Source organism: Acomys minous (assembly GCF_964271855.1).
Source record: "Acomys minous genome assembly, chromosome: 13".
Lineage (NCBI taxonomy): Eukaryota > Metazoa > Chordata > Mammalia > Rodentia > Muridae > Acomys > Acomys minous.
The window spans coordinates 48,807,911-48,879,999 of NC_140495.1; the positions used below are offsets into that span (position 1 = coordinate 48,807,911).

Here is a 72,089-nt window from a genome sequence, read left to right on the forward strand (position 1 = left end):
ATGTTCTGGCTATTATGAATAAGGCTGCTATGAACATGGTTGAGAAAATTTTCTTGTTGTGTGTTGGAGCATCTTCTGGGTATATTCCAAGGAGTGGAACAGCTCGGTCTTGAGGAAGCCCTATTCCCAGTTTTCTGAGATAGCACCAGATAGATTTCCAAAGTGGTTGTACTAGTTTGCATTCCAACCAGCAATGAAGGAGTGTTCCTCTCTCCCCACATCCTTGCCAGCATGTGGTGTCGCTTGAATTTTTGATATTAGCCATTCTGATGGGTATAAGATGGAATCTCAGAGTTGTTTTGATTTGCATTTCCCTGATGATTAAGGATGTTGAGCATTTCTTTAAGTGTTTCTCAGCCATTTGATATTCCTCTGTTGAGAATTCTCTGTTTAGTTCCAAGCCCCATGTTTTCGACAAAGAAGCCAAATCCATTCGATGGAAAAGGGATAGCATCTTCAACAAATGGTGCTGGTCTAACTGGATGTCTATGTGTAAAAAAATGCAACTGGACCCATATTTGTCACCTTGTACAAAACTCAAATCCAAATGGATTAAAGACCTCAACATAAAACCAGAGACACTAAGTCACTTAGATGAAAAAGTGGGGAAGAGCCTGGAACATATTGGCACAGGAGACAACTTCCTGAACAGAACACCAACAGCCCAGGCATTAATGTCAACAATTAATAAATGGGACCTCATGAGGCTGAGAAGCTTCTGTAAGGCAGGAAACACTGTCAAGAGAACAAAGCGACAGCCTACAAACTGGGAAAAGATCTTCACCAACCCTACATCTGACAAAGGTCAAATATCCAAAATATATAAAGAACTCAAGAAATTAAACACCACCAAACCTGATTTTTTTTTAACAGGCATGGATGGAAATCACTCCCTTACTCTGGAAAAAGGCAGCAGTCCTGTTTCATTGAGGATGCTGCACTGACACCTGGTGGTCAACTAAATAATCATTCTGAGCACCCTTGCAGCATTGCTGGCTAGCATTTCTCCAAACTGGCCATTTTCAAGTCCAAGAAATCCAGACAGAGAAATCAGGGCTGGCGGAAGATAATTGAGAGGATGAGGCAGGGAGATCACATTTCAAGGCTAGTCTGGACAACCTACCCTAGGATAACAATAAAACACAAAAAGAAAGGTAGCCTTTGAGTTCATTGGCAGAACACTTGCCTAGTACATGTAAGCCACTAGGGTCATTCTCACATTTAACTGGATATCAGACAACTAAGCAGGAACTGTGCCTGTGATCTTGGGTGGAGTTTTGCTTAGCAATTATTACTGTGCTACCTTTATACATGGAGATACTACCAGGGAGAACAATGGGGATAGTCTTTAGTTCTTTTTTCATCTACTGAGTGCATTTGATGTGTTTGGCATAGCATCTTATGGCTATTTTCTCCCACTTCAGGAGTCTGTGGTGTGCACAGCCCTGACATCTCCTGCTCTAAACTGCACTTTCCTATTTAGGATGGTTCTCTTGTCTCCTCATGAACTCTACAGCTTCTGATAGCATTGTTCACTCTTGGTCTACCATGCAGTTTTAAGCACTTGTTTCCTAGCTGGTTGTGCTTTTTGGGAAGGCTATGAAACATTCCAGAAGCCCAGCCTTCCAGGCAGAAGTGGAGAATTAGGAGTGGCCTTTAAAGGTATAGCCCAGACATGCTTCTGGCCACTCTTTCTTCCCTGGTCAGCCACGGCATGAGGAGCCATGGCCACACACTCCTGCTGCCACAGAAGAAACACTCCGCCATGCGTGGCCTGCTGTGATACACTTCAGATCTCTGAACATGAGCTAAGATAAACCTCTTTTCCTATATTCCTGTCAGGGATTGTGTCACAGAACCAAGAAAGAAACTAAGGGGCTGGTGAAATGGGTCAGTGAATGTGCTGGCTAGTTTTGTGTTAACTTGAAAAGTCTTCTGAAGTCCAAGAGTCTCAATTGAGAAAATGCGTCCTGAAGATCGAGATTAAGGAAAAACTGCAGGATATTTTCTTAATTAGTGATTGATGTGGGAGGGTGCAGTCTATTGTAAGTGGTTCCACCCCAGGGAGGTTGGACTATAAGAAAATAGGCTGTTCTGTCCCATTGACATTTTTTCCCTTTCAGAAGCTTTTCATTTCACGAGATTCTATTTATTCATTGTTGGTCTTACTGCCTGAGCTGTTGGCATTCTGTTCAGGGTATTGTCTCCTGCAAAAATATCTTTACTTTCTCTTCCATTATATTTGGTATATTTGGTTTCATGTTGAGATCTTTGATCCACTTGTATTTGATATTTGTATATTTCTCTTCATGTAACTTGATGTTGGTTACTAGCATGCTATATATCATCTTTATGATAGTTTGGTATGGGCCTTGTATGCCTAATCCCTCAAAGACTTTTATCATGAAAGGGAGTTGGATTTTGTCAAAGGCATTTTCAGCATCGAATGAGATGATCATGTTTTTCTCTCAGTTGGTTTATATGGTGGATTTCATTGATGGGTTTTCTATGGTGAAACATGCTTCCAACCGTAGGATGAAGCCTGGTTGGTCAAAGTGGACGATGTGTTTTATATTCTTGGACTTCATTTGCAAGTATAATATTGAATATTTTTGCTCCGATTTTTGTGAGAGTTATGGTGTGAAATTCTCCTTCTTGGTAGAATCACTGTGTGGTTTAGGTTTTAGCATGACTATAGCTTTATAGAATGAGTTTGGCAATGTTCCTTCTGTTTCTATTTTGTGGAACAGTTTGACCAGTATTGGCATTAGCTCTTCTATGAAGATCTGGTAGAATTCTGTGCTAAAACCATCTGGCCCTGGGCTTTATTTTGGTTGGAGATATTTGATTACTGCTTCTAATTCTTTAGGAGATATAGGACTATTTAGATAATGTTAATATTATCTTTTTTTTTGGTTTCTTGAGACAGGGTTTCTCTGTGTAGCTTTGCCTATCCTGAACTCACTTTGTAGACCAGGCTGGCCTCGAACTCACAACGATCCACCTGCCTCTGCCTCCCGAGTGCTGGGATTAAAGGCGTGCGCCACCACGCCAGGCTAACATTATCTTGATCTAATTTCAGTTAGTGGAATATATCAAGAAATCAATTTCATTGAAATTTCTGCTTTTGTAGACTATAGGCTTCTGAAATAAGACCTAATAATTCTTTGGACCTCATCAGTGTCTTTCGTTATGTCCCCCTTTTCATTTCTGATTGTGTTAATTTGAGTATTATCTCTCTGCGTTTTAGGTAGTTTGGCTAAAGGTTTGTCTATCTTATTCATTTTTCTCAAAGAAGCAGCTTTTAAATTCATGATTTTTTGAATTGTTCTCTTTGTTTCTAACTCATTTATTTCACTGTTGACTTTCATTCTTCCTTTCCATCTAGTCTTCTTTGGTGTGTTTGCCTCTTATTTTTTCTAGAGGTTTAAGGTGTGCTATTAAGTTGTTAATAATACATCTCTCCAATTTCTTTATGTAGGCACTTCCACTTAGCAATGCTTTTATTGTATCCAATAAGATTGGGTATGTTGTACCTTCATTTTCATTGAATTCTAGAAAGAATTTAACTTCTTTCTTTTTTGTTAATTTTTTTATTTCTTCCTTGACCCAGTGGTCAATGAGACCTCATGAAATTGAAAAGCTTCTGCATGTCAAAGGACACTGTCAGTAAGGCAAAACACAGCCTAGAGATTGGGAAATGGTCTTTACCAGCTCTATATCCAACAGAGAACTAAAATCCAAAACATATACAGAACTCAAGAAATTAAACACCAACAAACCAAATAATTATAAATGTGTACAGAGTGTAACAGAGAGTTTTCAACACAGGAAGAAAACCATAATACAATTCATAGACCCAAAGAAGCAAGGTAACAAGACGGGCCCAAGAGAGGATGGATGAATATCTCTGAGAAGGGGAAATATATTAGACAGAGGAAGTGTCTATTGAAGAGCAGGCACAGATAGGAGAAGGAGCACTGAAGGAAGTCAGGGTTGGGACCTAATATGGGAACAACAGTGAGGGGTGCAGGGCCAGAGGATAGGAACCTTGAGGAGAGAAGAGAAACCTTGGTCTGGGGCATCTCTGAGACAGGCTGGAGACCTACAACATGGTAGGTTCCTGGGAGGATATGGGGGTGACTCTAGCTGAGACCTTTACTATGAGCAGATATGGAGATTGAAGAGGTCACCCTATAACAAGACAGGAATCCTAATAGAGGTAAGGGGACACATCATCACACCCACAAACACTTTGACCCAAAGTTTAACCTGCCTACAAGATGTGAAGGGATAATGATAGAGCAGAGATGGAAGGACTGTCTAAACAATGTCTGGCACAACCTGAAACACATCCCACGGGAGAGAGACAACCCCTAACACTATTAATAATACTCTGCTCTGATCACAGACAGGAGGCTAGCATAGCTTTTCTCTGAGTGGCTACATCTATCAGTGGGTTGAAACAGATACTGAGACTCACAACCCAACATTGGGTGAAGTGTAGGTAGTCTTGTGGAAAAGTGGGGGTAGGAGAAGGAACTGGAGGTGACAGCAGTCCACAAAACCAACAGAGCCAACTATCAAGGGCTCAGGGAGGCTTCTGAAGATGGAAGCACCCAAACAGGGGCCATGCATGGGCTGGACCTAGGTCTTCTACACAGAAGTAGATTATGGGAAGCTCAAGCTTCAAGTGGGTCCCACAGTAGAGGAAGTGGGGGCTGTCTCTGACATGGAATCTATTGGCTGTGTTTTGCTCACTCTCCTGGGTGGGGCTGCCTCAGCAGCCATTGCGTAAGAGGATGCTCAGTCCTGATGCAACTGCATGGGTAGGGGGTGGTGGCAGTGAGTCTCCCTTTGTTCTGAGGAATAGGGGACATAGACAGGGGAACACAGAGAGATGGTGAGACTGGGAGGAGAAGAATACGGGTGTTATGAACAGGATTAAAGTGAATAAATAAATTAATTTAAATAAATTTTATGGAAAGAACATACAAAATGACATTAATGCTACATGGCAATATTCATAAATATGTGCTTCATGCTGACATCATCAGAGGCTTCCTCTAAAAACAGTTGAGAACAGATACAGAGAACCACATGCACACATTATAGAGAGAAAGTGTCTAAATTAGTAAGTCTCCATCAAATGCCTGCTCTCACAATTGAGGGAATTGCAGAGAAGAGGACATGGAAAAGCCTGTAGGAGCCAAAGGGCATGGAGGATAACAAGAAAACAAGGCCCTCTCAGTCAACTAAGTTAAGCTCATATGCACTCCGAGAGACTGAGGCAGAAAGCCCAGGACCTACATATGTCTGGGTCAGGTCCCCTCATATATATTAAATATTTATATGTTATTTGAGTATAAAAATAAACAATTTGTGGGATTCTTAACTGTAAGGAGAAGAGAGTCTCTAACACTAGTGCCTCTGCTTGGGATACTTTTTTCCCCATGAGTTAATCATGTTCAATTTCTTCTCATTCCATTTTATTTGGTTCTATGAAAGTTGCCACTTAGAAGCCTATTATATTATAATGAATGACAGAACTAGATTGGAGACCGAGGGGAGGGGATTGGGGATCTAGATATAGTAGAGGGAGGGAAAACTAAAATCAGAATATATTCTATGAGAAAATAAGCTGATTTCAAGAAAAGGAAATGGAATTAAATAAATATGCAAAACAAAAACAGAAATAATGAGATTATAAAACAAGATGCAAATCATGTTCTATCAATCTCTCTTTCTGAATCTCTCTCTCTCTGCCTCATTCCCTCCATCTCCCTCTCTGTCTGTCACTCTGTCTTCTGGTCTCCCTCTTACTCCCTATCACTGTCTCTCTCCCTGTCTGCCTCTCTCTCATCTCATAGTCCTGGTAACTTTCTACTCAACTTGGCTCTACAGTTGTACAGTAGGACAGTATGTTGTTTGTTGGGGACGGTAGGCCATATGGCCAATGTTCAGCCATCTTGTGAGAGCCTTCTTCTGTGATTATAGCAGCTGTAAAGGTAGACACCTGCTGGAGCATTCCAGAGTTAGGTATCCATAGCAACCCTCGCTTATGCAAAAACCCATGCCCCCATGCCTATAACAACTTTGTGAAATTTTCCAATAAAGGAGGCTTGATCAGAATCCAGACTTGCCTTCATTTCTTTGTGTCTCCTGTCCCCCCACTTGTCTGCCCCCTCCACAGGTACCCATTGAAGACCCCACGGGCCGGGACAGTTGTTCTAAAACTACTATAACCGTGAGCCGGAATGAACTTTCTGCCGTTCCAGCTTTGCCTTGGAAAATATGTCACATTATCTGAAATGTGATGAGTCATGAAGAAATATAGTGTCATTTCAGGTGTCATGTGAAAAAGGACACTCTTACTGCAGAGACTGTCAAGCACTACGCAGCAACATTAAAAGATCTGCATGGAAGAATAGTTCTACTGAGCTGGACTTGAAGTCCCAGGCCACAGCTCTTGTTCATTGTGAAAGCTCCTGGTGAAAACTCTAACACCACTGGAGAACAGCTTAAGTGGTTCTAGGGCCATTTGTAATAAAGACTAATGAACACTGTCATAATAGTTAATGCTTTGTGTGGCAGATAGAATAAGAGAAGTATATGAATTCATGCTATGCCCATGTCATATACCACAGTCTATGACCTGCCAGTGAGTTATGAAGCACAGAGATACAACACAAATTAAAATGACAAAAGACACAAAATTTCTCTACATTCTACAAAATGCCATACTCAATCCTGTCAGAGAAGGTACATTGAGATAAGAGAAGTGTTGGACTTTTCTTCAGAAACAAAACAAAGTAACATTGCTTTTTAATGTAACACAACAACCTATACCAAGAAATATCTTCTTTCTTTCTGGAGCTAATGTGCTCAATGTTTAGTTATCATGGTGTCAGACCCAAGCATGGCATAGAATTCTGTAATCACAAGTGTTGGGGGGCCTGCATGTGGGACAGCAAAACAGCTCTAGAACTCATGGAATATAGCACACTGGTTAGCATACCCATGATTGGTGTGTCTCGGCAAGGTATAACCCCAAGAACTGTGTGTCCTGAGGACTTCATGCTGTTATGGAGCATAGTTCTGCTTGTTACCTTACTTGTCCTCATAATCCTCCTAATACATGAATTGTGTGAGTACTATAAAGGGGGCCTCCAGCCCCTCACTTGGGCAATATCATTGGCTTACACAAGAATAATGCTTTGTTTCTTTCAGGCACTGCTGCTGGAGCAGATGAATGACACAGAGAGCATCGAGCACCCTTGAAAAGAACCTGCAGATGTACATTGCTAATAATGACCCTTAGAAAGAATTAGGAAAAAAAATACATTGTTCAACAAAGTGTGATAAAGATGTTTTCGCTAGTTGCTCTGACATAGAAAGTCTTAGGGAAAAAGAGATTGTTTAGTAAAAAAAGGTAAAGATGGTTTTGCTATTGGCCCTGATGCAGACAATCTTAGGGAAGAATTTGAAGTTAAGAAAAAGTACACACTTAATAACAAAGGTAGGGAATTTTTAAGGTTGGTGAGCAAAGACAATACCCCCAATTAGGCCAAAATAGATGTTCTCTGAGAGACTCGCCTAACAGGAGATCTGGACAGATACTAGGACTTGCAGCTAGGGGACGGGGTTTGTCAGGAGCCCCACAAAGAGACTATCAAGGCTGGCAGACCTGGACCAAGCAGGCGGTGGGGGGTGAGGGGGCGGGGGGGGCGCTGTACAAACTGATGGTTGTACATAACAAGGACATGACAAGCAGCGAACGTAGACCCCTGTTCAGATGAAGCCATTGGACAGCTCATTCTCCACATGGGGAAGTGGGAGAGAGCCTCTGACATGAACTCTGGTGCTGTGACTTGATCACTGCCCCTTGGTGGAGAGACCCTGTGAGAACTAAGAGGAAGGGGATGCAGGCTAGACAGAAGAGACCTGAGAGGCTGAGGTCAGAAGGTTGGGAAGAAGGACTCCATAGCTGTCAGAGGTCTAGAAGAGAGCACTAGGGTGGAAGAGGGAGTGGGGGAAGGAACAGGGGCATGAGAGCAAAGGGGTTACAATCCGGATGCAATATGAATAAATTATAATAAAATAAAAATTTAAAAACAGATAAAATAAATAAAATAAAGTTGGGGACCTCTTGATGTTGGTAAAAAAAAACAATATCACAATTAACACTAGCTGATGTGACTTTCTAACTGAAGCTGAATGTCAAAGTAAATAATTACTTATACTTATTTTTGCCCTCAGCTTCCTGATATGATTGAATAGAAATTATTGATGAGTAGATGCACACCTTTAGGTTTTAGAGTAGAAATGCCTGATTTTTTTTGTATAGAATTTTGTATTTGTGATTATTTTAAGATTTTTAAAAAGATAACGTTGTAAGATAATTGATTCTTTTTTGTAACTATAAATTGCAGCCCGCCAGTAAAGAAAAGATGGCTGAGAAATTACCTTGCTTGATTATACTCTGTTAATATATAGCAAGTTGCTTAGTTACAAATGTTGCTGCATTCTTGTAAATAACTTGTTTTTCATGTTTGTTTCTCACCCATAATATGTAAAACATTTAATCATGTGAAGGTATTGAGGAAGATGTTATTCTTTTGTATATTCTGTCAATTTTGCATTTTGGAAGCTGTTAACCTGCACTTCCAGTTTACTCAGGTAATTAAGTTTTATTCCTTCTCAAGTTAAAGGAATAATTGAAGACCATAATTTAGTCTCACAATTAATATTATTTGTTTAGGAGTTAAGATGTTTTTAGGTCTAGATAGATGTTTTAAGATGATAAAGATGAGATATGACAGATATTGATTTACATTCAGAATTTTAGACTCACCAAGATAGGAAAGATATTTTCCTCAAGACAGCCAAATACAACTAGCCAAAAACACTATTAATATAACATTTATATCATTCCTGACTGTTTCATGATTCTTCATGCTGTATGTAGTTTATTTTATTTATGTGTAATAATACAAATGTATATGTAAGAAAAATATAATAAAAAAGAAAAAGAGAATGTAAATATGTTGTGATTTTATAATGCTTGAAAGACCTTGGTGGGATTTATAAGCTGTGGGAAAAATAATAAAGTGGTTGGAATATTTTTTCATTCACAAAGATATGTGTATGTGTATACAGTTGTTGAAACCTTCTCCAATCCACAAAGATGTGTGCATGTGCTTATGTATGTGTATAGGGTTGTTGGAACTCTCTTTGGAGTTTGTTCCATCCACAAAATATATATGCATATGTATAATAGCTGGTTGGGTTTGAACTCACTCTTCAGAATTTGTTCCATCCACCAAGATGTGTGTGTGTGTGTGTGTGTGTATGTATGTATGTATGTATATGAATGTGTAAAGTAAGAGAAACCTACTTGCTGGCATCTGTCTTGCTTCGTGATTATTTCCCAGTTCTTCCTGCTGTATGTAGTTTATTTTATTTGTGTGTAATAATTTAAATATATACAAAAATAAATATAATAAAACTGAAAAGTTTCTGTAAGGCAAAGGGCACTTTCCATTGGATAAAGCTGCAATTAGCAGAATAGGAAAAGGTTTTAACTGATTCCACATCCAATAGAGGACTAACTTCCAAAATATATAAAGAATACCAGAAAGTAGATATCAAAAGGCCACACCATCCCATTTAAAATGAAGGATACATCTGAACAGAGTTGCCAATAGAGGAAACACAAAATGCTGAGAAACAAAGAAATGTTCGAATTCCTGAACCATCAGAGAAATGAAAATCAAAATGGAACTGAGACTCCATTGTCCACCAGTCAAAGTACCTAAGATCAATAGTAATAGTTACAAACCATGCTGGTGAGGATATAGAGCAAGGGAAAACACTCTCCAATAATAGTTGTATTGCAAACTTATACAGCCAATGTTGAAATCAATATGGCAGTTGCACAAAAACCTGGATTTGTCTAACTCTAGATGCTCATATAGTGCTGTTGGGAATATACCCAAAGGATGCTCCTTCCTGCAACAAGTAGACTCGCTCAACTATGTTCAATTGGGCTTCATTCAAAACAGCAAGAAACTATATAGAACCTAGATGTTCCTCAACAGAAAATGGATATACAAAGTATGGAGCATTTACACATTTGAGTCATACTCATCTATTACAAAAAGTAGCATTATAAAATTTGCAGGAAATGGGTGGAACTGAAAAAGATCATCCTGAGTGGGGTAACCAAAACTCAGAAAGACACCTATGGAATGCATTTACTTAAATGTGCACATTAGATGTTAATCAAATTATTACCAAGCTTCATTCCATATATCCAGAAAGGCTGGGTAGAGAAGAGGGTTAGGAAAGGGAGAAACACACGTGTCTCTTGAGGAGATGATTGTAGACTACATTCTAAAGTCATTCTGGGGGTTGGGATGGCAGTGGGGCTGCTAGGGGAGATGGAGTAAAGGAAGAAAGTACAGGAAGTGGCCACTGGAATTGGGAGGCTTTTGTGGTGAGTGCTGTGGAAACCTAGTGCACTGGAAACTTCCTTAACTCTATGAACAGGATTCAAGTGAGGCATTCTAGAAACAAGGGAAATGAAGTATCAATGGAGCATCTCTTGTCACAAGATAAGTCTTCCAGTATTAGGAATTGATAGCATTCAACTGAGGTTTTGGCCACAAGCCGCATGGAAATCAATAGAACAAGGTTGTTCCTAAGACAAAGGTATGTTGTCTTCAACCTGACAGTGAACTGTTGAATAGAACAACAGCAATATACTCATTGTACATGGAGAAGTCTAAATGGTGTCTACATGAAGACTTCAAGCCTATATTCTACTGTCCTTGCAGTAGGAAGTTATTCTATAGACTACTGAAAGAGAAATGTAAAAACCAATTCACCTACAAGACCTTTGACCTGTAAGGCAGCCCGTAAAATAAAAATAAGCTAGAGCTATGGGAAAACTGAATTTGTGAGAGTAGAAAAACAATGTCTGATTTCACTTTAGCATCACTCCACAAGAAAAAGCCTTTTTCTGACACTTCTTGGGTAGCCAAGAGGAGACTTGATAGCTCAGAGAATGTGTGTGTGTATCAATAAAATGACACTAATGTTATTTGGCTATGCTCGTATATCAGTGTCATGTCCTATCATCATCAGAGGCGGCTTCTGAAAGATGTTGAGAAAAAAGCAGAGAAGCACACATTATGGAGAGGGGGGACTCATTCAGAAAGCACATGGCCTATACATGTTTGAACTAGGTCCTCTACATATATACTAAGCATGGTCTTATATTTTTGGGACTCTTAACTGTGAGGACAAGTGAGTCACCAACCCTGGTGCCTTTAGTTGTAACACTTTTCCTGCCATCAGTTAATAGTGTTCTATTTGAATATGATAGTTTAGGCTTCATCTCATTCTCTTTCATGTGGTTTTATTTGGCAGTTGTCTCTTAGAAGCCTGTTCATTTCTAATGAAAAAAAAAAACCAGAAATGGATGGGATATTTAGGGGAGGGGAACTGAGTATGAGCTAGATGCAGGTGATGGAGGGAAAACTAAAATCTGGATATATTCTATTAGAAAAAGACATTTCAATAAAAGGAAAAGTAATTAAACAAAGAAATATGCAAAATAAAAACACAGAAATCATGAGATTATAATGCAAAATGTAGATCACATCCACCAACCTAACTCTTTCTGCATCTCTCTTTCTGCCTGTCACTTTCTGCCTCCCTTTTCCTCTCCATCTTCCCCTACTCCTCTCCTTCCGTTTCCCCTCTCTGTCATTTGCTCATCTGGTATCCCTCTTACTACCTCTTCCTGTCCCTTTTCTTCTCCACCTCTCTCTCATCTCATACTGAACCATCACACACTCCTGATGATTGTCTATTCATCTTCTCTTAACATTGCTATAGTAGGACAATACTTTGTACTAAAACTTCTATAATGAGAAGCCTAAATGAATCTTTCACCTTTCAGGCATTGCCTTGGCAAATGTGTCAACTTTTTTGGAAAAGTGAATAGTCAAGGAGGAATCTGGTATCATTTCAGGTGTCATGTGACAAAGGACATTCTTATTGCAGAGATCTGTCCAGCACTACACAACATTCAACAATTGCATGGCAGAATACTTCTAATGAGCTGGCTATGCAATCCAATGCCACAGCACTAGCTCATTGTGAAAGCTTCTGTTGAAAGCTCTAATACCTCATGTGATTGCAGGAGGACAGCTTGAGTGTTGCTACAGCCTTTTGTAATAAAGACTAATGAACACTGTCATATTAGTGCTTTGTGTGGCAGACAAAATAAGAAATAAAACTCGTGCCATTTACCACAGTCAATGAACCTCCCATGAATGATAGAATGAGGAGATACAACACAAAAGAAAATGAGAAAAAAACCCATAAGATTTGCCTAATTTCATCAAAATCAAAACTTATTCCTGTCTGTGAAGATAAATTGAGATGATGAAATGGTTTGTCTTTTTTCACAAATAAATCAAAATAACATTAGTTTCATGTAACCCAGCCACCTGTATCGCCACAGACCTTCCTTCTTTCTCTAGATATTCCACTCACCCTCTACTTAGCCAGGACTCAGACCCAAGCACTGTACACAATGTGGCAATCTCAAGAGTCTACAAAAGCTATTGCAGAAAGGAAGAAGCTAAAATAATTACCAGACACCTTAGAAACAAAGAGAGAACACAGCTAGCCTCAGTGGCTCACAACCATGATTCTAGAAGAAAATCGGAGGGAGCAGCAAAAATAATGTCCAGGTGTCTGAAGCCAGAAGAAATCCACACTGTGTTCAAGAACAACATGAGCACAAAAAAACCTATCTAAGGAAAAAGTATCAGAGTAGAGACAACATCCAGAGGAAGCAGGGTCCAGGCAGAAGAACAGCAACAACAACAACAAAAAAAAATCAAAGAGAGAATGTATACAGCCAGTCTACCACTCATTTGCTCTGCTCTTTGCTTCTAAGGGCAGAAACTACTTTACAAACATGTGCAAGATGAAGGGAAGACCCCTTATTCTTGATGTTCACAGTAATACTACCCACTAGTGCAAAGATTCAAGGTCAATCTGGTCAAAGAATCAAAGCCTACAAAGGAGCAATGGAAGCACAGAAAAAAAGATGTGACCCCAACCTGGGCCTTGTCACCAGGTGAGACTTCCAGTGATGTCATTCTCTAGCATTCAGTTGAGGTTTTGGCCATTGGCTAATCAGAAATCATCAGAAGGAGGCAGTTACTAAGACAAGTAATGTTCTCCACAACCTGACACAGAGGGCTCCACTGTGTAGGACAACATTCATACACTCACTGAATGTAGAAAATTGAGCTGTTGTCTCTATAGAGCCTCCACCCCTAAATTCTAGAGCCTTTGCAGTGGGAGGTATTCTACAGACTACTAAAATTGAAAACTACAAACCAACCAAGATACAAGATACAAGATCTATGACTTACAATCAGTCCTGAATTTGTGGGGAGTAAAGTCTTATTGGATCAGGGCCACTCCATAGGAAACAACCCATACCCAACATTGCTTGGATTAACCAAAAACCAGAGACTAGATAGCCCTGAGACCTAAGGTAAGACCAACCATTACTGGTCTTTAAAAAAAGAGTTTCAATTAAATTATGATTAATACTATTCTTCTATACTCATAGATCAGTGAATTGTCCTCTCATCATCAAAGGCTTCCTCTGAAAGTAACAGAAAACAAATGCAGAGACCCATAGCCAGACATCATGGACATAGTTGAAATGGTAAGACTCCACTAAATACCTCCCCTCAGAACTTGGGGGAATCTCACAAAACGGGGAGGTGGAAAGACTGTCAGAGCCAGAGGGTATGGAAGACAATAAGACACAAGGCCCTCTGAATCAACGGTGCCAGGCTCATATAATCTGAGGAAGAAAGCACGGGGTCTGCATATGTCTGAACCAGGTCCTCTATTTTCCATAAAACAAAAGGTAAATAAACAAATAAATTTGCACAATTTAAAACTACAGAAATAATAAGATTACAAAACAAAATGCAGATTACATTCTGTCTCACGCTTTCTGTCTCTCTCTTTTTGATTCTGTCTCTTGCTGTCACTCCATTTCCCTCTTTCTCCTCTGTCTGTCTTTCTCTTTTGTGTTCTCCCTCTCGCTCCCTCTTCCTGTCCCTCTCCCTGTCCTCCTCTCTCTCCTCACAGAGTCCTGGTAACTGTCTACTTATCTTGACTCTACAGTGCTACAGTATGAAACATCTACAACCTGGAGACTGAAGGAATATGGTGGGGTGAAAGACAGGGACACTTCCAGTGCCATGTGAAAAAGTACACTCTTACTGCACACATTTGTCCAAACACTAAGCCACATTAAATGATCTGCATGGGGGGTAGTGTCATTTCTACTGAGATTGACATGCAGTCCCATGCTACAGTGCTAGTTCATTTTGAAAGATCCTCTTGTAAACTCTAACACCTCATGTAATTGCTGGAGGACAGATTAAGTAGTTCTAGGGACATTTGTAATAAAGACTAATGGACACTGTCATATTAGTGCTTTGTGTGACAGATACAAGAGAAAATGTATATGAATGAATATTAGACTTATGCCGTATACCACAGTCATGAACATATCAGTGAGTGACAGAATGGAGTTACAACACAAATCAAAATGAAGAAAAACCCAAGATTTCTCTATATATCTAAAAAATGCCAAACATTTTCTATAAGTGCAAATACATTGAGGTGAGGAATGGGTTGGTCTTTTCTTCACAAATAAATCAACATAACATTGCTTTTCATGTAACTCTGCAACATGTACCAACAAAAGCCTTTTTACTTTCTCAAATTGTTTCATGTACCCTCTATTAGCCTGATCTCAAACCCAAGCATGATAGAGAATGCTGTAGTCCCAAGATTCTACAGAGGCTGTTGCACCAAGAAAGAAGCTACAATGACCGCCACACTCTTTTCACTTGGGGAACAAGTGACAAGGCACCCAGACTTATTGACTCACAAGAATGCTTCTATAAAGAGAGGCAGAGACAAAAAATGTCCATGTGTTTGAAACAGGAGGGAAATATATAGTGAGTTCCAGAAAAATATGAACTACAGAGACAAATGGACATCAGGAAAACAATAGATGAGGAGAGAAAACATCCAGAGGTAGCAGAGTATGGGAAGGAGAACAGCATTAAATGAAAGTCAGAAGGAATGTGTGCAGCCAGCATGCCTTTCATTCATTCTGCTATTTGCTTCTAAGGGCAGAAGCCTGCATGTGAAAGGTTAAATGAAGACCACTTGGTCTGGTTGTTCACAGTCAGAGCACATACTCATGTAAAGATACAGGGTCACATTGGTCCAAGAATCAAAGTGTACAAAAGACAGACAAAAACAGAGAAGAGAAACGAGTCCAACCTGAGCCATCACAGCCTAAAGAAGGACTCCTGAGTGAGAAACCCAAAGAGAAGAGTCTTGGAGATCATCATCCCCTACAAGGTACTTTCAATGCCCTCAGCCCTGGCTTTCAACAATCAGGAAGAAGCCATTTGCCCTCTTCCTTTGATCATCGACAAATGCTTACAGCTCACAACTCAGATCAACTGAAAAGGCTTCTTGACTGAGTTGCCTAAAACTAGATGTCTCTATCCTGCCCAAGGCCACTCTCTGTAGATACAGCATGTACATACACTGTAACCTGAGCATATATGTTCTGTGGGAATGTTACACTTCATGTGCACATTATAAACAGCTTCATCAAGGAACCTTATAAGTAGCACTGCCACGATATCCTGAGTAAAAGTCGTGGGAAGAGGGTCTGCTATGACAAGATTTCACCAGCTCATACCTCTGCCTTCATGGCTGCTGTTGGTCTCCTAGCATCTTGTCCACCTATTCCTGTCTTTTAGCTCAGAATTGGACCTTCTGATTGGCTACGGCCTGAACTGTGATGTCATTCTCGGCCCCAACCTACTAGCACCTGGTAGAATCATGAGGCTACCTTGGGGTTACCATGGTGCTGCCTGTAAACAAATTTGGATCATCACAGGTCACCTGTGACTAGTGACCAGTGACCAGTGAGCACTCTCTGTGACTGGCCACACAGCTGGTATTGGTCTGCTGATCAGACAAAGACAACTATTTATCCTGCTCCATTGTAACCTAGATTACTGTTGCTACACCTCAGATCCACCCCAACAATGTCAGGTAATGAAAAATTTTTGAAAAGTGTTTGTGTGGTCATATCTTCCCTTATTTTTAGTATTTACTGTAATCTTTAGAATATTGTGGATTCTAGGGATATTACTTGAGTTCAGTGTGACATTTCCCTTTGGTTCTTAATAATGAGTTGACTTAGTACAGAGAGCTTACTTTCAAGTGTAATATCATCCACATCAGTTAAATTTCAGTTTCACTATGCTCTGGACTCTGCACTGTTGAGTCTTAAGTGGCAAGTGATCAGGGAAGAGAATCAGGCCCTTCTTCATGGTACTAAATTCAACACAAATAAAAAACGAACAAGGTGTGCAGAGATCTAGCACTCTACACCATGACTGTGATGGTCTCCTTCCACTACTGCTTCCTTGTTACTGTTTCAAGTTCAGCTCTGTTCTAAATGTATCATTCACACCAGGTGTGTTGGCACACCAGTAAACACAATATGTAGGGCTGGAGGCATGAAGATCAGATCAAGTCCACCCTGGGCTACAGTGTTCTATACAACACACACTGACACAGGGATTTCCTTCTAGAAGGGTTACAGACAATTAAGAGTAACAGAGGAAAAAAAATCAATCTTATTCAGGGAGGACCCCTCTAATAGGCTAGCAAATCCCAAATGGTCAGCTCTAAACAAATGCAAGCACCATGAAAAGCTATCAACAGTCTTTATGAAGTCATATATAAACATGTGTGTAAGAGCTATACTTAAATAACAAGAGGTCATGAATTATAGAATGAGTAGGTAGTACACAGGAGGAGTTAGAAGGGGGAGTAAACAGATAAATAAAGTATTCATATACCAAATACCCTATACATCATTTTCTAAAGGAGAAGAACAGTAAAGAGTGTGGACAAGCCTGGTGGTGCTGGGACTCACCTATGGCAACAGCATCCCAGAGGCAGAGGCAGGCTGGCACCTGTAGTTTCAAGGCCAGGTTACCTTCTTAGAGAGACCCTAAGTGTTGTTTTCTAATGTTATTTTTAAATAATTTATTCAGATTACATCCCATTTTTTTTTATCTCCTCACTTGTATCTTCCTGTTACCCCTCCTCCCTCTTTCACCCTATTCCCCTCCCCTAGACATCTGACAGGAGGGGCTCTCTTCCCCCACCATATGATCACAGCCTAACTGGTCTCATCCAGATATCCTACTTCCCCTTCCACTGTGTCCTGCTAAGCCTCTCCACAGGGGGGAAGTGGTCAATTTGGGGGCACCAAAGTTCATGTCAGAGGCATTCCTCTCTCTCTCCACAACTGTGGAGAATGAGCTATCTAGAGGGTCTAGGTTTACTGTGTGTATGGTCCTTGGTTGGTACAACAGTTTGTGCAGGCCCCCTGGGTCCAAATACGCCAGTCTTGTTGGTCTTCTTGTGGGGCTCCTGGAGCCTGTGGGTCCTTCTATTTCCCCATTCTTATATACCACTCTCACCTGGGGTTCCACCATATGCCAATCCATCCCTACCTGGAGTGTCTCAGAGGGCATCCATGGTCAGGTAATGTCTACTTGGAAGTGAGCATGTACCATGCATGTCTTTTTCGGTCAGAATATCTCACTCAGCATGATCATTTCTAGTTCTATCCATTTGCCTGCAATTTTCAAATTTTCCTTGTTTTTAATAGCTGAGTAGTAGTCCATGGTGTAAATGTACCACAGTTTCTTTATCCATTCTTTGACGGACTTCCAGGTTTTTTCCCAGATTCTGGCTATTATGAATAGGGATGCTATGAACATATTTGAGCAAATGTCCTTGTTGTATGGTGGAACATCCTTAGGTAATATGCCAAGGAGTGGAACAGCTGAGATAGCCCTATTCTCAATTTTCTGAGAAAGCACCATATTGATTTCTAAAGTGGTTGTACAAGTTTACACTCCCACCAGCAATGGAAGATGGTTCCCTTTTCTCCACATCCTCACCAGCATGTACTGTCACTTGAGTTTGTGATCTTAGGCATTGTGATGGTTTAAGATGGTATCTGAGTTATTTTGATTTGCATTTTTCTGATGACTAAGGGCACCGATCATTTCTTTAAGTGTTTCTCAGCCATTCAATATTCCTCTGTTGAGAATTCTTTGTTTAAGTCTGAACCCCATATTTTAATTAGGTTATTAGTTTTTGTGGTGTTTAACTTCTTGAGTTCTTTATATATTATGAATATTAGCCCTTTTCCAAATATAGGATTGATGAAGATTTTTCCGCAGTCTGTAGCCTGTTGTTTTATTCTGTTGATAGTGACCTCTGCTTTACAGAAGATTCAATCTCATGAGGTCCCATTTATCAGTTGTTGACCTTACAACCTGAGCTATTGGTGTTCTGTTCTGGAAGTTGTCTACTGTGGCAATGAGTTCAAGGCTTTTCCCTACTTTTTCTTCTAACAGACTTAGTATATCTGGTTTTATGTAGAGGTTTTTTAATCTACTTGGTTAAATATTCACTTTACTTCCCAGTCACAGGGCCCTCCCACCTCTCCTAGCAATCTTATGCTCCCTCACTGTTTCTCCTAACCCCTGGATAGAGTGCCCCCACCCACCCACACCAACATATAAAGTTGCATCATGACTGAGAGGATCCTCTTCCTATGTGGCTTGGAAAGGTAGCCCCACCACGGGAAAATGATCAACATCAGAAATCAGAGCCCATGTCAGAGACAGCATCACTTACTAGAGGACCCAGAGAAGTACTGAGCTTCCCATCGGTTACATCTATGTAGGGGGCCGAGGTCCATTCCATGCATGGTACTTGGTTGGGGCTTCACTCTCTACAGGCTCCTCTGGGCCCTGGTGATTTGCTTCTGTGGAAACCATGTTTTCCTACATAGGGACATATCTGCATAGGACAGAGAAAAGGAAGAAACATGGGAAGCTCTCTAAGGCTCTCCTACCTCGAAATATTTCTGTTCTGGGTTATAGATCTCAAAGTGTGTGTATAGGAGCTATGAGAGCAAGACAAAGCATGGCAAAGAAGGATGGTTTTGAAACTGGAGCAAAAGGTGGACCAGATCTACTAGGAAGCTGATATCCACACAAGAAGAACAGAAACTTCATCAAATTAGTGTCATCCTATCCAGTACCAAAAATCAATCTGAAAACTTAGAATTGAGATATGTGAGGAAACATCCCCAAGACAGTACAAAGCGGAGATGGAACTACTACAGACAGAAAGATAGAAAGCATCAATCTCATCAATTACACACTGTCCTCTTGTTCCTACAGAAAATTTCCAAGGCGCACATTTCTTTGGGACAGAAAATGTCCTGCATCCCTCCTTGCCTGTGCTGAGCAACTCCACATCCTCAACAGGAATCGTGAGCAAATTCTCCAAGGTCTCCACCACAGCTGTGATTTCAGCATGGCTTCTGCCATCAGTCTACAGCACTTCTCAACACATGTTCATGGATAGTGTCTACTTTTACCAATATGCTTGAAGGACCACAGTGACAGTGAAGACCAGCCAGGGAAAGATCTCCACCTCAGCACTGTCCTATCCAGGTGCTCTCAAGTGGGATCTCACAGGAAGTACAGATGGGAGGGCAGATGCACTACAGCTCTTCACTGTGACCATCATGGAACAGGACACCACACTCTCTACACTGTCTGTGACCTCTCTAACATTGTAGAGCCCAAAGCCATAGTCCCTATCTATCCAACTCGGTCTGGTCTGCCAGCTTTCTCCATACCACAGCACCACAGGGGCCAAATCAAGGATACAGCCTGGCATCTTCTTACCAGGGGGAAGCAACATGTATTATTATGACCACAATAGCCTTGGCCCTCTATTAATACATGGAGAACTTGGGCACAGCCTGCATGCCTATATCTTAGTGTCTTACTCTGTGAGTCTGCCAAAAAAGTTGGCAGAGTCAGGTAAGTTCTTGAAACTAATGGGCCAGATAACCTGCCTAATAGCAAAGTTCCAGGGAAATGGGAGTAACTGTCTCAAAGAGAAAGGGGAAGGCAACAGAGGAGAGCACATCAAGGGGATTGGGTACCAGACCCATGGTGGCTATGCACACAGCACCCAAACACAAAGTAACACCAAAACATGTGAGAAAACACACCAGGGCCTCGTAAGCAGAAATGGAGCATTCATCATCTGCCTGTGGACAGAAGTGCTGTCAGTCCTGCTCAAGCACAGCACATATGAATGCCTTCCACACAGCTAAAAGGGCCTGAGTGCTGTGGTGCTATGAAAAGAGGGTGCAGGAGTATCTTACTTACTAGGCCCTAACTTCTTCCTTGACTCTTTCTCAGTGGAAAAGGAGATGTCCCTGTGATTGCCACTTTCAGATCAGACACTCTGTCTACTGCAGAGTCCAGAACTATACAACACCTGCACCCAGGTTTCCAAAATGAGGACACCAGCTGTGGATAGAGCCAGCTCCTCACCAGCCACCATCCACAATTCTTCAGATTTCCTAGCCTGGGCTCCATCTCCAAGCCTGGACCAAATAGAGAAGAAAAGATTGAATGAGACTAAAGCTGAGCTTCCAATGCCTCCAGATGTGGATGAGAGCATGAAAGAGAACCAGGAAATATCACTCCTCCCTTTAGCACACCCTCACATACAGCAGCATCTGCACTGCACTGATGCTGGGAGCTTAGCACAGCATCCTGCTTCTGACAATAACAGCATGGGAGGCAGCATCCTTGGTCTAGAAGAGCAATGGAAGTGGGGCAGTTTGAGGATGGCCACCGTCGACTTTGCAGACATCAAAACACTGGCGGCAGATATTCACCTTCCACGATTCATGAACTCCCTCACAGACGTAGAAGAAGTACAAGATCCCACAGCAACCAAATCTAAAGTCTCCACAGTTATCTGGAGGGATCAGGCCAAGGACATCTCCAGAGTTATTAGGGGACCATCAGAGCAAGTGAGGACAAAAGACCATGAAGTCTCTGAGCCGCTTGATGGAGCTCCTCAGGCCAAAATCCAGTGCTGGGAGCTGGTGGATGGAGAGGGATCTGTGGGCAGTGCTGGAGTCATTGACAGGACTATGGACAACAGGGCCAAGGACTTGGAGGGGAAAGCTCAGAAAGGGGCACCTAGGCTCAACACAGCTAGAGCACAGGATCATGACATGACCAAGTGGACCAGAGAAAACAACTCCAAGAAAACAAAGGAGCTAAAGCAGTCAAGTAACAGAATCAAGGCAGAAGGGAAGCCCACCATCCTCAAGGCCAAGAGGAAGAGGAATCCTCCTGAGCTCAGCCACAACAGCTTTAAAAAGCCTAGAACCCACCTCAGCAGGCACTTGCTGGAGTCCATGCAGGTCTTCACCCACTGGGGAAAAAAGAGTGAGAAGAAAACAAGCACATGCTTCTCCCAGGCTCTGGGAACCTCCAGAAGCAACAAAGATCCCAGGCCAGGCCCACCTACGCCAGCCATGCTGGATTTGACACTTGAGGGCCAAGGCACAGAGATCAGAGAGCAGTGTACACATAAGGTATTCAAACTCATCCTACTATGAGTTGCTCCCACCTGGGAAAGTCAAGTTAGTACGTCTGCTTTTCCCAACCCTGGAAAAGCCTCAAGCCAGAAGTATTTCATTCCCACTCAGCTCAGCTTACCCTACTCAGACAACCCAGTAGCCTTCTGCCAATGCATCTTTGATGGCCTCTGCCAAGCCAACTCTGCCCATTTCCACCAGTGCCTCATGACCTAATGTACCCAACCCTATCCAGTCTAGCACTGTGGCTCAGTCTGCTGCATCAAGGCCAGCAGCCTACAGAGAATCATCTTACACTTCACTGCAGAGGGAGCTTGTTACTGCTGCCAGGAACAAGACACCATCACCTGCCAAACCTCAAACCCAGCATCTGCTGCAAGACTTCAGCCACCAACCATTTCCATGGAGGAAAGTTGACATTCAGGGCCAGTTATCTCACAGCCCACTACAAAAGGCCAGAGAAAGAGGCTGTGAAGAGGAGGGCTCAACAGGAGCAAGAGAATGCTGCCAAGTACCCCTCCCCTGGGAAACTGCAGCTTTTCCTTCACAGGGAAAGTGATATGGAAATTTCTCAATATTATGGCTATGCAATATAACAGCAGGTCAGATCTTTGTAACAAGTTGCTTTTCAGCATGGATAAGGATTGCAGAGTTAAGTTTATGATTATGAATAAAAAGTAAATAGGAAAAAAAGCATATTTAACCTTATAAATGTGATGTGATTATTCATACAAGAAACTGTTCTACTCTCTTTTTATGGACCATGTTTAAGTTTTTAAAAATAATTTATTTTATTTTATTTTATTTTATGTGCATTGGTCCGAGTGTGTCAGAGCCATTGGAACAGGAATTACAGACAGTTGTGAGCTGCCATGTCGTGGCTGAGAATTGAACCCAGGTCTTTTGGAAGAGCAGACAGTCCTCTTAACCATTGAGCCATTTTTCCAGCCCCCTATGTTTATGGTTTTAAGGCTCCATCTTAATATGAATAAAACCTAAAATCCTAGTCTTTAATTATTAAGGTCTTATAAATGATGAAGTCCTTTAACATATTCAAAATGTATTTTTAGTCATGCTAAGAACCAATGAGATTAATTTTATTTTCAAGGTCAAACATATAATGAGATCATAAAATTCTATTTTATGTTTACAAAGTATAGTTTAGAGCAGATAACTAGACACAAAGCTCATGTAACTCAAATATGCTAACCCTGAAACTTGTCAGAGATCTGCTGAATACGGCATTTAACATGTGTAAACTTATTATGAAAAACAGAGATTCTCAGATCATACCAGCACTTTCCCAAAGTTCCAGAAGATTTGGGCACAATGGCAGGTGACTTCAACCCTGGATTGTGGTATACTGACCAGTGAGCAAAACTGCTCCTAGTGTTTCACCTTCTCTTAGGGCTCAAACTGGATACCCGGACAGTCATTGTCTCACATTGCTGAAACATGGTGAGGTCAGTCTCTTACATGTTCGTCTTCCACAGAAACATCCTCTTGTCCTCTGTGCCTGATACCAGACTGTCTCTACCTATGGTGCCATGCTGCCAGAGAGGACAACTGGGACAAATGTGTATTTACTGATGACTATGACTAACTAGTCATCTCTGTCATTTTTATTAATACTCAGATTCCTTTAGATTACAAAGTTCTCAGGACTCTGATCACATTGAGCAAAGATGATATTAGCTTGATAGCAAAAAAACATAGAATTGTCTGCTTATCCCAAAGTAATCTACCATGTTAGTTCATTGGTCAACTTACTAGCTAGTTAAAACTACTGGATACTAGATCTCTTATTTAAAAGGGCAAACAGTGGAAAGAATGGCACAACACCAGGCAAATAAGTGCATGCCTTTAAAAAGACTTTGTTCAATCCTGACCCTCCTCTCTGGTTGAGTAAAGAAAGCTCCATTTCATGTTTTTCCATTATTAAACTTCTATTGTGTTTATATAAAAAAACAAAAGGGCAAACATATTTGCTTTACTCACAGACCTCAGCTTGAAGACAAACAGGCTTCAGCTAACTTCCCAGCCCTCTTCATATGCAGGAGACCAAGCTTTAACTGTCAGGTCTAGATAAAGTTCAACTTGTTACCAGACTTCTTTTTACCATGCTTTTAGCCAAAGGACAGTGATGACTTACAGCAATTTCATCTATGTCTTAAGTCTCCCATAAAGGTGTTTTATGAATCTTAGGAGGCCTAAAGTGTTTTATGAATATTGGATGGACAAGAAGATGTTTTAAGGTTGATACGTGCAAGTTAAGAAAGTTAGAAGGTCTAAGAAAGTGTTTTAAGATGATAAATGCAAGTTATGAAGGTTTATATGTCTAAAAAGATGTTTTATTTCTTCCTGTTGCTATGCTATTATTCTGTTAACTGTTGAGAGTGTTGACACTGGTCAATGGAGCTCTAATTTATTATTCTAACTGTGTTAAAATATTCCACTGTATCCTATCATAGTTCCAAGGTCAAAAATTTAAATTTCCTTTGATTACCTTCTGCTTAAAATGTCTCTCATTGTACTAAAATAATATACTTCCAGTCTTCTGAGTAGAGGGAAGAAGCCCCTGTGTCACACTGTGTCCTGATGCTGAAGATCTCAGTAAAAAAGTTCCACTAGCTGAGGAAGAGGCTTCACCACATCCTGGTCAGGGAACCAAATGTCAGGGTCCGAACGCGCTGAAGAAAAGACCCCAGACTCAAATAGTATGCAAACAACAAACAACGTTTATTCTGTAGGATCCAACAAGCTGGGGTCACTGTTCATACAGGAGGGATCCCCCCACCCCGTGAACTTGTAGGCTGTTTTTAAAGGCTTTTAGGGGTGTTCCTGAGGGGTGGTGTTAGGTAATCATTAGGCTAGAGAGCCTGTGCTACATCATCTCTGGTTGGCTGCCCCAGAAAATGGTGCCCTGGGCCTGCTCTGAACTAATAGAAACGGAAGCCTGTTGCTAGACTTATTTAACCAGATGTCGTGAGTCAAGGGAAGGAAGAACCTCAAGGAAATGAGTATTGAGATTTTCCAGATGCTTTATTTGTCACTCACTCATCGCACTTCACGCAGACATCCCAATACCTCTCCTGGTCGGCTGAGTACAGCTGTCGCCTGATGGATGGCTTCACAGGTCAGGCTCGTCATCTGTCCCGGTGCGCTGAGTGGTTCACGGTGTGCTTCCTCTTCTCGGTCAGGGCCCCAGTCTAGTCTGGTCTCTGATGGGTCTTTGGATTTGGGGTCAGCACAGTGGAGTGGTCTTAGTTTGTAAACATCACGGCCAGCCGGAAGTGGCCTTGTTCTCCGCTTATATACCCTATCTATGTGGGGAGGAATCATGGCTCCTTTTAGCCAATGAGGTATTGGATTATGTCACTCATTTTGTATTATGCTTATTGTTATGCTCAGGTGGACAACTTAACGTCATTTCTTATCACAGCAAGTGCACTGTTGCACTTACCGCTACCAACATACATGTTTTTGTTTGCTTTACTACATTTTCACCTCTTTGTTTTACTTGTTCTCTACACCAGGGCTCCCACTGACCTTTCTAATTGGTAACAGACCAGCATGGCCAATCCCTGAAGACATGGGAATCATGGAAAGGGGCTTCTATTCTGATCACAGCCCACTAAACAATTTAAAGGGAGAGACCCTGTCCTATTTCTAGCTAGGGTTAAAGATCTTCCAGCCTAGAGACCCCAGATACAGGCACTGAGCACTAAATTAGCCTGAGACCTTGCACCAGAGAATGTCAAAGCCGCATCTCTTCCAACACCTGCTGGGTACCTGGGAATTACATGATACAAACACAGCAGGTGGTCATTGAGCCTCATCTCCAGCTTTTCTCCCCTGCTGGCCTCTACTCCTTTAACCAGCTACACTTCTCAGTTAGCATTCCTGTCCTGGGAGTGAGGGTCTCACCGCAGGTCAAGGTAGGTTTTCATGGTGGCTTAGCTTCTCCATCCCGCTTTGTTTTGCCTTTGCTGGAGAGATGGGGAGCAAAACAAAAGGCAGTGTTGACAGAGGCATGGTCTCCAGCAGGTGTGTGTTTCCTTTCTCCCAAGACAAAAGACAATTGACAAATGCTTCTGCAGCCTTTTCTGTGCTCCTTGAGTGTTTGAGGGACTGTTCTTCAACCTGAACACTCTGAAGAACACATTGCCTTATGCAGCCTCTTCCCTTTGCTGTGCTGCAGGCATCTCAGAACTGAGGAGAAAAATCCCTCCAGGCAACTGCACATGAGGAGAAAATGACTCAGAAAAAAAGATCCCCTTGTCCCTAACCGATGATTTCCTTTGACCTGGTGTATGTCAGAAAAGCAGTGAGACTTTAGAAAACAGCGAGCACACAGATATCCTGATTGTGCACTCAACATTAGTTCCTGAAGAGATCAGAGTTCAGAACTGTGAAGTTTCTTCAATGTTTTAAATATGGACTGTAAGCCACACAACAGATATGACATGGAGAAGCTTATCATAGGGGAAGGGTACCCCAGAGAGAAAGAGAGAGACAGGAAGAGAGATAGAGAAATAAAGACAGCAAGAGAGGAGAAAGGAACAAAAGAGGGAGGTAAGAGGTTTGTACTTTTATATAATCCTGAGCAGGGGCATACCTATTGGCAGGCAGGTAATGACATCATAGGTTGCTAGGCAGACTGGGCACAGTATGCTAACACAATGTGCTAGCTATTCCTTTTTTTTTAAATAAAATATCTTGATAGTTGTGAAATGTAAATTGTCATCATTCGTGTACATGTTTTAACTCTTGCAGTTTACCTAGTGATTCATAAAGTTTCTAACTTCAACACCAATTTCTAAGCGACAACAGACAAAAAATGTAGAAAGACCACATTGGGGCTGATGAATAATTTGGATCACAGATGTTGGAATGGAAGAACCACTAGTAAGACAAGAGTAGCATCATTTCTTATTGACCCAAATGGTGAGTATGAACAGGTTCAACATCATGACACATGAGTGATGCTTCCCCAGAGCTGCTGACTGGCTGGGTGTGGTGGCGCATGCCTTTGATCCCAGCACTCGGGATGCAGAGACAGTGTAATAAACATGTAAGGGCTTGATTCAAAGCCCAGTGGAGAGAGCAGCTGACAGTCTAAAAGCTGACGTGTGACCATGTGTGTGAGTGATAGATAAAATCTTAGTAGTAAGTTTTGACCTAAGAGCAGCCACAACTGCAAGTTGGTGATAAGTAATTAGGATGTAAACAAGCAGGATATATAAGCCACAGACTAAAACTACATCCTCGCCTCGCCGTCACCATGACTGCCTGAAACGCTGTCAGACGACGAGGCGCTCTTCCCGGACAGAGCAGACAGACACGCTGTCAGATGACAACACGAGACATCCTGAACGCTCGACGAATAATCTAACACGAGAACTGAATCGAGTCGCAGCAGCGAACCTGTTCGAGGGAACATTGCGGTATCAGGTCGTATACCCTAATGGCATAAGCTCCTAGAACACTGATATTATAAGACGCTAAATGCTACTCCTATTAGAATTAAGATAGTTTTAAGAGTGAGATGGAATGGTATTGGTGGCTCGGCCTTGGAGCCGTAGCCGCCGCCTTTTGCTGTAGTTGTTTTTGTATTGCTAATAAATCTCTCTTGCTAAAACGTACCACTTGCACTTGGCCCGCCTCCTTTGTTCCGGATCCTGAGTATAAACTCTCTGCTCGCGACAGCTGGCATAGTCGGCAGGATCTGGAACAAGGCTGGGGAGAGGATTACTATATGTTGACTTTCCCTGATTTACATAAGGCTTACATGTAATCTGGCTGAAAACTTATATCTAGTTACCAGACGACTACCAGACTCCTCGAAGCCAACCCCAGTTCGCTGGGGGAAGAGCGGGTCAAAGGAGCAGGGAAAACCTGGGTCCGAAAACACCACCCTCCCTAAGGGTGCAGAAGTAGGACGAACTCAGTGCCCTAAGCCAACTCCGGGAAACTGGAGGAAGAGCGAGTAAAGGCACAGAGGAAAGAAACTCAATATAAGGTAACTAAATTCAAACAAATGCTGAAATTTTTCAGTAAACGAATTGAAAGATTGGCCGATCTAAAATTTGAAAAATTAATCAAGAGCACTCAAACGAGTAACCTTCAGTGGTACCTTAGGAAAGAGAGGTTAAACTGCTATACTGGTTAGCAAATAAGCTGTGGAAATGAAGTCTTTAATTAAGAAAGTGAGGGGTTTACATCTAAATCCAGCCACAGGAAGCCCCCCAGAAACTGCAGAGGAACAGAAATGGTTGGGAACAGCCCAGACAGTTAAAAATAGAATTGGCATGAAACCTACTGATGTAAAAATAGACCTTATCGACCCATCAGTAGTGCAACCGCTGGTAGAAAAGGCGCCCAAAAATGAAGTACCAGCAATTTTGGTGAAAACTATACAGGATATAGACAAGGACCAAATTATGGGCAAAAGGCTAGCCATGAACATAGTGAGGAAACAGAGGGACCTGGCCAGTTCATCTGAACCCTCATACTCTTTCCCGGTAGTAACCACAAGTAAAAGGACTCCAATCAGGAACATTACCAGTCGTCTGAATCCCTTCAGCGATGGCAGACAGCCCCACTATAACCCGGGAACAGAGGTCAAAGAGTCCAGACCATACTCCCCACAGGAGATGGCAGATTTAAGACGGGACTATGCCCAAAATGGTCAGAAAGATGCACAATACATGGTCAGATTGTGGGAAAAAGGGGCTGACACAATCATTCTAACAGAACAGGAGATGAGGAAAATTAAGGGAATCATAGAGAACCCGTCTATCTATGAAGCATTGGAACATGTGTTGGACACCGCTAAAGGTGACACACACCCACTCCTGGATTGGATAACTGCAGCCTGGCGCTTAGCTTTCCCCACCCTAGATCTAACACAATTTGAAACAGCAGGCAGATGGACAACTTATGCAGAGGCAATTAACGTTTGCAGAAAACTGGGTATTCTATGGTTCATATACAATGAGGCTAACACACCCCAGGCAGCACCATTTTTGCCATCCTTCAAGCGAATTATAGTTAAAGGAGCTCCACAACATCTGAAAATGAGCTTAACAGGAAGCATTCAGGGCTGCCAAACAGTGGCAGAAGCTATTCATTTCTCTAAAGGCTTCAGAGAATTAGAACAAGAACGAGTGGTATCTTTCCAAGCGAAAGTCAAACCTAGACAGCAAAAACCAAGATTCAGACCATTCCAGAATATCAAATTAAAACCCTTCGGCAGACAAAATCTCCAAATGCCTATAAGACCTAAAAATAAGTCCGGCATGTTCAACAGATTTAGGGGCACGCCAATAAGACCTTTTAACAACAATTCCAACCGCCCAAGAGCAGTGATAAGACCTTTCCTGAGGACAAGACCATTTTTAGGCAACAGGGGCCGCAGGGCCCCCACCCACAAGCACAAGTCAGCCAATGGCAATGGAACCGGAATGGCAGGACCTAGACTCCAGACCATTTGTTAACTTCCCAATACATATAAATGGAAAATTACAACCAGTAAGGTGGCTACTGGATATGGGAAGTCAAATCAGTATTATAAACTGTCACCCAAACCAAAACAAAGGATTCAAAAATATACAGGTACAAGGAGTAAATTCAACTAAAATAGTACCAGTTATCAAGGTAACAGTAGACTTATTTGGTAAAAAATATGAGTTAGACATGGCAAGCTTTACTGCACCCTCAAGTGTTTTAGGAATAGATCATATTAAGATGCTTTTTCCAAAATTTTTGCAAACCAAAAATATTAAAAAATTCTTCACTAATTTAGCAGAAGTAAAAATAGAACCCGTAAGGTTACCAGAAATTAAGCCCTCCTTCACCCCACAATATCCTATAAAAGGGGGAATAGAGGACATTACAAACACCTTAAAGGAACTGCTTAAAGAAGGCATAGTAACACCTACCCAAAGCTTTAATTATAATTCACCCGTTTGGCCAGTATTAAAGCCAAATGGCAAATGGAGATTTACAGTAGATTATAGAAAAATTAATGAATTAAGTCCAAAAATGCCAGGAACCTTACCTGACATTGAGGATATATTTTTAAGAATAAGACAAGCAGCACCAAAGTGGATGGCAACTATAGATCTCTCAGATATGTTCTTTGGAATACCATTACACCCAGCATCACAGGAAATAACAACTTTCACATGGCAATCAAAACAATATAAATTTTTACGATTGCCACAAGGCTATTTAAATAGTCCAATTATAGCACATACAACTCTAATGAAAAGCCTAGAAGATTTTGATTGCCAGAGGGTGGATTTGGTATCTTACATTGATGATTTAATGATTTATGGGCAAGATAAGGATAAAATTCAGAATACAGTAAAAAATTTAATACAGCATTTAAGAGATAAAGGATGGACCATAAATCAGACAAAGGTCCAGGGACCCAGCAAACAAGTAAAATTTTGGGGGATACATTGGTCCACAGAAGGGCCTAAAATACCAGAAGAAGTGATAAATAAGTTGGACAGATTAGAACAGCCTAAAAATAAACAACAAGTACAACATCTGATAGGATTATTTGGCTATTGGGGCCAACACATCCCCCATCAGCAGCTCTTATTGCAACCCCTATACAAAATAATTAAAATAGCCCAAGACTTCGAATGGTCAGAAGCTCAGGAAAAGGCGGTCAGAACCATGATTGACCTGATCAGACAATACCAATCCCTTGGCTACATTAATAATGAACATACAGTAATAATAGAAGTATTGTATACAAAGGGATATGGTAATTGGAATATTTTTGCAAAAGGAAGTAGATTAACACCAATTGGCTTTTATTGCAAAAAGTTCCCATGGTCAGAAAATAAATACTCTCTACTCGAGAGGACCATCTAGGCCACATATGAAGCATGCAGAACCGCCCACTCACTAATAAAGAATAACCCAACCGTGATCCGAACAGAAATGCCCATTATAGATTGGATAAAAGCACCTGGAGAGGCCTGGGCAGGACTACCCATGGAAGGCAAAGTACTTCACTGGAAGTGGTACCTGTCAGACTTTTTCAAACACAGTAAAGTATCAACCCAGGGCCGTATATCCCAAGCCTCAGAAGAAGTTCTGAGATCAGGGAATACTGAAAACCCAACCTGGTTGATACCACCCAGTCTTATACCTAAGGGCACTGAACCTGGCCCAGATCAGACCATTAGTCTGTGGGGCACTAAGGAGTTCAGCAAGAAAATACTGAATGCATGGTTTTCGGAATGGTCATCTATGACAACCAACAACATAGTGAGGTGGAAAGCTGCTGCCTACAGGCCAGAAGATGGTAAAATAGTGACTGACCAGGGAACAGGAAAATCTGCCCAACATGCTGAAGTAATTGCAGCATTATTAGCAGCTAGACAAACAGAGCAGGAGAATAGGAAAATTCTAAATTTGTACACCGATTCATGGTGTATGGCAAATGGGATAGCGGTCTGGGCAGGCAAATGGAGAAGGACCAACTGGAAAATAAATGGTAAACCATTATGGTCAGGGAAAGCATGGAAAGAATTAGCAATATTAGGAGAACAAATAAAAATTACAGTATTTCATGTAGATGCCCATACTAATAAGCAAGATGATATGCATAAAAATAATGATATAGTGGACAAATTAGCAGCCATTGTGGCCAATGTTAAAATTATGAAAACTTATAAAATCCAGGATATTAATCCGACTAAAAAGATTATTAGGACCAATTATGAATTGGTCAAACCAAATGTAGAACCCATCGAGGTAACAAAAATGAAATTATTGCACTACATAAGGAAATGGGACACATTGGTGCACATGCACTCAAACATTGGTTTGACAAAAGGAATATTGGTATTTCTTGGCACGCAATAAGACAAACATTAAGGAATTGCTCCCAATGCCCAAATGAAAAATTATGATTTAAACATAATTACCATGGTGTCATTGGACATCGAATGGGATTTAATTATTTGGTGCAAATTGACTTCATTGGACCACTTAAAAACTTTAGAAACCAGTATGCATGCACTATGGTGGATGCAACCACGGGACTAGGACTAGCCAAAGCTGGCAGTAAGCCAGATCAACAAACATGTGTTTTAACCCGTTTACAGTGGTGTGCACAGTATGGCACTCCACAAACAATACAGTCAGACCAAGGCTCACACTTTACGGGAAAAATAACACAAAAAACAGCAAAGCTTTTAGGCATAATGTGGGATTTTCATCAGCCATACAACCCTACCGCAGCTGGAGCAATAGAAAGATTTAATGGGTTACTAAAAACACAATTGATCCATAGAAATGGAGAACCCTTACAGAAGGCATTAAACTGGTCTATTATAGAACTAAATTCTAGACCTAGACTAAATAGAGATAGCCCTTTACAAGAAGTAATTAAACTAAATTTAGATATAAATTACCCACAGGAGGAAGATAGAGACACAACCAGACCACACATCTGCATCAATAAAAACAGCAAAGACAATTCCATCACCAGAGCAGAAATAGTGGCCTCAGGACCGGGAAACAACCTCTGGATTAGCCAAGATAAGGGAGACTTACGCTCGGCAAAACTTGAAAATATCTCATGAACCATATGGTCATGGAACAAAATGCTAAAAATAATCGCAATAACCATCCTAGTGATTGCTGCATTTATATGGATTGTTTTCCCGATACTAGATGCCACAACAGGAGTCTGCACACTAATATGGCAGGCAAACAACTACACATTCAAGGATCATGGAGCCTCAAAAGCCTTAAAATATTCTACTTGTTGGTTGCACTTTTTGGGCAAATGCAAGCGGCACCTCCACACCCACCCCAATTAAATTCAAAACATACCCTATATATAATATAACCAATAGATTCCCAGATTATTGGAAAGATTTCAGAGATTGGGTTCAGGTTGTTAACAAGTTTAACAGCTTTTGGCAAAAATATTCTTACTGCATAGAATACCAATGGTATAAAGGTTGCGACCAATACTCTATGGCAATGGGCGCATCCTACCATCACAAAACATTCATGCTAGACATGACCATGAATGCAACAGGCTTAGATGAACAAAACCCATTAAAATGTCATTGGATAGAATTATGGGCAAATAAAACTAGTCATATGGCCATATATTCAACAGCCTGGAAAACTTGGCATGACTTAAAAACCATGACACTCAAGGTTAACAACAAATATAAAACTATGGCAGTAGAATATTATGATTTTTATGCCAGTGACAAATTATTTGAAACTTTCACATGTGGAATGGCCATGAATACAACATATGTGAGAACGTGGTTCGCCCCAATGTTCTCTAGTACCTGGAATAACCTACCAGGCATATACTATAACAAAACATCACAAAAGTGGAGGAATATAATTATGAGTATTATGAAAATATTGAAGATTATGAGAATGAGGGGGAAGAAAATAGCACAACTACAGAGCAGGACATAACTGCAGCTACACCAACCACAGGACCACGTAGTTGTGAAACCTCAAATGCACTAATAAGGGGCTGTGAGCAAGTAGAAGACAAACTTAACCCAAATTTTGTTAAATCAGGAATTCCTGCACTTCCCAAGCCATGGGGAAATAGATGCCCAAATTCCTTCATAAGTAAACTCAATATTACAGGGGACTATAACATTTTATGTGTTGCAGACTTTCTAAACCTACCATTCTATGGAAACTTATATCCAGTAGATTATACAGGCAAAGAATATGCCAAAAATCAACACAATGGTAGATGGAATTATACTGTTAATCTGCCATCAGTCAAAGGAGGCAAACGGACCACAGATATGTTAGAAAAAATCTTATCTCTGGGCGTAGAACACTGGAGAATGCCAAAAGTACTCACAGAAATTATCCCACAACCATGGACAGTGGCTAGACAATCAACATATAGATATGAATGCACCGCGCCAACACATTTATGCGGATAAACAATTCAAGCTTACAATAACACAGGCAATACTGCTATATGGGTATGCATACCCCATTTAGGACATGCAAACGTACCCATCCCACATTTACCCATGATAAAAGCCGCAAACATAGCATATACAAAAGATTCAAACAATACAGTTTTATTTCTTAAAAACACAACCAACTTATACAATATGACTAAATATTGGTATTACAATGGTACGGAGCTACCTTACAAAATCACCTTTAACATTACAGCAGTAAACGTTCATGAAATTAGATGTAACATTCAACACGAACCAATCACTTTTTCAGTATGTGCACATTATGCTTCAGATTTGGATGAATATCCAATACCATATAATATAGAAATTAAACAAGGTACAATTTATAGACCAAGAAAAGTAGTCGGGACCTTACATCATAAACACAACACCTCAATAATCAATATAACTAAAGCATATGAAAATATCACATATAAACTCCCGTTAATGCAAGATTTAGAACCAATATATGTAGCACCCGTTAAAAACTGCTTTTACATTACGGGAGGTAACAAATATTTAAATATGGAAAACATCCACCCAATTTATAGCACAGGACTAAACGAATCATTATGGTTCTGGAAATCCTTGAATATGGAATTTGAAAATGAAATTACATATGAACACACAGGCTTTCCATATTACTTTTCCACCTGGTCAATAAACGAGCAATACCAGGAATGGGAACAAGCGGAATGGATAGCACATAAACCAAAAGGAATGAACCATACAGGCCTCATTGACTGGGATAGAGTAAGATACTTGCATTATACCCACTCATCTTGGCCGAACATTAAATCACATGAAGGCAAATTATTATATAGAGGCACAATTGAAGGCAAAGGCCATAACTATACATTATATTCTGCACACTTCCCACAAGGATATTTATATCCACCACCAGGACCAGTAAAAGTGGTAGACGCACCCATGATAATCCCGGACATGAGCAGCCCAGCAAAATTGATACTTTTCCCAAAAGTAAGGAAAATATCTCTAAAAGTAGACCTAACTATCTTTGACCCACCTAGGCATTATTGCACATCAATGGATGTAATACAATTTCCAGTGCTACATTATACTACACCAGTAAAATCAGGGAGAAAACCCTTACAGCTAGGTATACTCTTGGGCGCAGCCGTGGCAGGTGCCATCATGGGAGGCATAATGGGAGGTGGAATTACAGCAGCCATGCTGGAACCAATCAAAGCAGAATTAATGCATATAGAAAATACAAACAGGCAAACATCTGAAGCTCTAGCAGCAATCTCTAACTCTATAGATGCACTTAATATTTTAAACCAACAAATGAGAGCAGAAATGGCACTTTTAAAACAAGAATGGAATGTCAAAGAACAATGGCTAACAGACCAAGTCAAAAATAATCACAATGCACTTATGTGCTTACAATACAAACTCACAGCAGAAAAAGCCACCAGAGAATTAGATACACTCTTCACAGCAGGAATAGGAAGAAAATCTACATTATTCCAAACATTATTAAACCCACATGAGGAATCATCATGCGAAGAAGGAATTTGTACAATACATGTAATCCAGGTATTCTAGGATAACGCTTTTAATGCGTACCACACCAAACCCATACCCATGAGATGGGAACATAAATTAGACCCCTGGGAATCAGTCACTAGTAAATGGATAACACCGGTGGACCACTTTTTATTCCTAAACCTAAATGGTACACCGGCATACGTACCACAAGAAGAATGTTACCAATTGGGGGCAAATACATTTGTGTATCCACACCTCCTACTAAGTAAGCTAACTGAGACCAGGCTAACAGCAACAATCATGACAGATACTATCCAAGACATGGGAGATTGGACCCATTTGGTGTGTACAAACTCAATAATGAATATTAGCTGTACCAACCTAAATGAAAGAATGACACAAACACAGCCTTTACCCTACAGGCAGGCTGTTGGTTGGTTCATAATTGCTCTATATTACATGCCATGAACAAGACACAGGTAACCAGTATTTCTTTGCAAATGGCACACTTATACACATCACCAACAATGTTTATAGAAGAATTAGAAAAGCAACATTACAATGAATTTGTACAGAAAAATGAGGAATTACAAAGATTAGCAGAATTTAATCAAAAACAGCTGGAAAGCATACACACCAAAATTAAAACAGCCCAAACTAGCCTAACTAGAAATATGCAAGAAACACATAAACTAGCTGGAATACTAAGAACTAACTCATTGATTCATAAAGATTGGCATAGCAAAATTGGAAAATGTAGCTTTTTTGACTATGTAGCAAGAATAATACAGCTTGATTTTATATGTTCCCCACTATATGGATGGTGGGAATGGTTTAAAGAAATGGTAATGGCAGCAGGCATTGCTATGGTTGTCATTATTCTTGCAAAATTTGCTGTGTCATGCAGAAATAGAGGAAAATATGCCAAACTTCGGAAAAGGACCCAGTGGAAGACGGTGTGACCTATTACAGCGCAACGGATCCCGCATTTTCATCTCACACTTCTACCACAGGCCTAAGACATGGGAGGGCGTCCATCCTTAATGAGAGTGTGCTGAAGTGGCAGGTGACTACACTTCAAACTCTGTGTCTAGTGTACGGTGTCAGTGTGTTATGACAGAAACATCTTTTACTTTTGAAGAGACTGGAACTGAAACTTTTGCTGGACCTCACAGCCAAAGCTAATAAAGTGCACTGATGTCATCTAAGACTGCTATTCTACTGGGTACTCAGCCTATTTATTTAATCTGCCTTTAAGAAAACAATGTAGGGACTGGGTAGATGGCTCAGCAGTTGAGAGCACTGTCTGCTCTTCCAGAGGTTCTGAGTTAGTTCCCCAGCAACATGGTGGCTCACAACCATCTATACTGGGATCTGATTCCCTTTTCTGGCCTACAGGTGTATATGCAGACAGAGCACTCTTATACATAAAAGAATAAATCATTTAAAATGAGAGAAAGAGAGCTGTGTAACAAACAAACTTACTTGCCCTGGCCTTTCCATGTAATAAACATCTGTGACCCTAACACATGGCTATAATATTAGATCATGTGCTTGATTTAGCTACTCTTCTCCTGCTGTGAAAAAGCACCCTGACCAAGGCAGCTTAGAGAAGAGAGCGTGTAATGGAGGCTTCTTACAGTTTCAGGGGTTGAGCTCAAGTCATCTGAAAGCAGGTGATTAATTGGTGACTGATGAGGAGGGCCCAGCCCATTTAGATGGTGTCATGCCTGGGCTGGTTCTGGGTTCTATAAGAAGCAGGCAGTGCAAGCCATGAGGGAGAAGTCAGTAAGCAGCACCCTCCATGGGCTCTGTACCAGCTCCTGCCTCAGGATTCCAGCCCTGCTAGAGTTCCTGCCCTGACTTCCTTTGATGATGAACAGTGATGTGGAAGTGTACGCCAAATAAACCCTTCCCTCGCCAACTTTCTTTTTGATCATGGTGTTTCATTAGAAATAACAGAAACCCTAAAACAACCCTCCTGGCATGGAGCACAGCTGCAGTCAGGTAGGCATGATGCTGGAGCAGTAGCTGAGAGCACATGGTGGCTGGGGGGGGGGGCGTGGGGCGGTGTGCAATGGTGTGGCCTTCTGAAACCTTAAAGCTTACCCATGGTGGTGACACACCTCCTGGGTGGAGGAGACCACATCTACAAGTCTTTTCCCAATAGTTCCACCAACCAGACACCAAACATTCAATTATATGAGCATTTAGGATCCCAACTTTATTCAAACCACAGTACTTTTGCATGTCCTGACAAAGGATAATGCATGTGTTTTAATAATAATTTGCTAGGTTGAAAATTTTATAAATGAATATTCACCATAAATACTGAATACAGCATTCAGGTATTACTTGATAAACAATGCTGTTTTAAGTAATTTTTGGCCTCTGAGTCAGTTGGAATCAATTGGTGTCAGTGACTTAATATCTTCTAAAACTCTGTTAAAGATTTCATTAAAGTATTGCTCAGTCCTTGCCCATGTGATGCTTTCTGTGATGGTCAATAAATACAGAGCAAAGCCCTTTGTTAGGTACACAGACACACACACACACACACACACACACACACACACACACACACACACAGCAATTTTTCTGTTGCTGCACAAGTGTGTGTGTGTGTGTGTGTGTGTGTGTGTGTGTGTGTGTGTAACTTTATGTAAGTATGTACTATATGTTCGGCATGTTCCCAACCCACCCACACAATGCTGTTATTCTCCCTTTTCTCTTCTCCTCTATTATTTCTTTTTATCCCTCAGGACATTTTTACTTTGTTCACGTCATACAGGCATTCATACTTTTACATATATGTAAAAAATGTAGAAACACACACACACAGAATATAATGAAAATAAAATTTAAAAATCAAGAGTACTTGCAGTCTTTTTGTTCAATACTCATTAGTATATGCTTTTGCTTTGATTTTTTTTAAAAAAAATTTATGTATAGTTATTAATGGTCAGTCAGCTTGAAATTTTTTATTTATGTTGATAATGTCATTTTCATTGATCTTGGTACTTTCATAAATATTATACTATCTGCACATAAAAATGATTTGCCTCTGGCTCTTTTAGTCTCATACTCTTATATTAGTAAGTAACAACAAAAACCTTCAATATAATATTATATGATAGAACAAGACTCCTTGCCAACTCGTAATTCACACTAGTGACAGGAAATAAAACACTACTTTTCTCCATCTAACCAGAACACTTCACTTTGTAAGGTGTGGTAGTAGAAACCAAAAAGTGGTGTTGCTGCGACCTCTTCTGGCCAAAGGTGGTCACACGTGTCTCCTGAAGAAATGAGGATGTGTATTACCTGGTGTGTGGCGCCACCTTGTGGAAAGAAGAATTTAGTGCATCTGATCTGCGTCTTCTCCCACAGTTGTCTTGCTCTGCAGCTACTTCATGACGTCAGTCATCCTCACCACAAGCACCTCTTCTCTCTCAAAAACAAACCTAACCTTAGTCATAAAGGAAAGGCACAGGCTGGAGAGAAGGCTCAGAGGTTGAGAACATCGGCTGCTCTCCCAGAAGTCCTGAGTTCAATTCCCAACAAACACATGGTGGCTCAAAACCATCGACAGTGTGGTCTAACGCCCTCTACTGGCTGGCATGCATATATGCAGATAGAGCCCCTATGTACACAATAAATAAATCTTAAAAAAAAAAAAAAGGAAAGGCACATTTGATCTCCTATACTTAAATATATTTTATAATGAGCTAATAGTTCATTGTTTGTGGACATCAGGAAGAAACTGCCCCAGATGCGGGGCATGGTGGCACATGTCTGTAATCCCAGCACCTGGGAGGCATAGGCACATAGATCTTTGTGAGTTTGAGGCCAGCCAGGTCTACAAAGTGAATCCCGGAGAGCTACGGCTACAAAAGAAATCATCTCAAAAAAAAAAAAAAAAAAAAAAAAAAAAAAAAAGAACAAGAAAAGAAAGAAAGAGAGAAGCTGCCCATCAAGGTGCTGGCTCACTATTACTCCCAGCACTGCAGGCAGAGGGCAGAGGTGGGTAGATATCAGGGAGGAGAACATCCTGCTCCACATGAATAGCTCCAGGCTAAATCTAAAGAGAAATAAACCTGTTCCAAAATAAGATTTTCAGTAACTGACAACCAAGGTCCACAGGTCTCTGCAGATGTGTGTGTGTCCCTTCTGGGTGTGCACAGTACAAGACCAAGCTTTATTATGCCAGGAGAACATTCATGAGAAGTTAAAACGGATTACCCAGGCAGATTAAAAACAGAGGGACTAAAACTAATATAAAAACATAAGTATTGCCGGGCGTGGTGGCACACGCCTTTAATCCCAGCACTCAGGAAGCAGAGGCAGGCAGAGCTCTGTAAGTTTAAGGCTAGGCCTGTCTACAAAGTGAGTACAAGAGTAGAGCAATGGCTCAGAGAGTACAGGCTAAGTCCAAGGACCTGAGTTTAATCCTAGGACAGCCAAGGCTACACAGAGAAACCCTGTCTCAAAAACAAAACAAAAAAGCTGGAGATTCAACCATCTTACATAAACATTTTGGATCTTAAATCATTAACATCCTATCATTTCCATATTTTTAAGACCAAAGCCGGGCGTGGTGGCGCACGCAGGCGGATTGCTGTGAGTTCGACGCCAGCCTGGTCTACAAAGCGAGTCCAGGACAGCCAAGGCTAACACAGAGAGACCTTGTCTCTGTCTCGGAAAAACCAAAACAAACAAACAAACAAACAAAAAAACCCAGTGACACTTGTGAAACAACATTGAGTCATGTCTGCATTTGATTGATGGTCTCTGGGTAGCCATCCTGAAAGAGTCCTTGTTTGGTTGTGGTGAGCAAATTTGCTTGCCATTTCCCATCATGCAATTTTAACTATGTAAATGAGAGGATGAATTATCAGGCTGCAGGTAATTCTGATTGGTTGCACTTTTGTGGCTCCAGGTGAGTAAAGAGAAACCCAGGGTTTTCTGCCCAAAGAATTCTTTTTCTTTCCTTCCTTCCTTCCTTCTTTCTTTCTTTCTTTCTTTCTTTCTTTCTTTCTTTCTAAAGATGTATCTATTTTTTATACAGTTTTCTGCCTGCATTCTGTTAGGTGGCCAGAAGATGACACCAGATCTCATTTTAGAGTGTTAGGGACACTCTAAGAACAGCCAGTGCTCTTCTGAGCCATTTTTTTTAAAGTTAATTTATTATTTTTCCCCCCAAGGTATTCTTTTTGTAATGTGATTGAAACTTGGACCTGTTAGTCCTACCCTTTTCTTCTCTTTCTCTGGCTCTTATTTTATGTCTGTAAGTGTTTCACCTGTTTTTTGACTCCACCTTCCTTAACAAACTGATTTCCAGGGTTACAACATCTGTTTAAAAGAAGACAAAGGGCTGGAGAGAGTGCTTGGCAGTGTGACTGCTCTTCCAAAGACCAGGGTTCAAGTCTCAGCACCACATGAAGGTGGTGTCAGCTGCAGTGCATACATTTAATCCCAGCATTTCCAGGTATGACTAAAGGCCATTTGCTTAAGGCTAGCACCTTAGCCTAGGTCCTCAGCATGCTGGTTACCTCCAGGAATCTCTGGATTCCTGCTGAATAGGTTTCTTATCAGTAAAGGGTTGGGCTTGTGATTTTCCCTGAGGGCTATATGAGGCTCCTTAGAGGATCTTGTGGTTCCAGATCAGGGGAAGAGATCTGTGTATGTGAAGGTCAGAGGATAAATGCAGGTGCCCATTTCTTGTTTTCTTTTTGACACAGCTTCTCTGTGTAGTTCTGGCAATCCAGGAACTCAGTAAGTACAGCAGGCTGGCCAACAAATCAGAGATTACCCTTTTCCAGCCTCCTCAGTGATTGTATTAAAGGTGTGCAAAACGTCCCCAGCCCAGGAGACAAGTTAAAGCACTGTCAGTAAACTCAGAAAGGCCCCTCCCACCTGGCTTGGGGTGGAACTAAGCAATCCTAGTGAGAGCTGCTTTGCCTTTCAGGTCAATGTTATCAACAGATGTTATCAAAGGACATCGCCAGTCATGCATGCACTTGGAAGAGGAGTCCAGCAACATGTGGCTCCATCTAGACCTTCATGGTCAACTGAAGGTTCATGGAGAGGAGTGGGCACAATCCTCAGGGAGCATACAGCACCCACGAAATACTTTCAAGGAAGCAATCCTCCAGAACAGTCTACAAGGTAAGATGTACATAGATTTTACCGACCTGCCTGTGTGTCTGTGAACCCTGTGCATGCCTGGTATTTCAGAAGTCAGACAAAGAGGTCAAATCTGTTGAAACTAGAGTGGTGGTAAGCTGCTTGCTGGACTCAAATTCAGAGAGTCACTTGCTTTTGACTTCCAGATGGTGAACTGTTTTGTCTTGGTTTTGGTTTATCTCAGCAAGGGATTTGGTTTGGTGTGTGTGTGTGTGTGTGTGTGTGTGTGTGTGTGTGTGTGTAGTCATTAGTTTATCTGCATGGTTTGATTCTGTATTTGGTTATTTGTTGTGTATACTCAAGGATTTCACTGCGTAGTTGTGACTGTCCCAAAACGGACTCTGTAGAACTTGCTTGATGCAAACCAAGTGCTGGAATTTGGTTTTGTTTTGCTTTGTTTTCTATATTTTAGAGAGGGTTTGTTTTAACAGTTCAAACTGTCCCGGGACTTACTCTGTAGAAACAAACCTTCTCAGAGGCCTGGTGTTGGCTCAGAGTCAATAGTTTGAGGCTTATGAGCAAAAGCAATGACTAATGTAATTTTTTATAAAGTATATTCTTTTCTTTGTGACAGTGCCTCAGAATTTAAACAAAAGAGAGCATTAAGAAAAATAAAATGGGGGTTGGAGCAATGGCTCAGGGGTTAAGAGCACTGGCTGCTCATCCAAAGGTCCTGAGTTCAATTCCCAGCAACAACATGGTGGCTCACAGCCATCTGTAACAAGATCTGATGCCCTCTTCAATTATATTCATGCTTATATTTATTCATTTATGTGTATTATGTATTTGTCTATTCAGTTACTTATCTGAGTCAGCATATATTTCTATATAGTGCTAGGTACTAGGTTGTCATACTGTTTTCGTGGTTTGGCTAAAGAGCAATTGATGTATTAAAACATCTGGCATTGGTGTGAACTGCTACTTTCTGGGTACTGACCAGCTATGACTGAACAAATTTCCTACAGGATCTTGTTGAAGATGCACTGTTTGTTATTCAGATGAATTAATCCCTGAATATGGAAATCCTAATTTGCTTCAAATAGTTTTAAAGGTTAAAGTTAGTTTATGGCTGCAATGAATACCTTTGTGGACCTCCAGATGCCTCACTAAGAATAGCCTTGTAGCAGATTTGTGGCTTCTGATAAGCCCTGACTCCAGATGGCACCACGAATCCTGGTATTTCACCATAAATATAGGCAAGTTTGTTTAAACTTCGCATGAACCTAAGTGGAATGAAGCTACCTAGAGAGGTCTGAATTTACTCTGTGTCTTAGAATGAAAGACATAAAATTATTGTCCTGAGCACATAATGTACTAAGAGATAGCTGGATAATGTATAGTTAGTCTGTCCTAATTGATAAGTCATATACTCTTGTAAGTTTCAGACACTATTAACCTTAGGCCCTGGCAACCTTCGTCATTCTGAACTCACTATGAACTTATGTAATGGATACATAGATAGGATATGCATAGCTCGGGCTGGAGAGATGGCTCAGTGGGTAAGAGTGCTGCCTGCTCTTCCAAAGGTTCCGAGTTCAATCCTCAGCAACCACAATGAGATGGCTCACAGCCATCTATAATGTAATGTGATGTGATGCCCTCTTCTGTCCTGAAGGTGTACATGCAGGCAAACACTGTATACATAATAAATAAATAAATAAATAAATCTTTAAGATATGCTTAGCTCTAAAACATGTAACCTGTTATATTTTAGAATTCATCTGGTTTTGTGATTAATTGTACTCTTTTGACTATGAGGTAATTAATTATGTTTTCTCAGAAGTATAAGTATGGTCTTCTACAATGAATGCTACTGAAAGTGGGAAGCTTAACTTCAGTTGAAGTTAAGATGCCTGACTTCATCTGCCTCTTCTATTGAACCTTTTCTCTTGACTATTCGCAAATAAGTTAGCCAACTCAAGGCATCAGCCTTCTATGGCTAAAACCCTAAGTTTACATTGGCTTATTGGAGAGCTCTGCAAGGAGGCCCATCTACAGGTCAAAGAGCCTCCTTTTATGACCCCTATGCAGTCTGTAATATCGTGGGCAGTTTAAGTTCTCCTCCTAGACCCAGGAAAGCCAGTCCCTAGAGAAGAGACCTTGGGTTCTTTTCCCCTTTCCTCCTTTCTTTTTCAGTCCTGATCGGTTGGTTGCCTGAGCTATCAGCTCTGGCCACCCAAGAGATGAGGCACTCTGGAAGGTCATCCACATCCAGCACCAGAGACCCCGCCCTGGACCTCTCCAGAGCCACAGCCGGGCATTAACACTTATATTTATTCATTTCATGTGTATTATGTATTCTTGTTTTGTCTTTGCATGCAAGCATGTCTGTGGGAGAGTGTCAGATTTCCCCGGAACTGGAGTTACAGGCAGTCGTGAGCTGCCATGTGGATGCAGGAATTGAACCTGCCTCTCCTGGAGGAGCTGGCAGTGCATCATCCTGGAGAGATGTTGGGTCATCTCTCCAGATATTCGTTTCTTGGTCTTTAAAAAGTAAAAGCTATGTCATTATTTTTATCTAAAACACTTTTTTTCCCTTTTGTTTTTTAAAAGACAGGGAGCTAAAAGTTTTAGTTGTTTTTCTTTTCATGGAGAGAGAGAGAGAGAGAGAGAGAGAGAGAGAGAGAGAGAGAGAGAGAGAGAGAGGTACTTTCTCAGAATTGAAAATTCTGAAAAGTCTGTCCTCTAGAGCGGCTGGTGAGATGGCTCAGTGGTTAAGAGTACTGAGTGGTCTTCCAGAGGACACAGGTTCAAATCTCAGCACCCAAATTGCAGCTCACAACTTTCTGTAACTGCATGATCTGATACTCATAAACACACATGCAGGCCAAATACCAATGCACATAAAATAAAGATTTAAAAAAAGGGGGGGCCTTGAAAAGTATGTCACATAGCTTCTTCCATATTGTTGAGATCAGGCACCATGATGGCTACCATCCACATGGGGGCTTCATTATGGCGTGGTCAAGAGCCAAGCACTACATCAACTAGTCACAGGCTCCCTGGCACTGGGGGGTGTGGGAGGAGGGTGGTGTGTGGGGATATATTTGTATATAGTGCTAAGTACTATGTTGTCATACTGTTTTTGTGGATTGGCTAAACAGTAATTGATGACTTACTACTAAAAAGAAGCAACATAAATTTTAAGGAAGTATTCAAGAGAGCACTACTTAGACCAGGTTGGTCTTGCAAAAACAAATTAAAATGGACAGACAAGCAAGCTTTGGGTTTTGGTTCTGCATAGGTTGTTATCTATCTTTCTTTCTTTCCTCTGACATCTATTAGCCCTATTGATATCTGTTGCTGAGATGCTTAATTCTTTCTTTCTTTCTTTCTTTCTTTCTTTCTTTCTTTCTTTCTTTCTTTCTTTCTTTCATCCCAGCATTCAGGAGGCAGAGGCAGGCAGATCGTTATAAGTTTGAGGTGGGCCCGGTCTATAGAGCGAGTCCAGGACAGGACAGCCAAGGCTACACAGAGAAATCCTGTTTTGAAAAAAAAAAGACACACACACAGACAGACTTATAGGCCAGAACAATGCCTAATCCTTTCACACACGTGCTGGGATTAAAGGCGTGCACCACCATACCATACCTGGCAGATGCGTGTGGGATTCTTTTAAGATTTTTTTATGTTTGTTTGTTTTTCGGTTGTTGTTTTTCGAGACAGGGTTTCTCTGTGTAGCCTTTGCCATCCTGGACTCACTTTGTAGACCAGGCTGGCCCTTGAACTCATAGCACCCCTTTCTTTCCTCTTCCAGAAATGGACTGCTTCCTGATTTCAGCTTAAGACAGTCACACTTCTAGGTCATGGTAGAGGGGACTAGGAAGGACTCCAACCCATTTCACATAAATAGTACCCTGAACGAAGAGAACAGGCATCAGCTGCTCTGCCTTTTGGTCTCTCCAGTCTCTTGTGTATGTTTGGGCTTGTATGCGAACCCACACATTTCTTTCTACCATAAATTATATTCCAAAATAATTGTGTGTTTGTAGTATTGTTGTTATTTTTTTTTTACACTTTTAATTTAAAGGGTACTTTCTAGGTCAGGGGTGAGAGGCTCCTCACAATGCCCCCCCCCCCCCGCCCCCGGCGCGCCTGCAAGCGCCCCCCCCCGTTCCCCGCCCCAGGCCCTCCGCTCCGCCCCCCTGCCCCCCACCCCGTGTGAATTGGATTTAAGTCCCTGCCATCTAGAGGGATGGTAAACACAGAACAGAGAAGATCACTTCGGAAGATTTTTTTTCCCCCTGTGTGGCAGTGCCTCAGAATTCAAACGAAAGAGAGCATGAAGACAAAGCAAATGGGACTAGAGAGATGGATCGGTGGTGAGGAGCACTGTCGGCTCTTACAAAGGACCTGGGCTGGATTCCCAACACCGACACGGCAGCTCACAACTGTGTGTAACGCCACTACCAAGGGATCTGACACATTCATACCGACTGATGCACAGAAAAAAATTAAAATAAGGCCGGGCGGTGGTGGCGCACGCCAATAATCCCAGCACTCGGGAGGCAGAGGCAGTCGGATTGCTGTAAATTTTAGGACAGCCTGGTCTACAAAAGCAAGTAAGTCCAGGACAGTCAAGGCTACACAGAGAAACCCTAACGTGAAAAACGAATCCCTTGCCCCCATCCAAAAAGAAATAGAAAAAAAAATAATGAAATGAAATAAAGGCAAATAAAATGAAAGGAACCGTCTCAGAGGTCTGGTGTAGCTCCTTGGTCTAATTTTTTTGTTTCTTTTGGTTTGGTTTTGGTTTTGGTTCCTGAAGACAGCGTTTCTTTATGGAACCTTGGCTGTCCTGGACCTGCTGTGTAGACGAGGCTGGCCTCAAACTCACAACAATCCACCTGTCTCTGCCTCCCGAGTGCTGGGATTAAAGAAAGGTGTGTGCCACCACCGCCTGGCTACTGAAAGATTCTGAACTAGTTTTTTCCCCCCTGTCATTATGGTTAATTTAAAAGTTTATTTTCAATTAAAAATATTTATTCATTATTATGTGTACAGTGCTCCATCTGCCTGCGTGTATGCCTGCACACCAGAGGAGGACGTTAGATCAAATTATAGATGGCTGTGAGCCACCGTGTGCTCGCTGGGAACGCAACTCAGGACCTCTGGAGGGGCAGTCAGTGCTCTTAACCTCTGAGCCACCTCTCCATCCAGCTCTTAATTTTTGTTTTTCGTTTTCAGAGAGCGAGTTAAGCCTTTATGTGGTTTGTCTTTTCATGGAGCAGGGAGGGAACTGTGTAGATCAGAAGAGGCTTCCCTATAATTCTGTACATGCACATTGGGGTTAAGTTCTGAAACCAGAACTTAAAGAAGCCAGCTCTGTGTGGTCCTGTAGGCCTTGAATCCCATAGCTCTGAAGGCAGAGGCAGGTGAAACTCTGTGAGCTGGAGGCAGGCCTCATCTAGTTAGGGATTTCCATGGTTACACGTGGGGTACGGAGACTACACTAAATAAAGGACCAGTTTATCCTTGATAGATAGCTGAATAAAGACTTAAATATGTACTTGGAAAAACCAAACACAGAAGTCCACCTGTCTCTGCTGTGATTACATGAGGAAACTATGATGCTTGGCCTCCATTTGTCTTTCTGTCTGTGTATCATCTATCTATCTACTTATGTACTTACTTATCTAAGGTTTTTGGAGATAGACTCTCTCTCTCTCTCTCTCTCTCTCTCTCTCTCTCTCTCTCTCTCTCTCATTCTCTCTCTCCTCCCCTCTGGCTGTCTTTGAAACTGATGTGTAGATCGACTTAGATTTGAACTCCCAGGACTACCTAGAAACTTTCTTGGAGATAAAGAGCTGAAAGGACCAGCATGGTGGCACACGTCATTCATCCCAGCACTTGGGAGGCAGAGGTAGGTGGATCTCTGTGAGTTTGAGACCAGCCTGGTCTAAAAACAGAGTTCCAGGACACCCAAGGCTACCCAGAGAAACCCTGTCTCGAAAAACCAATATAAATAAGTAAATAAATAAATGAAATTAAAGGAAGCAGGGCCTGGTGGTGCATGCCAGGACAATTAATTATATCTGCTTTATGTTATTTTTTTCTTATGACTAATGCAATGAAAAATTTAAATGATCAGTGCATTGCTGCCACCAGGCCTGGCTTTTTCCTTCCTTCCTTCCTTTCCTCCTCCTCCTCCTCTTCCTTCTCCTCCTCCTAATATATATATATATTTCAAGACAAGGTATTTCCGTGTTAGCCTTGGCTGCCCTGGACTTGTAGAGCAGGCTGGCCTTGCACTCACAGCGATCTGCCTGCCTCTGCCTCCCGAGTGCTGGGATTAAAGGAGTGCTCCACCACTGCCCGGCCAATTCTTTATTGCAATATCGTCCTTTCAAACTGTAATTGAATCGCCCACCCCAACCCCACTTTGTAGACCAGGTTGGCCTCAGAGTTCTGCTTGACTCTGCCAATACTGCCGTGAATTTCCCTACTTTGGAAAACTTTTATCTTATCTGTGAGATCACTCGGCTCACGATAAAAACAAACAATCAAACAAAGAAAAAAAAATCAGCCAAGGCTACACAGAGAGACCCTGTCTCAAAAAAAATTGTCCCTTACAGCTGTGCATGCCTATAATCCCAGGACTCTGGGACGCAGAGGCAGGTGGGTGATTAGATTTTTATTGGTGGGGGTGGGGGTGGGCTCTCTGTGAATTTGAGGTCTGCCAAGGATTTTACACAGAGAAACCCTGTGCGGGGCGGGGGTGAGGGAGGGAGAGGAGAGGAGAATTGTCTCTTGGTTGAGGCCCCTGCAGCCCCACCCTACTAGCTAGCACAGCAACAAAGGGTGTGTCTCTGATCTGCAGAGCCTGGAGGGATGCCTGTCCTGAGGAGTTTATTTCTGCTGTTTTGCAGCATTCCTTGCTCTGCTTGTTGCCCTTGTGGTCTTCACACCCCCTCTTGATCTATGACTTGTACGAAATCTCGAAGGGGGCAGTATCATTGGCACGTATAACAAGAAATAGTGAATGCTTAATCTTTTTCAGGTGTGGCTGCTAGACCACATTCATGATTTGACCACCACCCTTGGAAAGAATTTAGAGATTCCATTGTGGTGGCACACACTTGTCTCTAAAGCAGGTCCAGGAGAGCAAAGGATACACAGAGAAACCTTGTGTCAGAAAACCAAGATAAAAAACCAAAAAACAACAACAAAAAAGGAACAAACAAATAAACACAGGAATAAAACTCAGAGATGTAGCTGAGCATGGTGGCACACGCCTTTAACCCCAGGACTCGGGAGGCAGAGGCAGGTGGATCGCCTACAAAGCAAGCCCGGGACAGCCAAGGATACAAAGTGAAAACCTGTCCCGAAAAATCAAACCAACCAAACAAACAAAAGAACTTAGAGATGTAGATTGTTAGCAATGACGACTGCCCTTACAAAGAATTTGGCTTAGCAAGTTTGAGGTTTAGGAAGGTACACTCTTAACAGCTGAGCTACAGACTTTTTGAGGCTTACAAGCAAAAACAGTGCCCTGACTACCACTAACTGACATGACTCTGTCATGGAAGCTGGACTTCTAGAAGATTGATTTCTTTTTATTTTTTATTTTTTTATTTTTGGTTTTTTAGAGACAGGGTTTCTCTGTGTAGCCTTGGCCATCCTGGACTCACTTTGTAGACTAGGCTGGCCTCGAACTCACAGCGATCCACCTGCCTCTGCCTCCCGATCGCTGGGATGAAAGGCGTGTGCCACCACGCCTGTCTGGGGATTGATTTCTTACTGCTATTTTTTCCCTCAGCTTCCTTGACATGATTTGATAAAAATTGTTAATGAGTAGATGGGCACCTTGGGGATTTAAACTAGAAATGGTTGGTTAAATGCGTGATTCTTTTAGGATTACACACACACCCTTAAAGAGAATTAACACAAAACAATTCATTCAGTCTTTGTAACTGCACTCATTGGAGCTTTTCATGTTTCATCCAAGTGTGTGTGTGTGTGTGTGTGTACAAGGAGAGGGGGAGGGGAGAGAGAGAGAGAGAGAGAGAGAGAGAGAGAGAGAGAGAGAGAGAGAGAGTAGGCTAAATTCTCATTTTTATTTCTTTTTTCTTTTTCTTTTTTGGTTTTTTGAAACCGGTGTGAGCCACCATGCCTGGCTCAGATAATTTTATTAACAATTATATTTTTATTATGAACCACCAGACTAACCCAGACGAGATGAAACAGAGATTGAATGAATGAATGAAACCTTCTGTTTATTAGTTCCCAGGAACGACAATCCCAGTGCTGTCAGCAGGATTTCTTCTGCTGGCACCAGGAGCCCTTGAGCGGTTCTCTCAAGGAACGTTTCCAAGAGGAGCAATGAACAGCCAAAGGACCCCACATCTCCAAAGATGCCCCTGCACACAGGCACAGGGATTTAAGGGAAATGCTGATTTCATCAAATACAGTTACATACTAAGAATCTGTTCTACTGCGCAAATAGGCAAAACTAGTGCGTTCTAAAGCACGTCTCTTTAGGCAAAAAACTCATTTCTGACAAAGTTGCCCAAATACATCTCAGAAGTGTGGAACTTGTTCCCTGAGTTAGAAAACGTCGAGAAACTGTCGTTTCTGCTACCTCTGTGCTTCTACACATGTATTTGCTGAAAAGTGAAAGGGCACAGTAATGCACGTTTCTCCCAGCAAATACACTGTTTCTAAGGAAATGTGAACACACTGAGGAGAAACTTGTGGGACCTACTGTGACTAAAACTGAGTTTCCCTATGTACAGGGAAGCAAGAGATATGCTGATTTCATCAAACACAGTTACATACTCAGAATCTGTACTACTACGCAAATAGGCAAAACTAGTGCCTTCTAAAGCACGTCTCTTTAGGCAAAAAACTCATTTCTAAAAAAGTTGCCCAAATGCATCTCAGAAGTGTGCAACTTGTTCCCTGAGTTAGAAAACATTGAGAAACTGTCGTTTCTGCTAGCTCTGTGCTTCTATGCAAGTATTTGCTGGACGGGGAAAGGGCACAGTAATGCACATTATTCCCAGCACATACACTGTTTCTCAGGAAATGTGAACACACTGAGGAGACACTTGTGGGAGCTACTGTGACTAAAACTGAGCTTCCTAACACACAGGGAAGCAAGAGATGCTGATTTCATCAACCACAGTTACATACTCAGAATCTGTACTACTGCGCAAATAGGCAAAACTAGTGCGTTCTAAAGCACGTCTCTTGAGGTAAAAAACTCATTTCTGACAAAGCTGCCCATATGCATTTCCGAAGTGTGCAACTTGTTCCCTGAGTTAGAAAACGTCGAGAAACTGTCGATTCTGCTAGCACTGTGCTTCTACGCATGTATTTGCTGAACGATGAAAAGGCACAGTAATGCACGTTATTCCCAGCAAATACATTGTTTCTAGGTAATTGTGAACACACTGAGGAGAAGGTGTGGGAGATACTGTGACTAAAACTGAGCTTCCCTATGCACAGGGAAGCAGGACAAATACTGATTTCATCAAACACAGTTACCTACATAGAATCTCTACTACTGCGCAAATAGGCAAAACTAGTGCGTTCTAAAGCACGTCTCTTTAGGCATAAAACTCATTTCTGACAAAGTTGCCCAAATGCATCTCAGAAGTGTGCAACTAGTTACCTGAGTTAGAAAACGTCGAGAAACGGTCATTTCTGCTAGCGCTGTGCTTCTACGCAAGTATTTGCTGGACGGGGAAAGGGCACGGTAATGCACATTATTCCCAGCATATACACTGTTTCTAAGGAAATGTGAACACACTGAGGAGACACTTGTGGGAGCTACTGTGACTACAACTGAGCTTCCCTACGCACAGGGAAGCAAGAGAAATGCTGATTTCATCAAACACAGTCACATTCTCAGAATCTGTAGTACTGCGCAAATAGGCAAAACTAGTGTGTTCTAAAGCATGTCTCTTTAGGCAAAAAACTCATTTCTGACAAAGTTGCCCAAATGCATCTCCGAAGTGTGCAACTTGTTCCCTGAGTTAGAAAACGTTGAGAAACTGTTGTTTCTTCTAGCGCTGTGCTTCTACGCATGTATTTGGTGAACGATGAAAGGCACAGTAATGCACGTTATTCCCAGCAAATACATTGTTTCTACGTGAATGTGAACACACTGAGGAGACAGTTCTGGGAGCTACTGTGACTAAACCTGAGTTTAATATGCACAGGGACACAGGAGAAATGCTGATTTCATCAAACACGGTTACATACATAGAATCTCTATTACTGCGCAAATAGGCAAAACTAGTGCGTTCTAAAGCACGTCTCTTTAGGCAAAAAACTCATTTCTGACAAAGTTGCCCAAATGCACCTCAGAAGTGTGCAACTTGTTCCCTGAGTTAGAAAACGTCGAGAAACTGCGTTTCTGCTAGCATTGTGCTTCTACACATGTATTTGCTGAACGGTGAAAGGGCAGCGTAATGCACGTTTCTCCCAGCAAATACACTGTTTCTAAGTATATGTGAACATACTGAGGAGACACTTGTGGGACCTACTGTGACTAAAACTGAGCTTCCTAACGCACAGGGAAGCAAGAGATATGCTGATTTCATCAAACACAGTTACATACTCAGAATCTGTACTACTGCGCAATTAGGCAAAACTAGTGCTTTCTAAAGCACGTCTCCTTAGGCAAAAAACTCATTTCTGACAAAGTTGCCCTAATGCATCTCAGAAGTGTGGAACTTGTTCCCTGAGTTAGAAAACGTCGAGAAACTGTCGTTTCTGCTAGCTCTGTGCTTCTACGCAAGTATTTGCCACCATGTGTTTGCTGGGAATTGAACTCAGGACCTATGGAAGAGCGGACAGTGCACTTAACCTCTGAGCCATCTCTCCAGCCCTGATTTGTGTTCTTAAGACATTCATCTAAGAACGGAAACAAGGAAACAATGACCTCTTCCATAGGTCCTGAGTTCAATTCCCAGCAAACACATGGTGGCTCACAGCAATCTATAATGCGATCTGGTGCCCTCTTCTGGTGTGCAGATGTGCATGCAGGCAGAGCACTGTATACATAATAAATAAATAAATTGAAGAGAAAAAAAAACACCACAAACCGGATTCCTGACATTGTGGTGCGTGGTTTTATGAGAATATAATAATCATTACTGAACTTAAAGCAGTGGGGTTTTGGTTTATTTCATATGTTTTTGTTCATTTGTTTTTTGATTTTGTTTTTTGTTGTTGTTGTTGTTTTTTGTTTGTTTGTTTTTTGAAGATTCTGAGTTCTATAGCAAACCGTATTGTACAGATTTGGGGGTTTAAGGGTCCAGACCAGCTGGGTCCCACACTTGCCCCTTGCCGGGGTGCTTTCTTCCCTCCCTCAAGTGCTCCCAAGGTCAAGCCTTTCTCCAACCCCAGGCCCACCCCTCCCATCTGCCTTTGGTCTGCCCAGCACCCACCTCCAACCCACGCACCTTCCTGTAAACTGAGGTATGTGGATAGATTCCCCTCCCCCACCCCCATGTGGTACAATCCGGTTCCCCCTGGTCTAAATTGAGTGGGACCTGGACCCAACTCCTCCCTCAGGCTCTTGAAACCCCACACTCACACTGGAAGAAGGAAAGGGGTGGGGAGAGGGGAGAGGGGAGGTGCCAAGAGTCTGTTAACTAAGTTCCCACAGCAACTAAGAGGGACTGTTTCCAGTCTTAGCGCTGATTTCTGGAAGGGTCCATTGGCTGCTATTTCCATGGCAACCAGGAGTGGCAGTTCCCTGGGCAAATGGGACACACGTTTCCATGACAATGAAAGAATGGGATGAGCCAAGCTGGAGTGTGGGAAAGATTAAGCTTTGTCGCAGGTGGAATCAGTCTTGGCGGGCTTTACCCTTGGGGCACACCATGAATATCTTGTGAGAGACTGTTTGGAGCCTTCCTGGGCTTGGAATTCAGGAAGCCTACCTAGGAACCCCACCGTGGCTATTGTTTTCCTAATTGACCCTCGAAGGGAGAAGGGACCGCCCTTTGCATATGACTGGGAAGGTTGGGGGGGATGAGAAAAACAAGAGGTAGAAGGAGAGAAGGAGGAGGCGCGGAGAGAGAGGAAGGGACTGGACCAGCTCGTGGGACAGAGACACCTAAGGACCCATCCTGCCAAAAGATTCCAGGAAGTTTACGCTTCTATCCCTTTAACCTTTTTTTTCTTCTTGTGTGTGTTAGTTGGGTTGTATAATAAAGTTCAATTGTTAATAAACTGAGCCTGAAAGACCCCACTTCTAAATGTTGTTTAGTCAAGGCTTGCTATTTTGTAAATGATTCTATTTTGTAAGGCTTGTACAATGGTTAAGGGAGGTCACCTGAAAGGCTCAGTCAGACTGGAAAAATACCACCATGTCACAAGGCTCGCAGACGTCACAAGGTTCATGGTCACCCACCATTTCACAAGGTCTACACAAGCGGTTCTGGCCAAGTTATTAAAAAAACAGGATGTATGGTCAGTGAATAGGCTAGCCTAAACATTTCCTGATTCCAAAGCCCTAACCAGAGCTAAATCTAGCCGCATTAAGTTAGCCAATCAAGACCCTGTAACTATGCTTCTCGCTTCTGTAACCCCCGCTTCCTGCTTCTCACCCTATAAAAGGGTCTCCTCCCCTTCACTCGGCGCGCCAGTCATCCGATAGACTGTGTCGCCCGGGTACCCGTGTAATCAATAAAGCCTCTTGCATTTGCAACCGGACTTTGGTTTCGCTGGTTCTTGGGGAGGGTCTCCCTGACGAAGGACACTCCGTGAGGAGGGTCTTTCATTTGGGGGCTCGTCCGGGATTGAGACCCCCGCCCAGGGACCACCGACCCAAAATCGGGAGGTAAGTTCTCTGCTGCTGGCATTGTGGGTATTGTGTGTCTTGTTTGTCTCCTGGTTGTCCTCCATCTCTGTGCTACTCTGAGACTCAATTGGGTCATTAGTATCTGGTGGAGGCTAGAAGGAGTTGACAAACTCGGACTTCTCCTCCACACCCCTGGGAGACGTCCCACGGGGGTATCCGGGGTCCTTAGGACCCATCTGAGAGGACGATCCGACTCGGCTTGGTTGGGGCTTCGCCCCTGGTCAACGGATACGCTCCTCATCTGGGAGACGGGGAAACCGGAACCCCAACGCAGTCTCCAATTGGTTTACTTTCATTTTGGTGCCGGCACCGCGCAGCGCGATCCATCTCTTTTGATTTGTTGTTAATCTTTCTTGTCACTCTGTGTACACTCCCTTTCTCTGCAGACATGGGCCAGACAGTTACCACCCCGCTGACCTTAACCCTTAAACATTTCAGGGAAGTCCGGACCATCGCACACAACCAATCTGTGGAGGTCCGTAAGGACCGATGGCAAACGTTCTGTGCCTCCGAATGGCCAACCTTCAATGTTAACTGGCCACCGGAGGGCTCTTTTAACCTGACTCTCATTTTACAGGTTAAGGCAAAGGTGATGGACCCAGGCCCTCATGGCCACCCTGACCAAGTCCCATACATCATTACTTGGGAGACTCTGGTCCGCGACCCACCCCCTTGGGTTAAGCCTTTCCTTTCCTCGCCACCTCCGTCGGCTCCACCGGCCTTACCACCCCCTTTGACTCCCACACCCACTCCCCAGACGGGACTATACCCCGCGGTCCTCAGACCCCCTCCCAAGGTCCTTCCCCCCGAGGACAGGACCCTCCTAGACCTCCTGTCCGAGGAACCACTCCCTCCACCTTACCAGGGCCCTCAGCCCCCGGCGGGTGCTGCACCTCCCGCCGCTCCGGAGGCACCTCCCCAATCCCAAGCAGCCGCTTCCTCCCTGTGGCGGGCCGCTTGCGGAACCGCCGGGAACAAACCCCGGACGCCACCTCCCAGGCTTTTCCCTTGCGAGCAGGCAATGGAGGACAAATTCAATATTGGCCTTTCTCTGCCTCAGACCTCTACAACTGGAAAAATAATAACCCTCCTTTTTCTAAGGATCCCACTAGACTTACTTCCTTGATCGAGTCTATTTTAGTGACTCACCAGCCTACCTGGGACGACTGCCAGCAACTCCTGCAGACGCTCCTGACCACCGAGGAATACCAGCGAGTCATTCAAGAGGCACGGAAAAATGTCCCAGGAGAGAACGGGCGCCCAACCCAGCTGCTCAACGAGATTAATAGCGCTTTTCCCTTAGAACACCTGAATGGGACTTCAATACACAGGAGGGTAAGAATCACCTACGCCTCTATCGCCAGTTGCTTATAGCGGGTCTCCAAAAGGCTGCTAGGCGGCCCACGAATTTGGCACAGGTCAAGATGGTTACACAAAAATCTGATGAAACCCCTTCCGCCTTCTTAGAAAGACTGAAGGAAGCTTATAGGGTCTATACACCATATGACCCTGAGGACCCCCTCCAGGCTACCACTCTGGCCATGTCGTTTGTTTGGCAGTCAGCCCCAGATATAAGGCGGAAGCTAGAGAGATTAAAAGAGTTAAAAGAGAGCACAGTACAGGATTTGCTGAAGGAAGCTGAGAAAGTGTATAATAAGAGAGAGACTCCAGAAGAAAGAGAGGATCGGATCAGGAGAGAGAGTGAGGAAAGGGAAAAAAAACTGAGAAAAGAGGCAGAGGAAAGAAAAAAATATTCGGGACAGAAAAAGGAACAGGGAAATGAGCAGATTGCTGGCCACCGTTGTAACAGGACAGACACAGGGTAGACAGGAACCTGGAGAGCGGAGGGGGCCACGGGTGGATAAAGACCAATGCGCCTATTGTAAGGAAAAAGGCCATTGGGTCCGAGACTGCCCCAGACGGCCAAAGGGAACCAGAAGACCCCGGACCTCTACCACTCTCTTGAACTTGGAAGATTAGGGCCGTCAGGGCCAGGAGCCTCCCCCTGAGCCCAGGTTAACCCTTAATGTGGGGGGGCAACCAGTGACCTTTTTGGTTGACACGGGGGCACAGCACTCGGTCCTTACATCTACACCGGGGCCTTTGACCAACAAAACTGCCTGGGTGCAAGGCGCAACCGGCACAAAGACATACCGATGGACCACCGAAAGAAAGATCCAGCTTGCGACCGGTAAGGTCTTGCATTCTTTCCTACATGTCCCTGACTGCCCCTATCCTCTTCTGGGCAGAGACCTTCTGACTAAGTTAAAAGCGCAAATTTACTTTGAGGATGGGAAGGCCCATGTAACCGGGCCACAAGGGAAACCAATCCATGTCTTGGCCTTGGATGTGGAGGAAGAATATAGGCTCTACGAGGCTGAATCCGAAAAGCAGCCACCCTTAACATGGCTGGAGCATTTTCCCTCGGCCTGGGCTGAAACTGGTGGAATGGGGCTGGCATCTAACCAGCCCCCCCTGATGGTCACTCTAAAAGCTACGGCAACCCCAGTTTCTATAAAGCAGTATCCCATGTCTCAGGAAGCCTACCAAGGCATACGGCCCCATATTCAGAGATTGCTGGACCAAGGGATACTGGTGCCATGCCAATCCCCCTGGAACACCCCCTTACTTCCTGTTAAGAAGCCCGGGACTAATGACTATCGCCCTGTCCAGGACTTAAGGGAAGTTAATAGGCGGGTTGAGGACATCCACCCAACTGTGCCAAATCCCTATAACCTCCTGACCAGCCTGCCCCCATCACACATCTGGTATACAGTCCTAGATTTAAAGGATGCCTTCTTCAGCCTAAGGCTCCACCCGGACAGCCAACCCATCTTTGCCTTCGAATGGAAGGACCCAGAAAAGGGACTGTCCGGGCAGCTAACTTGGACTAGACTACCCCAAGGATTTAAAAACAGCCCTACCCTGTTCGATGAAGCCTTGCATAGAGACCTGGCGGACTTCCGAGTCCAACACCCAACCTTAATCTTGTTGCAATATGTTGATGACCTTTTATTGGCCGCCCAGACTGAGGATGATTGTCGGGCTGGGACAGAGGCCCTCTTGAAGACTCTTGGACACTTGGGATATCGGGCCTCATTTAAAAAGGCCCAAATCTGTCAGCCCCAGGTGACTTATTTGGGATACCAGATCAGAGAGGGGAAAAGGTGGCTAACCCAGGCAAGAAAGCAAGCAATCCTCCAGATCCCCGTGCCCAAGACCCAGAGACAACTCCGGGAATTCCTGGGTACAGCAGGCTTCTGCCGGCTCTGAATCCCAGGATTCGCAGAGATGGCAGCCCCTTTATACACCCTCACCAAGCAAAGTACTCTCTTTACCTGGGAAAAACCCCAGCAGCAGGCATTCGATGCCATCAAAGAAGCCTTACTTTCCTCCCCAGCCCTGGGACTTCCAGACCTGACCAAACCCTTTGAACTGTACGTTGACGAAAGGTCTGGGTATGCAAAAGGAGTGCTCACACAAAAGCTCGGGCCATGGCGGCGTCCCATCGCTTATCTATCCAAAAAGTTAGATCCAGTAGCCTCAGGATGGCCACCATGTCTCCGCATGGTGGCAGCAGTGGCCATCCTGGTCAAAGACTCTGGCAAGTTGACAATGGGACAGCCTCTCACCATCCTGGCTCCTCATGCCATGAAAGCCTTAATCAGGCAGCCGCCTGACAGATGGTTGTCTAATGCCCGGATGACCCATTATCAGACTCTTTTGCTGGACCCTGAAAAAGTCACTTTCGGACCCCCTGTGACTCTGAACCCTGCCTCCCTACTTCCCTCGCCCGAGCCCCCCGATAACCATGATTGTCTGCAGATACTGGCTGAGACTCACGGGACCCGCCCTGATCTAACCGACCAGCCCCTCCGGAATGCTGACTGCACCTGGTTTACGGACGGCAGCAGTTTCCTGGAAAATGGAAAACAGCGAGCAGGAGCCGCCGTAACAACCACCAAGGATGTAATTTGGTCCAGCCCTCTCCCCCCGGGGACATCAGCCCAGCGTGCCGAGCTGATAGCTCTGACCAAAGCACTGCAGCTGGCCAGCGGTAAACGCCTCAACGTATACACCGACAGCAGGTATGCCTTTGCCACAGCCCATATCCATGGAAAAATTTACCGGAGGAGGGGCCTACTGACCTCGGAGGGCAAAGAAATTAAAAATAAGACTGAGATACTGGCCCTGCTAAAAGCCCTACACTTGCCCCGTGAACTCAGCATCATACACTGCCCCGGGCACCAGAAAGGAACTTCCCTGGAGGCAGAGGGAAACAGGATGGCCGATAAAGCCGCTCGCTTGGCAGCACTCTCCGGGAAAAGGGCTAGCAAACTTCTGGTCACCGCCGACCAAACCTCCGAAGGCTCCCAGTCAGATTCCCAAGCCCGCCGAGGCTGGGAATACACGGAAAAAGACATTCACCTGCTACAGAAAATGGGGGCCACCTGTGCTACCCCTGATCAATGGACCTACCAGGGCAAGGTCGTGGCCCCGCTCAAGGCCACTGCCTACTTGATTGACTTTTTCCACAAGCTAACCCATCTGAGTGCACGGAAAATGAGCACACTCCTGAAGAGGGAAGAGACTGGATTATTCCTATTAGGAAAGGAGGAGGCCATCAAACGGGCAACAGACTCCTGCGTGGCCTGTGCCCAGGTCAACGCTAGTAAAAACCCTCTTGCGCAAGGGGCTAGACTGAGAGGGCACCGCCCCGGCACCCATTGGGAGATCGACTTCACTGAGATCAAGCCCGGTATGTATGGCTATAAGTACCTACTAGTTTTTATAGATACCTTCTCCGGATGGATTGAAGCCTTCCCCACCAAGCATGAGACAGCTAAGGTGGTCTTGAAGAAGCTCCTGGATGACATCTTTCCCCGGTACGGAATGCCCCAGGTAATAGGGTCGGACAACGGCCCCGCCTTCATCTCCCAGGTAAGTCAGTTGGTGGTCCAGCTATTGGGGATCGATTAGAAATTACATTGTGCCTACCGCCCCCAGAGTTCAGGTCAGGTAGAACGAGCTAATAGAACCATCAAGGAGACTTTAACTAAATTAACGCTTACAACTGGCACTAGAGACTGGGTGACCCTCCTCCCCTTAGCATTATATCGTGCCCGTAACACCCCAGGGCCACACGGACTCACACCCTTTGAAATCATGTATGGCTCACCCCCTCCTATTGTTAATTTCCTAGATTCTGAAGTTGCCGATTATGCCAACAGTCCCTCCCTATGGGCCCACCTAAAGGCTCTACAGATGGTCCAGAAAGAGGTATGGAAACCTCTAGCAGCAGCATATAGAGAACAGCTTAACAAACCTTTGGTTCCTCACCCCTACCAGGTGGGGGACTCTGTATGGGTCAGACGACACAATTCCAAGACCCTGGAACCACGTTGGAAAGGACCCTACTCGGTTCTCCTGACCACTCCCACCACACTCAAAGTAGACGGGATCGCCGCCTGGATCCACGCTTCCCACGTAAAGGCAGCTCAAACCAGCCCGGACAACCCGGCCCCCGGGGAACCAACTGAAGAGAGATGACATCTCCAGTGGACTCCAAACCCGCTCAAGATAAGACTCACTCGTTCTTAATCCTCCTCTATATTGTCTTGTGGATCCCAGGGGCCTTAGCTGGCCCGCACGTGCCCAAGTCCCAAACCTGGAAAGTTCTAAACAACCAGGGAGATGTCATATGGTCCACTTCTGGAACTCACGCCCTATGGACTTGGTGGCCGGATTTGACCCCAGACCTCTGTAAAATGGCAGGCGAGTCACCTGTCTGGTTCCCTGGCCCTAATCTCCCTGAACTCAGTGAGACTTCATGCTCTAAGGACAGCCCTCCATCAGGCAACCTCCCCATCCGTATACCATCCGATCTGTATGGATGTTCAAATCATTACACCCGGACTAACCTCCGGTCTGCTGAGTTCTATGTATGTCCAGGGCAAGGTCAATCCCGACAGTTTAGACGTCAATGTGGAGGGATTACTAATTTCTATTGTGCTTCATGGGGATGCGAAACTACAGGCGAGGCCTCCTGGAACCCTTCCTCTAGCTGGGACTTAATTGTAGTAAAGAAAAATCACACCAATGACCCTAACTGCCCTCAACCTTGCTGGAATAGCTATTACAACCCTTTGGTCATTAAGTTTACAGACAAAGAAAGACAAAATCGTCACTGGCTCCAGGGAAACAAGTGGGGACTGCGATTATATGCCCCGGGAAAAGACCCTGGATTGACTTTTATAATCAAATTATCCCTAACTACAGCTTCCACTCTGGCTATAGGCCCGAATCCCGTCCTCACTGAGCCGCGTCAGGCCCAGCCAAAACCACAGGTACTACCCCAACCCACACCATCAAGGTCATATTCAGTACCTGATTCCTCTCCTGTACCTAACTCCTCTCCTATGTCCACCCCCTACCCAGGGACAGGGGATCGCCTCCTGCAGGTCTTAGAAGGGGCCTTTTTAACCCTAAACTTTTCTGACCCTCATAGAACCCAAGAATGCTGGCTGTGTTTGAGCTCAGCCCCACCTTATTACGAGAAAATTGCGGTAACAGGAAATTACTCCAATTACACCTCGGCCCCCTCAAGCTGCTCTCAGAACAGCAGACACAAGTTAACCCTACCCGAAGTTACTGGAAAAGGGCTCTGCTTAGGAAAAGTGCCCCACTCCCATCAGGCCCTATACAACAAAACCCTCACGATCTATCCCGGCAAATATTGGCTCACCGGGCCTACTGGGACTCAATGGGCCTGCAACTCGGGACTAACCCCCTGTGTGTCAGCCACAGTGCTTAACCAAACCAGTGACTTCTGTGTTCTGGTCGAAGTCTGGCCCAGGGTTACCTACCATCACCCTAGTTATATATACTCTCATTATAAAGAAATGACCAGACATCCCAGAGAACCTGTCTCCCTCACCCTAGCCTTGTTGTTAGGTGGTCTCACCGTGGGAGGAATAGCTGCAGGAATAGGAACAGGAGCCACCGCCCTAGCTGAAACATACCAGTTCAGACAGCTCCAGCAGGCCATGCACACCGATCTTGTGGCATTAGAAAAATCTATATCGGCCCTAGAAAAATCATTAACCTCACTCTCTGAGGTGGTCCTCCAGAACAGGAGAGGACTGGACATTCTGTTCCTTCAAGAAGGTGGACTCTGTGCAGCTCTGAAGGAGGAATGCTGTTTCTATGCGGATCATACTGGGCTAGTCAGAGATAGTATGAGCAAATTAAGAAAGAGACTAAAGCAGAGACAGCGTCTCTTTGAGTCAGGCCAGTCATGGTACGAGAGATGGTTTAATGGGTCCCCCTGGTTTACCACCCTAATCTCCTCCCTGCTAGGACCAATCATTATTATACTCTTGATTCTCCTATTTGGACCCTGCATCCTCAACAGATTGGTCCAATTCATGAAAGATAGGTTATCCATAATCCAAGCGATGGTCCTCACCCAGCAATACCATCGCCTGAAGCAGGAAATGGAAACTAAAATAGAATAAAAGATTCCATTCTAGTTCATAGAAAAAGAGGGGAATGAAAGACCCCACTTCTAAATGTTGTTTAGTCAAGGCTTGCTATTTTGTAAATGATTCTATTTTGTAAGGCTTGTACAATGGTTAAGGGAGGTCACCTGAAAGGCTCAGTCAGACTGGAAAAATACCACCATGTCACAAGGCTCGCAGACGTCACAAGGTTCATGGTCACCCACCATTTCACAAGGTCTACACAAGCGGTTCTGGCCAAGTTATTAAAAAAACAGGATGTATGGTCAGTGAATAGGCTAGCCTAAACATTTCCTGATTCCAAAGCCCTAACCAGAGCTAAATCTAGCCGCATTAAGTTAGCCAATCAAGACCCTGTAACTATGCTTCTCGCTTCTGTAACCCCCGCTTCCTGCTTCTCACCCTATAAAAGGGTCTCCTCCCCTTCACTCGGCGCGCCAGTCATCCGATAGACTGTGTCGCCCGGGTACCCGTGTAATCAATAAAGCCTCTTGCATTTGCAACCGGACTTTGGTTTCGCTGGTTCTTGGGGAGGGTCTCCCTGACGAAGGACACTCCGTGAGGAGGGTCTTTCAAGCCAACACTGGAGGAGTCCCATCTTGCCCATCTTTAAGCTGAAATCCACCATCAGGTCAGAGTGGTAGAGCTGTTTGGGACAGCAATGCAAGAGAGCTGGGGGTGGGACAGTCCAAATGGAGTGCCCATTAGCCCAGTTTAGGTCAAGCTGGTCCCCTCACATCACAGTCCCCAGATCAGAGATTCCCCTGGTTAAGTACAGATGAATGTTCAAGTACTGTGTAGAGAGCCAAGCAGGGGTCTGGGCTATCCCTCACCACTCCCCTGGGCCACAAGCTGAACAGCAGGTTGACTCGCAGCCCCCACTCCTTGTAATAGCTGCCATTTTCAGTGACGTTCAAGGAGTCAGGGTCAGGGAAAGAACTGAAATCTGGACAGGGGGAAGGGAGAGGAGCAACCCCACAGAGAGGGAACTAGCCCCACATCTGCTCCTCTCCCGGGCCCCAGTCCTGGCATTTCCTGGTTTATAGAGCCCCCTATCTAACTACTGGATCCCCAACTGCTCCTCTGGTTTCCCCTTTTTGGACCCCCATCCCACCCAACTGGTCTTTGTTCCCTGAACCCTGTTGGTCTGCTCTCTGCCCTCCCCACACCCATCCATCACCTCCCACAGCCCCATGGCTCCCAGTATCCTGCCCCCTCACTCTTCTCTACTAAAGACTTGCACCTTCACCACCCCACCATCCCTTTGGCTCAGCACCTCCCCTGTACCTCTTGACCCACGCCCCCAAGGGGATGGACAACGTAGCAGGTGGAAGGCAGAGATGGGAAGCAAAGATCCCCAAAGATATCAGTGCAGGTGGGAAAAGGGAAGGCTGGCTCAAGTCCCGGGGCAGAAATCCCAAGATATTAAACTGAGGAGTGTCAAGTCATGAACAAAATAACCTGGCCTCACGTTAGGCGGTGAAATGAGGGCAAGAGGTCCAGGAACTGGTAGTCTTTTACATCTTTAATCCAATGGAGGTCCAAGAAGCACAGTGCAGGCAGTCGGGTGGAGCCCAGGGCAGAGGTGGAGTGCCAGGACCACCCAGAAAGCACCAACTCCTGCAAGCCTTACAGTCGGTTCAGAAAACACATGAGCTGCTTTTTGTGGAAACACCTGTCCAGCTGAGGTCCAGAGCACATGGCTGGTGGCAAACCACCCCATTAAGCATGGGTGGGGTCAGCGGCTTCCTCCGGCTTAGGTCCATCCGAGGCCACAGACGCTTGTAGCACCAGCAGCTCAAAGTCTGGCAGACTCGCATGCAGACACATTGCTCTCAGGGTCCAAGGTGCTGAAAGACATGGAGCCATGCAGCCCGAGGCAGCAGCAAAGGCAGAGTGTCAGGCTTAGGGCTTGGGGTGGGGAGGCACATAACTGTGGAGGCTATGGTGGTGGGGCAGGGCCCAGGGGTCAACTGAGCAGTGCTTCCCCCACTGCCAGGGCATTTAGCCCACCGCTACCCCATGGTTTTCTTCTCGCCAGAGCTGCCCCAGGCTGGCTGAAGGACATTCCAGGCCTCCCCAGGAGCTTTGTCCTTACTAAGCTATGTGCCCTAGGAGTCTGAGTCTGTGTCTGAGTCCTAGGAGGAAGAAGAGGTATCAGGCACCCGCTCCAGCAGCTGGCACATATGCTTGAAACGCTCGAGTTTCTCCCTTTGTGGTGATAGGAATGGCGCTGCAGGGCCCTCAGCAGAAGCCATAGGTGGCTTGAGTTTCTCCCAGTTCTCGGGAGGGAGCCTAGGGTGGCAGAATGAGAATGCCTGGCTGGGATTCCGAAGCCTGGGGGGTGGGGGGGAGAAGGCCAGGGCTGCCTGGGTCTGCTCCTCAGAGGAGGCAGGCATCTCCACCCACCTTCTTCAAGTGCCTCTCTTGGCCTCCTTTCACCTTTTTCCTTGGGGTCGGGGGTCTCATTCCCTGCCTCCCACTCCTTCTGTTTGGGGGCCCAGACACATGTTCAGGGGGAGGGCCAGCAGGTAAGGTTCCCTTTCTTCTGGGCAGAGGTGGAGGTGGTGGCTCCTCTGTCAGCTTCCATCCACCCCTCACCACTGTCAACCCTGTGGTGCCCTGGACCCTCACCTGCATCCTTGTCCATCCTTCCTGGGTACCTTGGGGGGCACTTCCAGCAGTTGGGGATCTCTGAATTGATAGCACCCTCAGCCTTTCCCATCTTCAGGCAGCCAGGGTGGATGATCCCGTTGCAGACTGTATACTCCATGAGGCTCAAACCAAACTTCTCTTCCTCTCCATGCACCTTCCTCCTTCCCAGCTTCCCCACACAGAAGGAACACAGCTGCGCAGCGCACTGCTGAAGCAGGGAAGACTGCTTCATGCGCCCGCCCCACCGACGTCCCCAGCTTCTTCAGGTCTCCTCAGAAATGGCAGTCCCCACACTCAGCACATGCATACAGCTGTGTGTGGAAGCACGGGCACAGCGCACTGCCGAAGCAGGCAAGACCACTTCATGCGCCCGCCCCGCCAACTCCCCCAGTTTCTTCATGTCTCCTCAGAAATGGCAGTCCCCACACTCAGTTCGCACACAGGCCTGGCAGCGGCGGCAGCAGCAGGTTCCGCGTTGGTGCGCTCCAGCCCCAGGGCCCTGGCTGCTCGAAGACATTGGGAGTGTCAACATCACCGAAGACTCTCACGTGTCCCGGGAGCCATCTCCTGGCGGGTCGGCGGCCAGTGGCAACGCAGGGCAGGAAACTCTCTCGGAACGCCTAGGTCTATGCTTCCAGAGGGCGCTCGGCCCCTCCCTCCAGGGGAGGGTGGGACAACAGCGAGTGGAGGTCGGGAGCGCCGGGCCAGGCCCTCCCACCGGCTGCTGCAAGGCCCTTCCAAGGGAAGGTCCTGCTCTGGGGGGCGGGGGGGGGGGCTCAGTCACTCAGCCACTCAAGGCCAACGGGGGGCTCCTTGGGCACAGGGTGCTCAGCTTCTGCCCAGGCCCCATTTAGTCCCGGTACGAGTCTCAGCTCCCCACCCCCACCTCTCCCCAAAGGCCCCAACCTTTAACTGGCCCCTTCTCAGGTCCAACTGTCTAGACGTCCAGGGAAAATCCAGGGCTCCCCACCATTTCCGGGGTTCAAACCCCTCCCACTGCTGGTTCACGGGGGGGGGGGGGGCGGTCGCTGCAACCTACCACCCTCCCCTGGGTCCGCCTGACCCACAGAGACAGGGCAAAGAGGGGGGTCAGTTTTTTCATTTTTTAACACTGTTGCTTTTCTTTAAAACTTGCAGGGCACATTAAAATTTCTTCTGCAAGACATGTATCAGCTTGCACATGAAAATGACCCTCCATGTCTTCTAGAACTTGACAACGGTCCTCAATATTATGGTCTCCCAGATTGTAGCTTAAAATATAGTATAAGAAATATATTATATATTATTGGAAATTAAGAAAATTTAAGTTATTACATTCAGAGTCTCTAAGAACCATGCCTGATTTATTCACCTCATTCTTCCTCATTCTCATTTGAAATTGCAGAAGAACATCAGTAACAGAGAAACATTTGTCCCCTGACTTTAAAAAGCAAAACATAATTCAGTCCGACCTACAGCAGCTTGGTTCCTGTAGGGCTCCAGCATCACATCCTTGTAGAGACTCTTCTGGGAAGGATCCAGCAAAGCCCACTCTTCCAAGTGAAGTTCACATGCTCATCATCATAGGTCACTGCATCCTAAAGTATGCTGTACATGTGTACACAGAAAGCAGGATACTGACATCACTGTACATGTCTGCACCATTGACAACATAGTTGTGTAACTCTGGTGCTTCCTCCACTCATTTTCAGACACAAAAGTTCTACTGTAACCACCAAGTCATTTTAGAAGGAAACTGAATAACGAGGTTCATCTCCATCAAGGGCCAGCCTTGACACACACATTAGTATTTGCACAGGACACAGTGTTGGCAAATTCCAAAGAACTATCTGATGCTTTATCAATTGAGCTATTTGGTTTTTCTGGCTCTTCTGCTGCCAAAGCCGCTCCTTAGCTAAGGAGTCTATTACCTAAGAGCAGGTGGCTGTGACAGTTTCCTGATGTAAACAGCAGGAGGCTGTAAAAGAAAAACCGTAGTTTGCTTTTAAACTTAGTGACTTACTTAGGCATTCAACAGTGGCTTGAAGGAGAGGGGGGAAAAAAGAGGAAAAAAAAAGACTTTAAACATACACTCATACAAGTAAAATAAACATGGGCTTTGAACAGCAAATTCCCACAAGCTTTCCTGTGGTGATGGCGTTGGTTTTAGCAGTCTCTTTTGCGAAGAATGCAGCAAATCCAGGCCATCCTCAGGGAACCTTCCACTATATCAGCACACGTAAGCAATGAGACATGCAGACAGGTACACATTCATACACACAAGGGAGTTCCCAATTTTACACACACACACACACACACACACACACACACACACACACACACCCCACCAACAACAACATCATGTAGATATTTAAACATGCATACACATATCTATTCACATGTGAACATATATACACAGACACATAATAAATGGGTAGGACAGGCTCTAGCAAGCCCCTCTCTCTTTTATTCTTGTCCTAGGTTTTTATCTTCCCTATACAATCATTACAGAAGAGAATGACAGTAGGACTTTAAGTTATTTCATTAGAACTATATCTAACTGAACATTTTTTGCTCATTAAAGTTTAAATAGTAGTTTTATCTATAAGCTCACTGAGTCCCAAGCAGAAGCTTTATCTTTTTCTTATTTCATATGTACATTATGTATTTAAAACAAGAGTTTTTGGTGCCAAGGTCGTTATCAAGAAACAGGGGTCTGTCCTGTCTTGTACAGAAAACCATTTGTTCTTTGTTTTTATATTCATATGGTCTTTCTTATTGTGGTAAACACCTAGGACTCAGCCTGGACTAAACCTAGAATGAATGCATTCCCTTGATCATTAATGTGGTTTAATCTTGCTTTTCTTACTGGTGTAATTCATGTGGTTCGCAGAACTCCTAGCAGTTTTTTGATAATTTGTAGGAGGGCTAGACGTTACTTGAATCTATTCAGAAATCACTATCAGGAACCTTCATACGATTATGCAGGAGATCTGCATAATGCATTATGCCAGACACAAGAGAGAAGCATGGAAAGACAGTGTAGCAACAGGAAGCAGTTTTGAGGCAAAATAACTTAGGCTTTCCCTAAACCAAGGGATAGAGCTGTGAAAAATGAGTGGGCTGCCTCCAGAGGCTCACAGGCTTGCTTTTGCCAATCCTCCATATCTCTTGGCATTTGTCGTTTCTGTGTCCTTTGAACAGGAAATAGCCTCGCAAGAGAAATGTCAATTAACAGACATAGAGAAAGAACCACACAGATCACACATCAGAGAAATTGTAGGAACAATTACTAACTACAAAAATGATGGGCAAGCTGGGTATACTTGCTCATGCCTTTAATCCCTGCACTCAGGAGGCAGAGGCAGGTGCCAGCCTGTTCTATGCCATGACGTACATATTAAGATCCTGACTCCCTTCAAAAAAAAAAAAATCAATCAAACAAACAAACAAAAAAGACAGAAAGAACTCAGAGGTCTTTACTGAAGTTCCTACAAAGAATTATACATTCACTCCTGTTTGATATTCATCTTCCATAACCCTGAGGTACCCCAGTTTATACTATAACAATAGTAAGATTTTACTAAAAGGGAATGCATGTTTAAACATTTATAAATGAACAGAAGGAAATAATAGCAATATAAATAAACAAAATAGGACAGGAGAGATGGCTCACCAGTTAAAAGCTCTTGCTGGTATTGAAGATAATTGAGGTAAGCTGGGCATTGGTGGTATACGCCTTTAATCTCAGCACTTGGGAGACAGAGGCAGGCAGATCACTATGAGTTCGAGGCCAGCCCAGTCTGCAAAGTGAGTCCATGACAGCCAAGGCTACACAAAGAAATACTGTGTTGAAAAACCAAAAATAAAAATAAGAAATAAAATAAGAAAAAGAAAAGTGAAGGAAAAAATAATTGAGGTCAATTGTCATTATTTACACGGGGCTCACAACTATTCATTATTCCAAGTTCAGGAGTTCTGACAGCAGTGAGGAGGAGGCACACATGATATACATGTTCATGCATACAGGAAAAACACTCATATTCATTCAAAAGATTCGAACAAATCCTTGTAGGAAGAACGTCACACGCCTGCAATGCAATGACTCAGAAGGCACAGGTCATATTAATATCATGAATACATGCCGTTCTAAAAAACAGAATACACTCTCTGCCAAATTTCAAAGTTCAAGATGTGGATGAAGATAAGCACAATAGCATATGCTACCTTGTACAAAAACCTACATTCCAAGAACTTCCGCTAACTTTATTTTAAAAAATAAGAAAAAAAACAATAACAGGGAGCTAGAGAGATGGCTCAGAGGTTAAGAGCACTGACTGCTCTTCCAGAGGTCCTGAGTTCAATTCCCAGTAACCACATGGTGGCTCACAACCATCTGATGCCCTCTTCTGGCCTGCAGATGTACATGAAGGAAGAGCACTATATACATAAGAATAAATAATAAATCTTAAAAAAAAACAGTAAAAAAACAGCCAGACATGTTGGCCCAAACTAATCCCAGCACTCTGGAGCCAGAGTCAGGGGGATCTCCAAGTTTGACAACTATCTGGTCTACATACTTACTTTCAGGAATGCTAGGACTATACAGAGAAACTTTGTTTCCAAAAACAGAAACAAAAACAACAAATTTAAAAATATAAAAACATCAGACTAGCAAATTAGCTTAGCATTGGGTAGCAATTGGTTCTACTGTATCTTATGTGATTTAGGGATAGAGTGTATACTGGTGCAGGCATGACAGCATGAGAAGGAAGCTAACTGATCAGTTTCAACCACAACACAGTAGACACAAAGAACAGGAAATGGATTGAGTCTTTAGACAATCAAATTTCATCCCCAATAAGGAATCTTGTTGAATGGTTATTAATATTTATAATTTTAAGATAATCAGTGCTTATTCCTTAACCAAAACACCACACAGAGAGACTAGAATCTGTTTAATTAGCAGAGAGCATAATACTAAGCCTCCAAGCTAGTTTATCTTCCTCTCATTTTTCTTGTCTCTATGGTCCAATTCTCTTCTCCTAGTGTTTCCTGGTTCTGTCCAAAGGCATCCTTCCTTCCCTTCCTGATCTTTCTCCTCCTCTCACTGGACCAGGATGTCCCACCCTAGTCTCTGTTTTGCTCAGCACTGGCTAGATGACTTTTATTAGCAAAAAAGAGAACAAATGGTGACATGTCAATACAAACTTGTCACCAGAAATACTTGAAATAAACATCGCAATGCAAACTAGATAGTGGGGTAGAGAAATCAGCATTTGAATGAACAAGAGTAAACTGTACACAATACCCTAACAGAATCTAGAAAGGCTCCTCCTACAAAAGCATCCATAAGCTCCCCAAAGAAAGCCACAAAAGCCAGACAAGTGCCCAAAGACAACCTCTAATCTAGGAGCTTTTTGACTCAAACAACTGCATTCTCACCCTGGTCACTATAAGCTTATGGTCACCCTGTGATGCAAATGCATTTAGTTTAATTGTAATGGTCCTAATAATATGCAACATCATGTTCACTGTTCAAACGCCAAAAGCAACAGACTGTACATTGTTCAAATGTCAAAAGCTACAGCCTCTACACTGCTTAAATGTCCAAAGCAACAGCCTCTACACTGTTCAAATGTTCAAAGCAATAGCTTCTACACTGTTCTAATGTCCAAAGTCACTTCTGACAATTATGGACAATCTCTTAATTGACACATCTTATAAAATCATTAAACAAGTTCTATCTTTCCAACATACAATGGCACAGAATAGTCCTTCTCATTCCAGTAAATAGGAATGTGTACACAGTGAGGGGAAATTAGACCAAGGCAAGAAACTCTGCAGGGCAAACACCAAATCCTGCAGCGCTGTCTCACACACATGGACCTTCACATCAAAGGGCTCAGATGACCTATTCCTGTACCTTTTCATACATCCCTCAGTTTGGCTACTTCCACTCCCTATCTGCATCTCTCCATGCAGATTTCGCAAAGGCTTGGGTGTCTCAACATCTTGTTTGTGGTCTCAAAATGCAACTCAGGCTTCATCCTCACAGCTTCAATGCAATGAACTCTCACAGTTTCCTCACTGGGACTATGAAGCTGCCAAACATAAATAGCTGGGACATTGCTGAACTGAAACCACAGAGGAAGAATCTTTGAATTTTGTGTCTTTCTTGTTTCTAGAACCAGCACAATAAGGTGATCCTGTCAAGATTGGCTTCTATGTAGGGATGGACCCTACCACGCTTGGACCACAGTAGCAGCAGGTTTTATATGAAGTTTCTTCCTGGGACTAGGAATCACTTTGCATACTCTTTCCATTAATTTAAGGCTTGGGCAGGAGGAAGTATTGCCCTTAAGGCACCTTGTTAGGCTTCCAATCCAGATCAAGGGCCCTCTTTCTTTTCTCCTTGAAAAGTCCTGCTTTTGTTTCAACATTTGCTGAAAGTTTGAAAAACCAAAAACCAATGTGTTAACCATATCAATCACTTAAGTAACAAAAACCCAAACTGATGATTACAACTGGAAAACACAGAGTTGCCAAGAAATGAGAGGCAAACCTTCAGGATCAAGAAGAGACAACTAACACTGTTTCTCCACAGAAAGTTCACAAAGTAACAAACGCTAAAGGAACTCATAACACACTCAAAATCAAGTAAACAGATACCAAGGAGAAGAATACAAAGAACCAGGGAGCAGCAGCAGCACCTGAGACCGGGCGGGGCATGGTCACGCCCACCGCACTGTGGGAGCCTAGTGGCCGCCAAGCTCCCGAGAGGCTGACAGGGGCATCAGAGGCTCTGAAGCCTGGGGCCTCTGGCCCTTTGCCACTGCTACTGGGGTGGAGAGGCGGCGCTGAGCAATCTTTGGTGCAGTCTTGAGCCCGAGGGTTGCCTCCCTTCCCATTCACACGCCGCGGCTCCATGTTCTATGATAAAGATGGGGATCTGGCTCGTGAGTTCTATGAGGAGACAATTGTCACCAAGAATGGACAGATACATAAGAATCTGATTCCTCAGGACATCGTGAGGCTGGATTCCCCCCCACACCCCGCGCACCGACAGAATCTATGTGGATTTCCCCCATGATGCTCTATGAAGTGTGAGCCTGTGGCATGGCAGACACAAGCACCCACTGCCCCAGCAAGAAACTCCCAGGATCAAGGTGTAGCTTCTGTTCAGGAGTCAGGCTAATGCCACAACCCTGAATAAACTAAACTCCGTTGGACCAAAAAGCAAGCAAACAAACAACCAAAACCAATAAAGATTCAATGAAACAGAGTAGATTCATTGCAAATAACCAAAATAGAATATGCAAATTTTAATAATTGGAAACAAAAAGGACATACAAGCAGACAATGAGGAAATCCTGAGAATAGTTAAGAACACACTTTAAAAACCTGTACCCCAACAAATTGGAAAATCTAAAAGAAATGGATAATTTAATTGATAGGCAAAGTTAAATCAAGATCAGGTAAACAACTTAAGTAGACCTATATCCCCTAGTGAAAAAGAAAAATTCATTAAAGGACTCCCAATCAAATCAAATCAAAACAAAACAAAACAAAACAAAACAAAACAAAACACCAGGACTGGATGGTTTTAATGCAGAAATCAACCAGACACTCAGAGAAGACAACACCAATACTGCTCACCTATTCTACAAAACAGAAACAGAAAGATTATTACCCAATTCATTTTAAGAAGTCACAGTTACCTTGATACCCAAAGCACATAAATACTCAACAAAGAAAGA

The 72,089-nt window shown here is 43.5% G+C and overlaps 3 protein-coding genes across 5 annotated transcripts; 2 read left to right on the forward strand and 1 right to left on the reverse strand.

The window, feature by feature from the left end:
* Window positions 1-16,043: 16,043 nt before the first annotated feature.
* LOC311581035 (uncharacterized protein C2orf78 homolog) lies at window positions 16,044-40,588 on the forward strand. 3 transcript variants are annotated; one of them, XR_014773640.1, is made up of 4 exons: window positions 16,044-16,197; window positions 26,438-26,608; window positions 26,969-27,115; window positions 40,511-40,588. XR_014773640.1 is itself a non-coding variant. In XM_084752929.1 (2 exons), the coding sequence occupies exon 2, from the start codon at window positions 20,561-20,563 to the stop codon at window positions 21,680-21,682; it is 1,122 nt and encodes a 373-aa protein (XP_084609055.1). In that variant the 5' UTR covers window positions 16,044-16,197; window positions 19,425-20,560; the 3' UTR covers window positions 21,683-22,286. The 3 variants fall into 3 exon arrangements, 1 of the variants encoding a protein (XP_084609055.1); XR_014773641.1 differs by lacking the exon at window positions 40,511-40,588 and adding an exon at window positions 36,077-37,224; XM_084752929.1 differs by lacking the exons at window positions 26,438-26,608; window positions 26,969-27,115; window positions 40,511-40,588 and adding an exon at window positions 19,425-22,286.
* A 17,253-nt stretch (window positions 40,589-57,841) lies between these two features.
* LOC311581648 (uncharacterized protein) lies at window positions 57,842-59,744 on the forward strand. Its single transcript, XM_084754102.1, has 2 exons — window positions 57,842-58,934; window positions 59,379-59,744. Exons 1-2 carry the CDS (start codon window positions 57,878-57,880, stop codon window positions 59,723-59,725), a joined length of 1,404 nt encoding a protein of 467 aa, XP_084610228.1. The 5' UTR covers window positions 57,842-57,877; the 3' UTR covers window positions 59,726-59,744.
* Window positions 59,745-63,205: 3,461 nt separating this feature from the next.
* On the reverse strand, window positions 63,206-64,582 carry LOC311581036 (F-box/LRR-repeat protein 19-like; the record flags this gene model as incomplete). The annotated part of the gene is made up of 2 exons (XM_084752930.1): window positions 63,206-63,545; window positions 64,330-64,582. 2 exons carry the CDS (start codon window positions 64,580-64,582, stop codon window positions 63,418-63,420), a joined length of 381 nt encoding a protein of 126 aa, XP_084609056.1. The 3' UTR covers window positions 63,206-63,417.
* Window positions 64,583-72,089: the final 7,507 nt, after the last annotated feature.

Excerpts from the sequence above, each read along its gene's own strand:
- LOC311581035 (XM_084752929.1), top strand. The coding sequence starts at position 20,561 with ATGAGGACACCAGCTGTGGATAGAGCCAGCTCCTCACCAGCCACCATC.
- LOC311581648 (XM_084754102.1), top strand. The coding sequence starts at position 57,878 with ATGACCCATTATCAGACTCTTTTGCTGGACCCTGAAAAAGTCACTTTC. Across the intron at positions 58,935-59,378 it reads CTTCACTGAGATCAAGCCCG|ATTCTGAAGTTGCCGATTAT; the intron begins GTATGTATGGCT and ends TTAATTTCCTAG.